This window comes from Oreochromis niloticus, linkage group LG17, assembly GCF_001858045.2.
Source record: "Oreochromis niloticus isolate F11D_XX linkage group LG17, O_niloticus_UMD_NMBU, whole genome shotgun sequence".
NCBI lineage: Eukaryota > Metazoa > Chordata > Actinopteri > Cichliformes > Cichlidae > Oreochromis > Oreochromis niloticus.
The window spans coordinates 19,795,858-19,864,844 of record NC_031981.2 but is presented as its reverse complement, the minus strand read 5'-3'; the positions used below and the strand labels follow the sequence as shown (position 1 = coordinate 19,864,844).

The 68,987-nt window shown below is 40.2% G+C and overlaps 1 protein-coding gene and 1 long non-coding RNA gene across 2 annotated transcripts; one reads left to right on the top strand and one right to left on the bottom strand.

Moving 5' to 3' along the window:
• Positions 1-18,893: 18,893 nt before the first annotated feature.
• LOC112842616 (uncharacterized) lies at positions 18,894-20,281 on the bottom strand. Its single transcript, XR_003214471.1, has 3 exons — positions 19,942-20,281; positions 19,448-19,507; positions 18,894-18,955 (listed from the first exon to the last, which is right to left on the bottom strand). It is a non-coding gene; the product is annotated as an uncharacterized LOC112842616 (long non-coding RNA).
• Positions 20,282-34,097: 13,816 nt separating this feature from the next.
• ifng1 (interferon gamma 1) lies at positions 34,098-38,920 on the top strand. Its single transcript, NM_001287402.1, has 4 exons — positions 34,098-34,217; positions 35,469-35,537; positions 37,631-37,918; positions 38,777-38,920. The coding sequence occupies exons 1-4, from the start codon at positions 34,098-34,100 to the stop codon at positions 38,918-38,920; spliced, it is 621 nt and encodes a 206-aa protein (NP_001274331.1).
• Positions 38,921-68,987: the final 30,067 nt, after the last annotated feature.

The window sequence follows — 68,987 nt, the reverse complement described above, 5'->3', positions numbered from 1 at the left end:
GCCACCTACTGCTACAAGGAAGGTCAGAAGGTCAAAAAGAGATACTATCATGAGCTTCATATTCATATTCGATACCTTCCCAGCTAATTTAATCCAGCTTCAACAAAACTGGATCAATATTTTCGGAAAGGTGGTCATCTGAGAATTAGCAGCTTCCCACATTTCGACAAGATTCAGGAACTGAAACATGTTTCAGTCATTTCTAGTTTCACTGACATAACATTTTCAGTTTCGATGACCCAAAGTTAGTGATGTTTGACCACATTTATTCAGCGCCATAACGGCTGTAGACCAGTTTAACTACCATCATGTGCATATTTGTTGCAGCTGACACCTTCTAACCTGTCTAGAAACATGAGGTTTGACAGTTTAAGCCGTGTTTTATGGTCCATCTGTAACTTTATAAACCAATTACAAGAAGAATACATAAAAATAAATACAATTAAAGAGAAGTACGTTAAAACGGGATTGGGATTTTGAGGCTGGAATTTCATTTCAATTAATGGAAGGATTAAAGAAAAAAATCGACCTGAAAGCACCTCTGAGTCACGATCCCTTCCCTCACCTGTCAGTGGAAACTCCCACAAAGACATTTGGACAATCAGCAGAAGCCACAGTGAGATTTCCACCCCCACAGTGACACAATACTGAACTCAAAGCGTCATCATCGTCATCTGCTGAGTCAGCCCCTCTGCAGCGGCCACCTTACTCATGTTCAGAATTAAACCAAGACAAGAAATCATTTCACAGTTACGTCCCTTTAAGCTGGTTTCATCTTCAAACTCTGGCAGGTTAACACGACACTCTCACATCAAACGTGTGCGATAAGTAAATAAGAAATAAGTAGCCATCTCAATCGTTTTATAGCCTTTTGTCTCAGCCATTTTTTCTGTAGTAGTTTGACTGTCAATTACAGGAAATTGCTGCTTTGACATTATCGAGCGGGTTTCCTGACATACAGAATTTCATGATTTAAATATCACCGCTGAAGTTTTAATGTCTGAGTTTAAATAACTAGAAACCTCTGTGTGAGCGACTAAAGGTCATTAGCTCGACATCTACTGCACGATGGTGACTGTAAGACGACCCCTGTGTTTAACTACCTGTTTAAGAGACAAACAGTTTTTTAAGGCCTTGAAGGCTTTTTCTTTTGTTTTGTTTAACAGTGTTTGGAAAACAGCTGGAACTGGAGCATCTCATTAAATATGGCGAGGCCGGCGAGTCACAGTAATGTGAAAAAGAAAGTACACCTCATGATTATTTACTTTTTGCATGTCTGTCTATATCCTTCATCATTAATAGTGCCTTCACAGAGCTGCACTGATGTCCCCCATACCATGACAAATACTTTTAAACTATGAGCTGGCATAATTTTGGATGACCCAAAAGCTACTCATGTGAAAGAGACTCTACAGGCCTCAGTTAGCATGTTAAAGGTAAAGTCAGTGAGATTTTGAGGTTATTCAACAGAAAAAAATAATTGTACAGTACTCATAAACATATAAAACTTAGTTTGTAAATATGTCTTCCAAAAAAAAATAAAAAATCGATGCATTCTAAACTTAAAATTAATTTATCAAAAATACATAGGAGCGCACTTGCAGATGTGGAACCTGCCGTGTCCACCATATTGGAGTACAGTAGCCAGGAAGGACATCTCCCTTCCAGCTATGTGGCTAGAGACTGGCTAGAAGCCATATGCTTTCGCATGTCACAGAGGGACATTTCAATTCCTGTCAGCTCCATCAGACTCAGTATATGAAGGATTGTGGAAGAAGGAGTCCCCTTCACCAAAAAATTAAAATGTGAAGTGGCTAAATCACATCCTCTTCCTCCTCACATCAAGCCTCATCTTCTGAGCTGAAGTCATGGCTCTGACACACAAAAACTTGCATAAACATGCTCATTCATTCCTGATATTGTCACAGTTACCTCTTGTCAGCAGATCACACATGCAAACTCCCCGTCTTCACACAGCTAACAAGAGCTGGCGAAGCAACAACAGCTTAATATAAGCTAACGTTATGCCAGCTAATGTTAAGCTCAAATCACTTTCCCTCTGAAAAACAGTTTGATTGCCTTCTAACATCATACGCAAGATTATTTAGTAAGTCGCTTTATTCAGCTGTTAGCTGCTATCAGCTGATGTTAGTGAACACCAGCTGATAGCAGCTAACAGAATCTAACAGCAGTCTTATGGACAGAAAAGTTCAATACATCCTCAAAACTCATCTCAGTATGGCTGTCATCAGTCGTGACTCAAAGACTCATATCGGACGTATTTGTATTTGATCTTACTAGGCTGATTATAACATGCTTGTTTTTCACAGGCCAGTGTAGCTAAGATGATGCTCTTGAATTTGAAGGGATAAGAAAACAACTCAGTTAACTGCAATATGCAATTTACACTGAAACACTGTAACTTTCAATATTAAAGTTCATGACAGCAGATGCAGAAAAAGACTGAAGAAGTGTGGCTTATTTGGAAAGGGTGCCAGAAGAAAGCCTACGCTCAGCACAGCTCAGGTTTGCAAAGTTGCATCTGAACAAAGCACAATAACAAGAGATGATTGGACAGATAAGACCAAAGTGGAGATGTTGGTCCATAATGCACCACCACAGCATATGAGCACAAAAACCTCATACCAAACCTTCAGCCCAGTGGTGGAGGGGTCATATTTGGGCTTCTGCAGAGACACTTTGACGACTGTGCTTCCTTGGAAACAGGGTTGTAGTTGTGCAAAGCTAACTTTATGAAAACTCAACCACCTAATACAATGGCAGGCCACCCACTGGACCAATACAATAAAAGCTTCAAGCCCTTAAAGTTTCATTTATGCAACAGACCAGCTGTTAATGATCATTAGTCAGTGTGATTGATGCTTTCCAAGTCTGTGTAGGTGGGAAATTCAACCCTCCACCACAAGAGGATGTGGTATGTGTTTGTATTTGTGTACTAACGGTTGGCCCAGAGGCAAAAAAAAAACAAAAAAAAGCAACAAAAAACAACACCCAAGCTAAGAATTCTAGGAAACACAGGCATACAGAGTGGTTTAACATAAAAAAAAAAAAACACAACCAGCCAATTCCAGTGAATTAACATTTACCTTGAAAGCTTGCATGTGTGTTTTGGGGACTGGCGAGAAACACTCTCAGCCCTACATCCTCAGAGCCCTGCACTGTGTGCAATAGTCATGTGCATGATTTTAAATATTTAAGATCAAAATATTTTTCTGATCAAATCTAATCTATGCTGACGACACACACTTCTATACTTCCTTTCAGCCTGATCTTATGACCTCTTTTTGGACTGCATTTTGCTAAATGCCTTTTTCAACACTAAATATATATATGTTTTAAGTTTGTTTTGCAGCTTGGGACCATGCCTTACTCTGTGTGCAAGCAAGCATCGGCAAAATCAGTTCTATGTGCTTTATCATGTATGCGGTACAGCAACTGAGCCACCAGAGCCGAATATAAGAAGGCCTGTAACTAAAAACATGACAAAGATACATGTGAAAGACACAGTCACCTGACACTTTAGTAGGTATAGCTTGCCAGTACTGGGTTGGACATTAAATTCAACAAGGTGCTAGAAATACTCCTCTGAAGAAGAAACAGTGCAACAGGAATCCCCCAGCAGCCAAGACTTATTGTAGCATAACTAAGGAGGGATTCAGGGTCACCTGATCCAGCTCTAACTGAATGCTTGGCAAAAGAAAAAAAAAAAAGTTTTAAGCCTAAACTTAAAAGCAGAGATAGTGTCTGTCTCCTGAATCCAAACTGGGAGCTGACTGCACAGAAGAGGGGCCTAAAAATTAAAGGCTCTGCCTCCCATTCTACTTTTAAATACTCTAGGAACAATAAGCCTGCAGAGCAAAGTGTTCTAATGGGGTGATATGGTCATTAAGATAAGATGGGGCCTGATTATTCAGGCCCATGTATGTGAGAAAAAGGATTGTAAAGATTAGATTCTGGAATTAACAGGGAACCAATGAAGAGAAGGCAATGTGTAGGCTAAAGTCCTACATATTTGTGCATTTGTGCGTTGAAGGACAAATCCTGGTCAAAAATGACTCCAAGAGCTCTCACAGTGTTACTGGAGGCAAAGGTCATGCCATCAAAGTAAGCATCTGGTTAGATGCCATATTTGTGAGAATTTTAGGGCCAAGTACAATAGCTTCAGTTTTATCTGAAGTTAGAAGCAGTAAAATTATTTAATTTTACTGCAGATAAACTGCCAGTTACTTAACATAGACCTAGGTAACTTCAGTAAACTTCTTTGTTTCTTAATATCAATGATTTTTTTTATTTATCAATGTCAGTTTTTTGGATTGTGTTGTCAATTACTGTTGTGCTCTAGCAGACCACAAACATCATGTCTGTTGGTTTTTCAACCTTCTCATAGAAGTGAATCCACAAGCTGCAACAGAGAAAGTGGGTGAAGGTTTCATTTTTAAGCTTGGTTTCAATCGTACACAGACTGGCAATAAGCAGGCATGCTGCTAGCTGCCACATCGTGCTCTCTTTACTTTGCACAACAATTTGAGTTGTAGCAGAAACAGGATCTGCACTTTAAGGCCTACTTTTCCAAATTCATTACTCGTTATTCTAGTAAAGATGTGTCATGTAGTTCAGGGAAACCGTGATGAGCTTGTCCACTTAATTCTTGGTATTGTTCATACTGTTGCCATGATCACTCATTAACAGCGGTAAGTTGGGTAAAAAGATAGCAGGAAAGTGAAATTTACAATCTCTGTTTTAATAAATGTGAACTTTGAAATCTGTAGCTGTGTCTGATCGTAAAGATAAATGTTTAAATACTTTTAGTTACTCTAACTCAATTAAGATCAATTTAACGGGGAATACCTAGAAATTATTTTCGTATGCAGTGCAATGGCGTTTTCTCTCCGCACTGATGATTCAGATGTCACTGCACGCCCTGTGGTAGCGTTTCCACCAGAAGAGATGATGCAGGGACAGTGCATCTTCCTGCTGCAATGACATTTCTACTCTCGGCGGTAATACCTTAACCTCCACTGGTGATATTTCCACCAGTGCAATGGCGCTCCAACCCACGATGATGATTGCATTTCTTCCCGCCACAGTTTCGCTCCCAGCTAATGTGGACGTATTACACCCATGTGTGGTTGATTTACATATTTTAAAACCAAAGGTGTTACCCCATTGCCCCCTTAAACTCTGGACTGTGTTTTATAGTTCCACCTGAAATGATGCCCGAAATTCAATGAATAATAGGTCTACAGCAAACCTGGCCTCTTTGAATCAAAGATAACTTCAGACAGCAGGTGTGGCAGTAATCAGGCCATCTGGGTGTGGGTAGAGAAACTGAACTCTGATATCCAAAGATGTGATACACCACAGTTAAGTTTGATGATCTGTGACAAACACACAAAAAATAGGAAATAGGAAGGGGGCAAACACTTTTTCACACCACTATAATGATAGGGTGAAAGAGAGCAACTGTTGTGCTGTATGAAGGGTCAGGGTGTAGCGGGACATGTCTGAGAAAAGCAGGACAATGGAGAGGTGTACGGTGGCAGTGACAGATGGCTTGAAGGTGGGGGTGGGATTACATCAGGGATCTGCTCTGAGCTCTGTCTTGTTTGGAGTGGTCATGGAGAGGCTGACTTCTGTGTATACCAAGATGGGAACAAAGCAAACACTACCTACATCACATGCGCTGTTGTTCCATATATTTTTGATACTGCTCCCAAGTGGCAGAAGAGAGCTACAGCATGCCAACATGGGTCACCAAACCTCTGAAGCACCAATCCAGGACCTTCAAAGCCTTTGGAGTCATCTTTTTAGCCTCTTTGGAGTCTAAAACATTATTGAAAGGCAGGTTCCTGCACATCTAAAGAGGAATTTCTTTAATTTATACATTATGTAGATTTACCAAAAAACTGTTTAACTGTTTAACCTCCCATCATTCACCACTTTCCTGGTGACCTTGATCATCTGTCATCTGTCAGATGTGAGTTAGGGTTTGTTTCTATCCCCAAATATGGAATTTTCACCTGTTTGACATTCCTTTAGAAGAGGAACTGTAAGAGAACAGGTTTTATGATCTATCATCTTCTAGTTTCTGGAGCAATTTTCATTCAGCACTCGGGTAAAACCTGCAAACCTAACCCTGCCGACCTGCTGGATGTGAAGAGGATAAACTGGAGTAAAAGACATTCAGCAATATAAATAAACAAATCAAGATTAGAGACAGATGGTGTGACTGATATGAGCTGCAGAGGAAAGATAACAAAGGAAACACAGGCTTCAAACCTTTCACAATGAGTGCGTTTTAACTACATTGTAGTGATAACACAAAGGGACTTTCTCCTCACTTTACTAATCTCTGTATAACTTTCAGGGCTTTCAGGGTCCACGTATCTTTAGAGTGAAAGTTAACAACAACCTTACCAACCTGTTTACAGCATCCAGCAGCCTGAGCGTACGATGTACAGAGATGACTATTTGATGTCGTCAGATGTGGCGCAGCATGTCGCCGCTCTCAAAATAGCACAGAGAAAGGCTGAATGAAGGCAGCTGCTTTTAGCAGTGATAGCATCCCATCCATTCAGACCGTTACCGTCGACTGAGTTTGCCGCTCAGTGGGTCAGTCGGTGCGTCAGTCAGGCATAAAACCGCAACGCTAAAGTAAAGTAAAAAGTAAAGACTTTAGTTATTCAAGATATTGATCACAAAATGCTGAACAAAAGAAAACAAAAAACATTAGACATCAGTACATCGAAATGGTTAATTACAAGCATCTGTAAAAAGATGAGTCCCAGATGCTTCTGTGGTGCTACTATTGAGAAGGCTCTGTCCTTGTGCCTCGTACGCGGCGGAAAACCTTTTCAGCTGCGTACGGGACAGAACCAGCAGGCCTGGGTCACATGACCTTAGAAAGCCATGAGCTAATGAATGAGCAGATTAATTTCCTCAGACACTATACAACCAACAGTCGATGCACCCTCACTTGATCTTTATCTTGAGTTCAGGGTTGCCTAACCTTGATTTGAAGATAAACTCTGACTGGAAGTTACTCAGTGAGCAGGGTTGTATCTGTGTGCATGACTGCAGACACAAACCGGCAGTCACACACACAGATGGTTTAGTCAAACTCTAACCTACACCCAAAAGGTTTTTTTCTTTTCCTAAAAATAATCATATTGCTCTCGTCCAACTTATAAAACATTTTATCTGCTACAGCAGTAATATGTTTATAAACTCCCGGTGGTTGGTCTTTAACTTAAAAAAAACTGTTTACCATATGTATTCTGTATATATCATATACACTAACCTGACACCTTATTACACGTTCAACTCCTTGTCAATGCAAATATCTAAGCAACCAATGACATGATATGGTCAAGATGACCTGCTGAAGTTTAAACCATCCTGAAAGGCGAACAAAGGTGATTGAAGTCAACATGTGTGGTTGTTGGTCTGAATATTTCATAAACTGCTTATCTGCTGTGATTATCCAGCTCAAACATCTGCAGGTTTTAAACTGAGGCTACAATTCACACTGAATCATCATCAATAACTGGACAGCAGAGGATTGGCAAAATGTGAGCGAGATTTGATTTCTGAAGCAACGTCCACATGGTAGGGTCACAACACAATGGCGTGGATCCATCCTGGCTTGACTCAGTGGTTCAGGATGATGGTGGTGAAATGGTGTGAGGGATATTTTCTTGGCACACTTTGGGCCCCTGAGCACCAACTGAGCATCACTTAAACACCACAGCTTACATGAGTATTGTTGATGACCATGTCCATCCCTTTCTAACCAGAGTGAACCCATCTTCTGATGACTGCTTCCAGCAGGATAACACTCTATGCAGCCAAGCTCAAATAATCTCAAACTGTTTTCTTGAACATGACAATGAGTTCGCTGTACTCAAACAGCCTCCACGGTCACCAGATCTCAATTCAGTAGAGCGCCTGGTCAGTATATATATATATATATATATATTATCTTTGCACATTCACTAGTTTCTGTAACCACTACATTGCTAACGATACTAAGATGCACTTTGCTGTTAAGACTAACAACCTCAAAGGTCTCACCAACCTTAGTGAATGTTTCACTTTGGATCGGCACAGAGAGTTTCACTTAGCAGTCAAACAATCTGCTAAAAGTCTTAGGTTTGACCTTCAGTTGAACCTTAAATCTCACATTTCTGAGTTCATCCACTCTTTGTTTCTGTCAACAACGAAAGACAATAACACGCAAAAATAAAACCTACGCTGTCTGCTTTTAATATAGTTATCACATGCCTCATAGAACTTCATTCTGCAGAACTGCTCAGATGTGTTTACCCAGCGGTTGGTCTTGCAAACATCATATCTGAAAATTCTATCAAGCTATTATTTTAAATCCAGAGGCAACCACACTTTCCAGGTAGTAGCGTCTTAACTTTGTATCGGCCTTCCTCAGCCCATCAGGTTGGCTGGTTCACACCAATACTTGCACATAAAAAGTAACCTTTACTTCTATGTATCTATACTGTATATTGGCATATGCGCATTTAAATTACGGATTTTATCAAGACTGCGAAGCACGGCGCAACTGTGTGGTTTAAAATGTGCTATACAAATGAAATCACTGTTATCATTACACATGATGGACTTTGCCACTGTGATGTCAAAGTAAAAAAAGGTACCAGCAACATAAAAACAGCAGTGAGGCAACACTAGCAGCAACTGCCTGTGTGTCAAATAAGCCGTGCCCCAACTACGAACCGTAATAAAATTCAAAAAGGTGAATACGGTGTTTGTAAAGGGAAACAATCCACAGGCATAAATTGTTTCTTGTAGCAGGCTGGACGTTTTAGCATGTTAGACCCAAAACAGAGGCGAGTGGCTTCTTGAGAAGCTGTAAGCTGTAACCACATAATGTCTTTTCTTGAAACGTAACATAATAAACTCACTTATGTTTCTCTGTAAAAGCAAACTGAAATGAAATAAAGGTCATGTCAAGTGGTTTATTGTAGGAACAGTTGTTCATGATAGTTCGGCCTGTTATCTGTTTAGTTTTCAGACATTTTGTAGGCCATTGAAAGATGTGCAGATAACCTAAATTTGCAAACATTTACATGCACACAAGGTTGCACAGAGACACAAAAAATCTGTATAGTTTCATAAATCTTACATGAGGTTTGTTGCAACCCTGGAACCACTCATGCACATCAAACACACATTTTCCACTTAAATTAGAGGGAGCAGGTCTTTCTCTGACCAGGGGGTCCCCTCACCCCGTGCATGCGTATGCATTCAGAGAATGGAAGTGAACTGAAACCTGACCAGGGAGTCTCCTGTGTGTGCACGTTTAGCAGCAGCAGAGTTGTTTTAGAGGAAAAGTCATGTTGATGCTGCTGTTTCTGGTTCTGCTGCAGAACCCACAGCCCACAGACCACAAGAATAGATAGCTGTATATATAGAACTTCAGGTCAACGGAGAGTATCAGTGACTAGACAACACACTGTCGCACTTTATCAGCCTCCTTGTGAGAAGACACTTTTTGGTCTTTTACAGCAATTTGATTTAAAGTTCCTGATGTCGCCATGCAGTACTTCAGCGTGTCTACTGGTCTTACTGGGAGCTGTGCTGGCAGCTTCTGGGTTTCCTCGCCATCGCAGGGCTCAGCATGTCTCTGAGAAAATGACACAGAAGCAGGCGCTCATAGCGCACGAACTGGTAAGTTTACCTGTGGAGTCCCGCAAGGCTCGATTTTAGATCCTTACGTGTTTTTGGTCAAGCTTTGCGTTCCCCTTTAAGATAAAGCGCTAAGTTGAGATTTTAATTTAGAAGTTTACTTCTTTAAAATTAGATGAGAGAAATAATCTGTGAGTATTTTCAGGTGTGTGACCAAACATGAAAATGTCGTAAGATGTTGTACGGTTTTTCGTGTATGACAAGGATGCCTCTAGATTTCAGATTTATGTTAGATTGATTTTTAGTGTAGACTTACATAGAATTTTTTTTACATTACTTCTAAGGCAGAGTTGATGAATTGCATAAATTACTTGGACGTATTGATTTATTATTACAAGAAATCAATCGCATGTCTTAATGGTGACTATCACGAAATCTGACCCACTTCTCAAACTTCACAAGGAGATGAAATGAAACCAGTTCATCTGCTTGTGGTTTGTTCTGATTACCACCATGTTTCAAAGAGAAAGAGGATATGTGTAAACGTGCTTTTTAAAAAAAAACAAAAAAAACAACTTTGATCACCAAAAGAAAAAAAACTTTAGCTTTCTGCAAATGTAACCAAACTATAATATCCCTGTAAGATACTCATTGAGAGCAAGGCTAAATGTCTGCAGGCACATCTAAACAACACTGACTATATTATGGTGGCCTGAAGCGGACAATATGTATATACATGTATTTGACTGTAACATTTATTTATTTTGCCCATTTCTTTGTGTTTGTTTTTGTTATACCTATTTTTTTCTCCTGTAGGTCTTTCTAAATATTTTTTGATTGTATATTTGTGTATATTTTAGGGGCTGACGCAGCCAGAGGTTGGCAACATTGAACTCTTCAGTTTTGTCAACAGTATTAACACCTCCTGCCAGGTAGGCTCAAACAGTTCATTCACACCTGATGTCTTATTTCACCAGTTTTCTTACTTCCCTGTAATAACAGCGCAATCAGATTTTATGAGCTAGATCTTTTAAGTCAACTGTAGCCTATATTAGGAGAAATTTGTGTTTAGAGAAAAATGTTTTTACATTTATATGTACGAATTCAATGTGTAAATTCATCCTTACTACATAGCAGTGAAGACTGAATATCTTTAGCACAATCTCCTTTCATTAGACAGGCCTTTTTCTAGAAAATATTATATCCAACTTGCTCATTTTTCCATCTTTTTTACTCATCCTTTTTAAATATTCATTGTTTTATTCAAAACATATGTTTTCTGTGAGGTGATTAGGTTTGATAGTGCCCGTGTTTTGTTTTAACACTCATTGCTCCACCAACCTATTCCAAACGCTAAAACTAACCCTAACCCAGAATCATCAGTGCTCTTAGTCAGGACTAGTTATTGGTACAATGATCGTGAATAAATTGGCCACCTGAGTGAAAGAGCCTAACTGCTTATGCCGTTTTTACTTCAGGAGAAAGATTTTTGCTAGTAAAAGAAGATAATGACGGGAAAAGCTTAAAGACACTTAAAAAATGTTGCAGACGATATTTAAGGTGATGACGACTCTGTTTCAGAGGATAAACTTTCTCTTTTTTTTTGGTATTGCTTGTCAGTTAAGGTCCTGGTCACTGTTTGCTACACTGTTAATCTGTAATCTGTTTCTTTTTGTTGCAATTAAATATGTGAACAAACTAAATGCTGGTCTAAAAAGCCTTCCTTTGCTCCACAGAGAAACAACAACATAGAGCTGATAAATACTACTTTGGATGTCTACAAACGCATTTTCTCCAGCATCCTGGCACATAGCAACCACCATCACCACACCCAAGGAGAGTCCACGGCCTCCGTGGGTCTGCTGGATCAGGTCTCCGATTCCAAGAGGTCTGAGGTTGAGTCGGCAATTAAGAGTCTCCAGGATAAGATGGAGGGGCTGAAGAACCACCTGACTGACATGAATCAACACAAAGAGAAAATACTCGACAGGCTGAACGAAATAAAGGTAACAGGCTACTGATTTTTAGTCCTTTTCAATGTTTGGGCAGTTTTCTGGGTCAGTCCCACCAGAGTGCAACACAGAACTCAGAAGAAGGGAGGTCTGTACATTGGGGTTTGGTTCATCTTTATTATCATTCATGCTTTTATTTTTGGCTAAATCACTACAATAGTCCCCCACTTGTGGGGATAGGTTAATTGGATAATCAAAATTGTCACTAGGTGTGAATGTGCGAGTGAATGTGAGTGCGCATGGTTGTCTGTCCCTGTGTGTTGGCCCTGCGACAGACTGGCGACCTGTCCAGGGTGTACCCCGCCTCTCGCCCTATGACAGCTGGGATAGGCTCCAGCGCCCCCCGTGACCCTGAAAAGGATAAGCGGAAGCGGATGGATGGATGAATCACTACAATAGTCCATTCAAGGTACTTTATCTCATGAGACAATCCAACCATCCAACAAAGGTTTATGAGCAACTGCGTGGTAACAGTAGAGGCAAAGACCTTTATTTTAAAAGGAAGAAATCAATAGACGAGGTGAGGCCGGCCATGTGCCAGGACCAGCATCAGATGAAGGACTGAAACTGAAATTAAAGAAAAAATCTATTAAATAAATATGTTATAAGTAAAAATCAAATAAATAGATACAAAAAATTACAAAAATTTGCAAATAAATAAATAAAGTGAAAATATTTATCACACAAGAAAAATAAACATGGAAGCAAACGCGACATCAAATTTAATGTATTATCACATTAATTTAATTTAATTTCTTCGAGGTACATTTAATGACTTTTTAATAAACTAAATCCTGTATTTATTTATTATCTTCTTTTCAATATTTACAATTTCACTCTTCCACGTAAGTGAAATTGCAGTATGCACAATTTTTTGTGTGCATACTGCACTGGGAGATTGTGAGATCAAGCCTCAGCTGGTTGTGTTTTTAAAGTATCTGTGTGTTACCTTTGACTACCCAAAAGAGTTATTAAAAATGAAACTAAATCTGGGTCAAAGCTACCGGTTGGTGCTGCTGGAGTTCATGTAATGCTGCGATGGTACTTCAGTTCAATCTTTAACTGTGGGTTTCGAGCAAAAACAAAACTAGTGCAGCAATGAAGCAACGATGAGGGTTTTATTTAATCACCACCAACAAACACACACACTCACACACTTAGTAGTGTATTCTGCCTTAATACTGATGCTACTTAAATAAACTAGTGGTTTGTTCAACCACTAAAAATGGTATCTAGGAAAAGCACCATTTCCTGCTGATTAATAAGTCAGATTTCCTGCAGCAGTTTTAACTGGCAGACTGTAGATTTCGGCTTCTTTCAGGGTAAGATCACTTTGTTTTCCATCAAACTGACCGACAAACAGTGTTACACGGGTCTGTGTCACAGATGTTAAACTGCAACTAAATAAAGAGATGCTGGTGTATCGTTGAAGAGATTACGCCCACAAAAAGAAAGAAGCCCATAAAAGAAAGAATTGACTAATATAGAAAGAGACCAAACTTTGCAGAAGAGAAACTCTAAAGTCATGTGATCTTTTCAGTTAAAGGTTAATGGATGCAATCATTGAAGAACCTCAGATGTAGTTCAGAAATTAAACATTTCTAGATGATGTCATCAGATCACTGTTGGCACTGGAGCAGGTACTAAGGAACAGAGTTCATTTGAATGTATTATTTCATTTAGTAATTAAAACCTTTTACATTAAATGCATGAAGATGATTCGTTTGGATGAAACAAAAGATTTCAAAGCACTCTTGTGTTTCCCTCTCAAAATACCAGAGTCAGAGTTTTACTGTCATTGTCAGACAGACCTCACACAGGTAAACGCTTTAAGAAGACTATAAGAAGCCTGTGCCATGATAAAAAGCCTGAAATGATTAATTTCACATACTTTGAGACTTTAAAAGCCTTTCACATGTATTGTAACTTTGGGAGCCGGCGTCCACAGGCCTGCGAGCATTGCAGAAAGAGGTTAATAATTTATTGGAAGTGTATCTGATATTGGTTAAATAATGATTCTGTGGAGGAGGCTCCACCTACAGCAGACTTGTCAGTGTGTTCCCCTGATCATTAACTGGAAGTCGTGTCTGTTTTTGCAGGTTGATGATCTGATGGCTCAGAAGAGAGCTCTGGCTGAGTACCTGGGGGTCTTCCAGGCAGCTTCTGTGATCGCCCACACCAGCTGTTGATCCCACACCCGCCCCTTCATCTGAATAATGACCAATAATTTGGACTTTAAGTCATTAGCTTGAATTTTCGGTTTAGAAATCTTTTTTTTTTGTTTGCTCTTATTTGTTATCTTCTTATTTATAACTTGGTTAAACTGCCTCAGGTTGACCATTCAGTTCCACTTTTACAGTTACTTATTATTTATTTTCTTATTTAAGACCATGCCTCAATCCACTGCTCCACTTAACCGAGTTATATTTGTTTTGGTAGTAAATTAACGTGTGCTATTTATGATTTATTTATCTTATTTATTTTTTTTGCTGTTATTTTAAATTTGTATTGTGTTTGTTTAAATAAAATCAGAATTTTACTGAACCAAGGCTTACAGTCTGTTTGCATGATGAGCTTTTTGTTTTTTTCTAACAGAAAAATATCTCCTCAACCACGTGTTATATGACTTCATTATCAGGTTTCACAGACGTTGAAAGCTGTGCATTTTGATTGCAATCTGATACTGTGAATAATAGCAATGATGACAAAATTCTGCAAAACAGAAACACCACAGTTGGTTTATTGTTTCAGTCTTTCCATCAGATAATGATGCAGCAGTTATGCACATAGCTTGCAGACAAATTATTACTGCTTAATATGCGCCGCATCACTGCTGAACCATCTACAGTTAGGGTTAGGTTAGAGATTAGAGATTTAAAATGACTGGAAACCCCAATCTACAATTAATACTAGGGCTGGGTATCGTCACTGATTTTTAGAATTGATGCATTTCCGATTCACAAGGTTTGACTCAATTCAATTTTGACTCCCACAGTCAGAAATATCATAATTCTGATCATTTATCAGTATTGACACTTGTGAGACTTCATCAGAGGTGCAAGCATCACAGCAGATGCCTTTGTGTCACGCAGGTGGAACGGACTCAGTTGCAGACAAGCTGAATTTAGAATGAAAGTCACAAGTTTATTTACAATCGCACCAGGTGAAACTATATACAGTGCACGGGACAGGGATTTCCAGGGGATAGAGGGGAAACAGGTCCAAAACACACTCCTCACTCTCCACTTTCACACTCTTCTTCGGCACTCACACTCACGTTCTCTCCACACCTCACTGGCAGACTCAGGGGAATGGGTCAGAAACTAGGGACGGGTTCAGGAATGAGAGTTACTCAACAATCCAGCAAAGAAGCATTCTGAGCCACCACCTCAAATAGCAGCTCAGGCAGTCAGGTAATCATGCAGATTCACAGCAGGTGGGTGACTACAACAGGTGCGTGAGCCAGGGGTGGAAGTGCAGCTGAGCTCCACCCAAGCAGACAGAGGACAGACAGGAGAGAGAGAGACAAAAGCAAAAACAACATGTGGCCTGAAACTAGGTCAACCAAGGAGACACGGAGACCATGACACTTTCTGTCAAAGTAACTGAGGATAAAACACAGAAAAAACATGAAGGTTTTCCTGGCCTGGCTTTTTACAGCACATAACCGCCTTAAAAATATTCAGCGGTAGATCAAAAACTGAAGAAAACCATGAATCAACATATGAACATTACCTGATGCTGCTGAAGTGATGCAGACCAAAGTTATAGGGGTTTTATTAGAGACACAGCTAACCGTTTTGCAATTTAGCATAATTTTAAAAAGTTTATACTTCTTCGGTATTGAACAGCAGAATTTAGGCTTTCTTGTCATCTTTTTTGGGAAAAACAAACAAACAACAACAACGGCCGGCAGCGCTGTAAACAACGGTAGACCGGTGCATAATAAGGAAGAAAATAATGCAGAAAACAGAGATTTGAGATGGGAAACTGTTCTTGAAGTACACCGAGAAAGAGAGAGAGCTATGCAGAAAGTGTGATTTTATCGTGGTGGAAGCAAAACAACTAAAGTAAGAGGGAATTAATGGGAAGTGTAGTCAAAGGAGTTTGCAAAGAAAAGCGTCTGGACTTCTTTGAGTTGCTTGAAGACGTTTCACCTCTCATCCGAGAAGCTTCTTCAGTTCTAAGGTCAAATGGCCGAGAGTCCCAGATTTAAACCCAGTGGGAGTATCCCCCCAAGGAGGGACAAAGGACCCCCTGGTGATCCTCTAATCACATGCGCCAAGGTGTGAAAGTGGGTGTGGGACCTAATCAGCCAGGGTTTCGGGTGAGCTCATTGTGAAACCTGGCCCCACCCTATCATGTGATTTCCTGAGGTCAGATGGCCCAGGATGTGAATGGGCGTTAAGGCGTCTGGGGAGGGAACTCAAAACTGGATTATAGATGGCAGACAGTTGGTGTCGTAAACCACCGCCTCTGTTCAAAGATGGTCGCTCACAGTGGACATAGATGGCCTCTTTCACTCCTCTTTCAAACCATCTGTCCTCTCTGTCCAATTTGTGAACATTGGCATCCTCGAAAGAGTGACCTTTATCCTTAAGATGCAGATGGACTGCTGAGTCTTGTCCCGTGGAGGTGGCTCTTCTATGTTGTGCCATGCGCTTGTGAAGTGGCTGTTTGGTCTCTCCAATGTAGAGGTCCGGGCATTCCTCACTGCACTGTACAGCATACACCACGTTGTTCAGTCTGTGTTTTGGAGTTTTGTCTTTCGGGTGAACCAGTTTGTGTCTGAGTGTGTTGCTGGGTCTGAAGTACACTGGGATGTCATGCTTGGAGAAAACTCTCCTGAGTTTCTCTGATACACCGGCTACATAGGGGATGACAACGTTGTTGCGTCTGTCTTTCTTATCCTCCCTCGCTGGTGTCCGATCTTCTTTTCTGTGCCTCTTTGCTGACTTTATGAACGCCCAGTTAGGATAACCCCATGTTTTCAGTGCTTCCTTTACATGTGTGTGTTCCTTCTTTTTCCCTTCAGGCTTAGAGGGAACAAGTTCTGCCCGGTGGTGTAGGGTCCTAATTACTCCAAGTTTGTGTTCCAGAGGGTGATGGGAGTCAAAGAGGAGGTACTGGTCCGTGTGTGTGGGCTTCCGGTAAACTTCAATGTTGAGGTTGCCATTCTAACGTCTTCAAGCAACTCAAAGAAGTCCAGACGCTTTTCTTTGCAAACTCCTTTGACTACGATGACCTGGATGACTGAGAACCTTCACAGACACAATGGGAAGTGTAGTTTTGATCTTCTTTTGCTGCTGGTTCAGTTAATTTTGGTTGGAGAGTGACAAAACCCTGCAGCTTCAGAATCTTTTGAACTGTGGGCCGTCAGCCACGTGTCCGTGTTTGTGTCGTCAGGTGAGAAAGCCGACATCTCACGGATTCTAATGCATCGGGTCCGCGCTTTGTGTTTACATCTTTGTGTGGAATCCATTTACCTGCTCTCATAGAGTGATAGTGCAGAAGGAGGGAGGCAATTATGGATGGGAATGAATGGACCGAGGGCCCATTCATCCCCATCCCACATGCAGGGCCTAGGGGCTGGGCACACTTCATTCAGCCTCACGTCTGGTGCCGGTGCCCACTTCTTAATTTTAAATCGCATGTTAAGGGTTCATGGGAGGGGCTCAGCTGACACTACCTGTTATCTGGCAGAAGGCTGTCTGTGTCATGCCCCTCCCCTGTTTTAAATGCACACAGGTGTAAACACAGGTACTCACAGACACACACTATCTTGGGCATCTGCGCCTCAAAAAATATGTTGTATTATTAGTACTGTGTGCTGTTCAGTAACATTGCCATTTTTATTTATTTATATGTTGGTTGTTGCTGTGGTCTTTCTGCTGTTTTTTTCCCTCTCAGCAAGTTGTGAAGTAGATTTTCGGTGTTTTTTTCTCTCTTTCTCCTCCTGCTAGCTTTCTCCCCAACCTTACTGTCTGTGGGGCGATTGTGGCTCAAGAGTTGGCGGTTCGTCTTGTAATCGGAAGGTTGCCGGTTCGAGCACCGGCTCCAACAGTCTCGGTTGTTGTGTCCTTGGGCAAGACACTTCACCCGCTGCCCACTACTGGTGGTGGTCAGAGGGCCCGGTGGCGCCAGTGTCCGGCAGCCTCGCCTCTGTCAGTGCGCCCCAGGGCAGCTGTGGCTACAACGTAGCTTGCCATCACCTGTGTGTGAATGAGTGGATGACTGAATGTGTAAAGCGCTTTGGGGTCCTTAGGGACTAGTAAAGCGCTATACAAATACAGGTCATTTACTTTCTTTCCTCTTCTTGTATTCTGTCCCCTGGTCTTGTCCGTTGTTGTTGTAATTACTCAAAATAAAAAAATCCTAATAAAATATGACTATAGGGTGGACCATTATAGCAAATGCTATAATGCTCAACTTGTGAAAGTGAATCACTTTTTGGCCTTCTGACAACAATTCTAATTGCTACACTGCTGGAGAGGAGAAAAAAAATAAGATTAGAGGTAAAGCTTGGGTTTAGTTACCATCTCACCTGTTTGGAGCACCCAAATGAAAAATCTTTGAAAAGAAAAACTGTAATGGCAAAATGTACAAGATCGTTTAAAATGTAACATCTGAGTTTCTGGAATGAGCACATGGCTCAAACAAAACTAACTGCAGGAGTTTGCAGAAGTTGAGATAGTTAAAGTCTTAAATGCTCATGTAGATATTTACCTGAAGTCTGTTTATTTGGTCCATAGTTAAAATATATTTTTGAAAACTCCCATCTCGACTGTCAGAAAGTTTTAATTCAGTTAGAACTTCTCAGAACTTCAGAACTTCTCTATCCTGAACCAGTTTCTTCTCAGCAGTCACACCTGGGGTTCCACAGGGCTCAATTTTGGGTCATCTTTAATTTTCTTTGTACTTGATCCATTGTGATACTATATATTTATTACACATATTGTATGACAGTTTCTTTAAAAGTCATCTTGGTGAAAGTGTGTGGAGAGAGCAACTTTAAAATCCTAAACTGGGTCTTTACTACATCCATTATCCTCCTCTGTGGTCTTTCTTTTTTCCTTCTGCTTGGCAGCTCCATGTTCAACATCTTTTGTCCAGTATATCCACTGTCGCTCCTGTGCACATGTCCAAATAATCTTGGTAATTTTTTTGTTGGTGCTTCATTGTGTTTGATGACGTTAGTGATCTAAAAATGTTAGCCCCACTACTGAGGCTAGAGCAGAACAGAAGCGTCACTTTGTTGAATTCTGCAGAAAATGCAGAGTGAGTTTAATTAGTCCATGACCTAAAAATACCATCCGCACTTAAAGTGGTCCATACGTGAAGGGAAGTGCCCTTGGATGGAAAATCTCTCAATAAACTCAAAAGATGCGTCTAAATTCAGTCACTATTTCTGAGGTGGTAGTGAAACAAGTGGAACGTATTCAATGAAGGAAACCCCAAACTCTGCACGGTCGCGGTAATAAGTTTCCCCGTGCAGGATCATCTCAGTTTGTTACACCGGAGCCGGAGCTCGTAAGCCTGATTCAGTTATTTAACTTGAGAACAAAATGTGTAAAAGTGAAAAGATTGTGTAATATGTGTGAGACTTGTCTGAATGGGAGGTTTCACTAGTGACACATGTTAATGATGTGGGAGTGTACAGGACATAACTGCCCACAATTACACGCTATACAATCTCTAATTTATACTATTTATTTAAAACTAATAAAAGATTGGATTTAAAGATTCATATTTACCTGTTTAGATTCACAGGAATAACTGTAGCATCAATTGTTCTCTTTACTGGAGCTAAAAGACTGGAAAACACACAAAAATATGTATTTACATTGGGGTGTCTACAAACTTTTGGTTGTCCAGAAATAAATGTGGAATGTTACATGTACTTCTGTTTCTGCAGCTTCATATAAAAATAACCATTAAAAACAAACAAATTCTTTCAAGGAAGAAACAGAACAATAAAAAAAAAGGAAATAACGGATAAGGCGAAGAAAAAAGCAAGTGGTACTCGAGATATTGGAAGAGGACAAAGAAATTTTCTAAATGGAAATACGCTTATGTGTTTCCTGAGACATCATGGTGTATTCTCCATCTCTGAACCAATCACACAGGGAATTTCCCTCCACCTGATGATGTCATGAAGAATCGCAGGAAGGATCAGCGGTTAAACTCTGAGCATAGTCATTCACACCTACCTACCTGCACACTAATAACAAATACATATTTTACAAACCTCAGTTTAGTCGGTCACAGATTTTCACACCTACAAGGAGGAAAATCTGCTGAGTCAAAGTAAATGAGAGTTAGTTCACAGGTTAATTAAAACATTCATTAATCAAAGACTGAAAGTGACCATCTATGCAGCCCAAGTTATGTTACTAGCTTTGTTATATTACTGTCTTTGTGAGAACTGTCACATAAACACAACCACAACACAAAGGTCATGACTTTACAGACAGATATTTCATAATAATACAAAAACACACCTCATATCACCTTGACTTGTTTCACTACTTACATCAGAAGGTGTGAAAGGTCTTTCGTTCCAAGACATTCATGTTCCTGAACACAAAGTTCCCCATTTTTTTTTCTTTACCTCAGCGTGATCTCACATTTACTGACTTGTGTCCATGTACGAAAAATTTATATTTTCCACTTTCAGAGGGTTAAAAATTTCACATGTTGAGACTGAAGGGACGGGCAGTGACGTCATTTCCATGTAATTTCACATTTCACGCAAGAGATGATAGTTGGAAAATATTTCAACACTGGAACTCAAAATCTTTTTCTTTCTTTTTTATCTAAACCTTGTTACTCTAGGTTTAGATTTTTAAAAAATCATGGCTCAAAAGAGCTAAAATACAACTGTTGCTATTTTTTAAACTTCTTTTTGGTTGCCAGGTTGATGACAAATTATACACTTCAGTTATGAAATGTACCTTTTGTTGACTTAATTAAGAGACTGATAGGTACCCTGACAATAACAAGTCATCCATCCATCCATCCATCCATCCATCCATCCTCATCCGCTTTATCCGAAGTCGGGTCGCGGGGGCAGCAGCCTAAGCAGAGAAGCCCAGACCTCCCTCTCCCCAGCCACCTCCTCCAGCTCATCCGGGGGAACACCAAGGCGTTCCCAGGCCAGCCGAGAGATATAATCTCTCCAGCGCGTCCTGGGTCTGCCCCGGGGCCTCCTCCCAGTGGGACATGCCCGGAACACCTCACCCTCACCTCAATAACAAGTCAGTAGAATGGAATTGACCTCTAACTTTTTGTTTTTAAACTCAGATAAAAGTGAGGTTATTGTACTCACCCTAAAAATCTTAGGAATGGGGTATCTGACCAAATGCTTACCCTGGATGGCATCACCTCGGCCTCCAGTAACACTGTAAGGCACCTTGGAGTCATTTTGACCACATATTAAACAAATATGTAGGACTGTTTTCTTCCATTTGCATCTTGTCTCAGAGTGATACTGACAAACCAGTTCATGCATTTATTACTTCCAGGCTGGATTACTGTAATTCTCTATTATCAGGAAGTTCTAAAAACTCCCCGAAAAGCCTTCAGTTAATCCAAAATACTGCAGCAAGAGTACTGACAGGGACTAGAAGGAGAGAGCATATTTCTCCTATCAGATTTAAAGACCTTGTAAGACTGCAGGCTTACTTGTTGTTCCTAGAGTATTTAAAAGTAGAATGGCAGGCAGTGCCTTCAGTTTTCAGGCCCCTCTTCTGTGGAATCAGCTTCCAGTTTGGATTCGGGAGACAGACACTCTACTTTTAAGATTAGGCTTAAAACTTTCTTTTTTGCTAAAGCATATAGTTACAGCTGGATCAGGTGAGTCATTGAGTGTTTCTTCTTCACTCCCCTTTTTTCACTCACTGTGTGTTTATACACCTCTCTGCATTGAATCATTAGTCATTATCAGTGTTGGGTAAGTTACTTTAAATTAGTAACTTAGTTACATTACTAGTTACTTCTCTAAAAAAGTAACTCAGTTACTTCAAGTTACTCGTTACTTTCAGAGTAACTAGTTACTAGGGAAAGTAACTTTGGTTTTACTCAGAATTCTCTTGTTAATGTGTTGCTTCTGTAACTGGATACCCAGCCAGATTGCCAGTCTTCTAGCTTGCTTACTTGCCACAAGTGCACTGTGCCACCTACCAACAGAAAGGAAAAAATAATGTGCACATTTCCACGAGAGAAATCCCACGCCTGGACCGTCGTTGACCGTCGCCATGATTCTAGTCTGCTTTTTACATCCAACACAAAAACTGCAGTCGTGGTGCTTTTGATTGTACTCAGAACTTGGAAATTCTGCCTTCTGAATAGGAAGATGTAGGTAACACCAGACTGCAGATGAGCTGCATACAGAGCTGGACTGGGACAAAAAAATCGTCCCGGGCATTTTGACTAGAGACCGGCCCACCATTATAGGAAAAATCATAAAGCCTTTGAATGAAAACAAACACTGTTGTGACAGTGATGTACACTGTTCTGATGGTATATATGTATCAATCTATCAATTGTTTGTTGTAAGACTCAGATAATTATTTTTTTTAAAGTGAGACATTTTAAATGAGAATAATAAAGAAAAGTATTTCCTTGTGCCCCCCTTTCCCTGTTAATGCCCTACCTGGCCCCCTGGCATCACTTTGCTAGATCCGCCCCTGCACAGTTACCAGCTGTCAGCTACGTAGAAAAGGATCCTGGTGTTATTTGTCTCTCAGAAACAGTTCATAACTTCCCTTCAACTCATTCATGTCACCTAAAAGGTAAACCTGTTTCTCCATCACCTGTTCAGCTCTGATGATTCAGTAAGGACATCTCCTGGTTTCATCTGCATGTTTCCCTCTCACCAGATAACCAAACCGATATCATGACCAGCAGCTTTACAGCTGTGGCTCCAGCAAACATCAGCTGATACTAGAAATTAATATTAAATAAATTCTAACAACAGCTGATCAAGCTTAAACGTGCTGCTGTTGTTTAACGCGACATCCGCTGGTTTCCTCTTTCTGGCGCAAAGTGGGCGATAAACAAACAAGAGAGAAAAGCCGATCAGCTGATCATTGATCAGTTTTATGATTGAAGTAGAAACAGGAGAGGAGAGAATGAGAGAAGAAGAGGCAGCTGTGCAGCTTCAGCTTTGTGTCTTTTTCATTGTAGCTGAAGTCCGGGACAAACTGTGTTCCTTTTCACCTCAGTACGAAACGCGTAATATTTTCTCTGAATACCAGACGATTCTGTTTTTTACGGGACGGTTGGCAACTCTAATAATTAACCGTATGAACAAAATAAAGTTCAACATCAGTAACATAGCACCCACCCAGCTGTATAGAAACTCCGTCATGCTAGCTAGCACGCAGTACGAAAATGTCAGCATACCGAAAATAAACTCCACCTAAACTTGGTTTATATCTGACCCGGATAGACTGCAGGTCATAACTTCTTACCTGAAGTTCAGTTCACCTGACACGCGGACCAGCGGCCGCTTCGGGTCTCTCCTCTTGCCTCCCTTTTCCTTCATCCACCTGCTGGCCTCCACCACTTGCTAATGTTATTGAATCTGCGGAAGCTCCGCAATATCCACCACACGAAGTAACGAGTAACGAGCCTATCTAAATCCCAGTAAGGAGTAACGCGTTCCTGGTTTTGGCATAATAACTAGTTACCGTGCTCGTTACCACAATAATAACGTAGTTACTGTAACGCGTTACTTAATAACGCGTTAGTCCCAACACTGGTCATTATTAATCTCTAGCTCTCTTCCACAAATTTTCTTTGTCCTGTCTCCCACCCCTCACCCCCAAACGTTCATGGCAGATAGCTGCCCCTCCCTGAGCCTGGTTCTGCTGGAGTTTTCTTCCTGTCTGGTAAAAGAGAGTTTTTCCTTCCCACTGTTGCCAAGTGCTTACTCATGCGGGGTCATTTACTTGTTGGGGTTTCTTTCTAATACTGTATGGTCTTTATATGACAATATAAAACACTTTGAGGCAACAGTTGTGATTGGTGCTATATAAATGAAATTGAATTGAACTGATCTGATTCCTTTGGTTGCTAGCAAGTTGATTACTTAACATTCTTATAATTTTATTGAGTTTGTTCTTAACTGCAAATAAAAACACTGGATATAAAGCAGAAGAAAGTTAGGATACTAACAAAAATAAATGATAAAAAAAAGAAGAAGCAAGCATCTATTCAATTCAGACAGCCACAGCTTCAACATGAAGTCATAATGACGCTTTGGTTCTCATTAGCTGATCTCAGTGCAGTCGGCACTTGCAACTACATGTTGGTGTGAAATAAAAAAAACTTTACTTCTCTTTTCTATGTGTAGTTGAAAACTTTAAGCATAACACCAGTAAGGAACTTTCATTCATCTTCTGGCAGCCCTGTGGTTTATGGTTGTGTGGGTTATTGTATGAAGTAATAGTGTGTAACCCACGGCATTCCCCCCACTCCACCCCAAATTTAACCCCACATTAATGAAATACGTAGAAACTTTTGGGTGTCCACATGATATTTCAAATAAATGAGTGAAGGTGTGAAAACAGCATCTGTGGGCCTCAACCTTTTGAGGAAAAGGAATATATATTCACAGTACACTCGCTCTTCCTTCTGGACTGAGGTGCCACCAGTTTTGGCATTGTGGTGTCCTGTGTGACGCGTGAAGGGGTTACCCCTAAACCCAACCCGAGAGATGGGACTTTTCTTACAAGAGAAAATGTGATGATGACAGAAGAAAAAAAGGTCCAGGTTTCTCCAGAGTTTAGAAACTCTGAATCATCGTGTGTTAGATGAATGTGGACAAAGGCAAGCTTGGAAGATTCAGCCTGTGTTCGCACCTTCTGAGTCAGTGGGCAGTCCTGTCCTGAGCTGCAGACCACTCTGTACATAACCTTTCACACACAAACATATAAAAAACACTTTCTCCGTGAAAGTAAGATTCACACGTGGTCCTGACCACTCATACTAGCCTGAACAAAAATTTTCTTTATTTAGGGGAAAATCACAAACTGTATATAAAAGATGGATGTCGCAATCGCAATCATTAAAACCACACAGTTTTATGGACTACTGTTTTGACTCTTTGGATTTGCATTTCATCCATGTCCTGTCTTTTTTCTCTTCTTATGAAAACACACGTGACCATATTTGGAAGAGAGTGTCAACCAAGCACATGCAGCTAATGCTGCATTTAGCTAGTCAGCTTGATTAACAAGATTTATTTTTAATTTGCTTTGTTAATAAATGGGGAGCTGAAAACAGCGGAAAACTAAATTTAATCAACTGAAACGTTGCCTCTTTAGAACATCTTTAAGCACAACTAAACCTTGAGCAAGACACAGCAGCACCCACTCAGTGTCATAATCCCTAAAAATACACTTCATATGATAAATGCTGAGTTTTAAAATAAATATCTCCTTGCATAACTTTTAATAAAACAATTATTAGATTTAGAGATCAAAAATAGGTCTTGTAGTTTGAGCGCTTAAGTTGGCTATTTTGACATGGGAGTCAATGACACCTGCAGTTCTTTTATGTCCACTTAAGGCTGGCTACAAAAGTGACTCTATTTCCACAGATTATCATGTTAAAATGGAGCTGAACTTTCAATTCAACTGTATTTATATAGCGCTAAATTGCAGCAACAGTTTGGAAGGCTTTGTTTTTGTAAAGCTTCAATAGGCTCAAGGCGCTTTATGTTATAAGGTAAAGACCCTATAGTAACACAAAGAAAACAGAGAAAACCCCAACACTCATATTACCCCATATGAGGAAGGAAAAACTCCCTTTTAATAGGTCTTGATGCATTCTCAATCATCCAGGAAAGTAAATCTCCAAAAGTTGAATCTGTTCATCTGGACATAGCGTTTTGTGGGAGAAACGTTTCGTCACTCATCCAAGTGACTTCTTCAGTCTCAGCTGACTGCAGGTTTCCCCAAACCTTATAAACAGTACATCTTTCGCCATCTTACAATGCTGTGATTGCAGCCATTCCCCAACTCTCTGTGAATGGTACTCATGGCCATTGATCAGTGTTCTTTGATCAGTGGGTTTTGGTCAGTGATTGTTGATGCAAATTCCCATGACCATTGGGTCATGGGAATTTGCATAATTATGATTAAGGAACTGACCTCACAGCCCATTGTTCCTCAGTGGGCTGGTTTCAGTCATTATGCAAATGTACTGTTTATAAGGTTTGGGGAAACCTGCAGTCAGCTGAGACTGAAGAAGTCACTTGGATGAGTGACGAAACGTTTCTCCCACAAAACGCTACGTCCAGATGAACAGATTCAACTTTTGGAGATCCCTTTTAATAGGAAGAAAACTCCAGCAGAACCAGGCTCAGCAAGGGCTGGCCATTTACCATGACTGGTTGGGGGTGAGCGGACAAAAAAAATATAAACTTGCTTACAGCCTGCTACAAAACTAGTTTCCCCCATAACTGAGCAAGTATGGTTTGATTGGGGGCAGCACAGTTTAGGTTTGCAAAGTTACATCTCAACAAATCACAAGACTTCTGGAACAATGTCTTTTTGGACAGATGAGACCAAAGTGAAGAAGGACACAATGCACTTCACCATGCTCGGAGAAAACCAAACACAGCATATCAGCACAAACACCTCATACCAAGTGTCATCACAGTGGTGGAGGGCTGCTCATTTAGGAACCTCACGGTGTTCTAGAGTCACATGTGAGGCCATCTATAACACAGCTAAAGCTGGGCTGAAACTGGGTCTTCAGAGGGCCAGCAATAGCCCAGTCAAAGTCCAGACGTGAACCTGAACCACAAAACACAGTGAACTGAAGCCATGGTGTAAAGAAGAGTGGGCCAACACATCAATGTGAAAAACTGATTAAATCACACAGGAAATCATCACCTTGGCATATTGCTGCTAAAAATGGTTTTGCAAGCTACTAAACCACTGGGAGTACTAAGGACTATATGCACAGATTTTATATTTTTTAAAAGATTAACAATACAAAGCTGGATGTGACATTTTTAAGTTTTATAATAAATAATTACAATATTGGGGTCAATAAAGCAAGTTTTATGGCTTTTTATGAATTGAAAATGTTTTACTGGATCAGAAAAACATAAAACTTTACAATAAGTTTTAACTTTAAAGCCCAAAGCTTTCAAAACTTAAGACCTTTCTTGGGAATTGAATTGAGAAATCCAATTCTATTGAATTCAATTTCAATAGAAATTCATCATTGACGATCATTTAAATGCGGACTGATGCTTGATAAGAATCTGCAATGACTTCTTTAAAACTGAGACAAACTTCTAACTGTGAAACCCCAGACCTTGTTTCTGTCTACGCACGAGGCTAGGGGATACCCACATCATATCACACCTGAAATGCAATCACTAAAGCGTACCTGTCTGCTTTCCTGTCTGTCTTCCTGTTTCCTGCATTTCTTTGTCTCCCTCCTGCAGACCTCGGGGGCCTCATCTGAACTCAGCCTCACACTGGCAGTCGCTTTAGATCAGGACAAAGGTTGCTTCTTACTCGCTTTAGCTCTTCCTGTGTTAACAAAGGTGACAGAAGTTGCAGAAATTTGCACTTTCAGGACTTTCACCACTTGCATTGGTTGTATTTCATGCACTATGTTTAGCTATGAATTCTGTGCTGCAAAATTTACACAGAATTTCCTGTTGGGAAAACTGCTCTGAGATTACATTAAATTGGATTGAAAAAAAGGTCTTGATTGTTAAAGTTGTATTTTTTTTCTATTTAGAGTATAAGTAGAATAGACTATGAGTAAAACCCACCTCTGTGTATCTGTCTTATCACAGGTAAGAATGCAGAATAATTGTCTTTTAAATCATTTCCATATCATCTTTTTTTCTAACTCATCATCTGTGACCATTTCTTCTGAAACCACTACTTTGGGTTGCATTTTTCTTCCATGGCAGGAAACACATTACAGGGGCCTTCAGAAAGTCCTGCAGGTTAATCTGGGCTAAAGAAACATTGGAAAAGGGTTTGCTGGCATAGCAACACTGGGGTGTACAATAAAACTCTATTTTTTGTTGTTTTTTTCTTTGCATGAGTGTTATATTAGTTGGTGCAACACAGACACTAAGGAATTTTAGATGTTGAGCTATAGAGATATCATCATAATAACAACAAGAATAAACATAATTTTGCAAACTGAAGTCTTTTTTAACTAATGGAATGGCAGAATGCATTTTTTCCACGAAGACCTCTTTCCTCATTTACAGTAAATCTTTTTCTCTGAAGGTCAGACCCTTCTGTGGTCACACCTTATTTTCGTTGGTTTCACTTGATATAAATTTCAACAGGGTTTTTTCCACACACTGCATGCTGCACTAATATTTTCAGTGTTGCTACTACCAAAGAATAAATATATTTGCATGAACGGGCGTGGAGCTAACAAGAAACCCCTTACATCACGTCTGTTTCCTTTAAACTGAATGGGGAACTGCTCACTATTCTGATTACTCAATAGAGGCCTTCACACCTAGAATGACATAGTTTCCTTTCATCATCTTACCTGACATCCGCTTCTCTATTGTCCATTGCTCTGTATAATAAAATACAATGCTTCAGGTTTTTACAGATTTTCGAGTTTATAAGCAATCAAGGGCTGATATACAGCTGCAATATGAAAACATAGCATCACATTAGCTTGTACAGACATTTTCAACAATAGTAGCCTTCCTAAGTTTTTCAATGAATCTTCAGACACAAACTTATCTTAACAGAGGTGATTATTCCTGACTATTCCTAAAAAAAAAATCTCACAGCTTTCATGATATCTAAGAGGTAATTCTCCTTTCGGAGGTAACCAGGAAGGGTCCAGCTTGGAATAATGAATTTATTTATTTCAAATTAAAATTTTGATACTTATATTATTTTCAGCTTTCTAAGTCTTTATCTGCTATTTCTTTGCAAACAAACTGTGAACTCTTCGAGGTCTTTCGAGGAAATTCCAGGGCTTCATTGTCTTCAATGTAAAAATGGAGGTTTGTGTAGTGAGTAATCTTTTGCTTTTGGGAGATCAGCATCCTCACATGGTTGCCAATTCTATTGCATTTTACTTAGATTTGAAATCCTATTAATCATAATTGTCTGTCTTTAATTTTTGAGTAAAGCCTTTAACCCTGTGAAGACTAAGTCATTATCAGAGCTTCATAGCCCAAAACAACTTTATTGGAAAAACACGGAGAGTTTTTGATGCATTTCTGTAAGAACTATTTTTGTAACAGGAAAAAACCCCTTACATATTCTCATCCACATTAGGGTTGGGGTCATCATGGAGAATAACGTAAACCGCAGTTATATCATAAATTATCATGTCTGTAATTGCTTTACTTTGTCGTCTATGAGCTGGGTTGCAGTGTAATTGGGGGCTTGTCCAGGATAATTTTTACTTTGAATTGCCGTTTTGTATTTATGGGAAAAATTAAGTGAAATTAAAATTTGCAGTGTAATTTAGCAGTCTCTTTTAGTTGCTTGAGTGTCCCAGTTGCCAAAGATTTTTTTTCCTGCTACTCTTTATTTACTGTTATTCTATTTGCAATACTCTGCTTGCCAACTGATTTTCACACACTCTCGGCTGCAATACATTTAGTGTACTTAAGACTACTCACATGTGCATTGCTATTGAGTGGTTAATTATCTTCATTATCATGTAATTTTAACTGATATAAACTGCTGCACTGACAGAACGTAGGCCATTCTGGGTCTTAACAGCATGCAGATGTTTCAAAATACAAGTCTGGTGATATTTTATATCTTGTGTAACATGAGGGTTTGCTTTGTGGTTTGGAATCTCTGGCCTCATAATAGTTCAGTGGCCACTCAGAAGCCAGGAAATCCTATACTAATCCTATAAAAATGCAGGGAAACCAACTAGGCAGATTCAACGCATACTTATTACTGCTTTGAAAGTGCATGTGTAAACATTCAGATGTTTAAACATGTAAATATCAAAACATGTAACCAGCAAATGGGTACATAACTAGCTCTATAACCCTCATAAACACCTCTTTGTGTATCAAATGACATCTAAATTTACTTCTACACTTTACACTTGTTTATTGTCAACAAATCCTATAAAATGAACAAAATTAAGAAGTAACATCTATAAATAGTTTCTCCAATAAAGCTACAAAAAGTTAATTAAAAAATAACACCACCCCATTAGAGCACTTTGCTCTCACACTGCAGGCTCACTTGTTGTTCCTAGAGTATTTAAAAGTAGAATGGGAGGGAGAGCCTTCAGTTTTCAGGCCCCTCTTCTATGAAACCAGCTTCCAGTTTGGATTTGGGAGACAGATCCTCCCTTAGTTATGCTGCAACAGGTGTAGACTGCTGGGGGAGTCCCGTGATGCATTGAGTATTTGTTCTTCAGGCACCTATTGTCATGGCTGGCAGACCGTGGGGATGTGGGAAGGAGGACCTAAATGCAGGACTCTTCAATGCACGCAATGAGTTTATTTAAAGTGACGTAAATAATACAAAACAATAAATCCCCGTGTGTTCCCGACTTCCACTCCATGTCTTCTCCCAGTGTTTGTACTCCGTGCCCGCTGTCCTCTCAGTCCCACAATTCTCCTGGGAAAACAGAGGCAGCCATTAGTACCATCAATTTCACTGGTAAGCACACACTCATAAACAAACAAGCTGGGGAACTGACGGGAAGTCTCATGCAACAATCCTGCACTGTTGGGAGCTCCATCATTCTCTTAAATAGCTCCTCCAGTGAGCCTGATCAGCAGCAGGTGTGTGGCAATGGTCTTCAGGTGTGGCCAGTCCCCTAACAGGGCCACACCCACCAGGCCTGAAGGTGCCTGTCACTTGGCCTACAAGAAACAGCTGCACATACACACACACCTCCCTACATACAAACGTGGACACAGAACAGCAGCACAGTGCAGCTAAAACACATTATAATAAGCGTTTATACTGCTTATGGACCCTGGGTCCTCAGACCCAGGTCTACCTTACAATATAAAGTGCCTTGAGGCTACCGTTGTTGTGATTTGGCGCTATAACTAATTTTAATTATCAGTTCATAGATTGAAAAGATTTCCTGATATTCTGAACATTTTCTATCCCATTAAAAAAAACAACCTCCCAGCACTTTTTAACTTGATTTCCAGAAAAAAATACACTTTTAAAGTACTGTGAGTACTGTGCAAAAGGCTTAAGCCACTCATTACTTCTTTAGATTTACTTTCAAAGAGGCCAGCTTTCTTGTAATTTTGGTCTTGAACAATGTTTGCCAACTTTCAAGAAGATCTTTTAACATTTTTCTTTAATATTGGCTGTCCTTATAGCTGACACTTGTCAGAGGAAATTTCGTGTTTGTTAAGCCACTTCACACTGACCTATGAATCATTTGAGCCTAAAAAGGATTCCTAACTCAAAGGAAGAACCAGTGTTGTGTATTAACATGCAGTATAGCTCTCAAAAATGAGTACACCCCTCACATTTTTGTAAATATTTTAATATATCTTTTCATGGGACAACACTGAAGATAAGACACTTTGATACAATGTAAAGTAGTCAGTGTACAGCTTGAATAACAGTGTAAAATTGCTGTCACCTCAAAATAACTCAACACACAGCCATTAAAGCCTAAACTGCGGGCAACAAAAGTGAGTACAAAGTGATAATGTCCAAACTGTACCCAATTAGCCATTTTCCATTTTGGTGTCATGTGACTCTTTAGTGTTACAAGGTCTCAGGTGCAAATGTGGAGAAGTGTTGAATTTGGCGTTATTTCAGCTACTGTAACAGAAACTTGGCATATCTTAGCATGGTGTGCAGTGCATCCTTAAAAATTTGAGGAAACTGGACAAATTGAAGAAAAGGAAGTGGTTGTAGGCTTACTAAGCTAGCTACAGCAGGTGAACACTATCTGACCATTTAGTTAATTCATTTAATGTTCACTGAAATCTCATCAGAATGGTCTAAGTGAATGGGGTGCTGTGAAGAAGCCATTTGTAAAGAAAGGAAACAGGGAGAAAGGCCTAAGAATGCCAAATTAGACTAAGGAGTGGACTGAAAGTCAGTGGCAACACATCTGATGGAGTGAGTGTCTACAGCTTAGGAAAACCTAAGAGTTCAGGGTGAAGAATAAAGGTTTAATACGAAATATTGACTTTCAGTCACATTAGAATTCTACTCATTTTTTGCCTAATGTTCTGTATTTCCATGTATGCTTGGACATCTTTCAGTAGCACCACAGTGAATGTCATGCACATCCACAATTAAAAGTTAAAAAAGAAACTAAACAGAAAATCTTTGCTATAAAAAACGATGAGTGCCGTTTAAATGATAGAAGGATCCAAGTTCTTACAACTTATTGCAGGATGACGATAGTCGAGTTCCTGCAGGCTTTATTTGTGCCTCAGCAGGCCTCTGTAGAAATATACACCATCAAAAGTTTTAGAGTTTTCAATAAAACATGAGACACAACCAATCCAGCAGCAACTTCAATCTGTGCAATGCGTCGCTTTGGTTTCTGTCCTGAAGAACCAGTTTCATTGAAACGATGTGCAAAAACGGGAAACGGGTTTTGAGGTGCGTGTTTGGCAGATGTGTCACAGAGGTGTTACCCAGTCAGCAACAAGAGGCACATATATTCCACCATCATACAAAGGCCATGCACGCAATGGATCAGCTTTCAACTGTTGTGATTCCCAACGCGTAGGTGATATCACAGCATTACCAGGACTGTTGTTTTCTGTCAGTGCCATCACTGATGATGACCCTAACCCTGACTCTGATCCCACAGTCTATCCTCTCACTTTCATTAGTAACTTTAACCTAGAACTTTGGATGGAAGAGAATAAATTAGAAGTCTAATAGACCCTAAAATTTGATTAAACGTGTTAAAATAAAAACAGACCATAAAACAGAATAAAATAAAGGCAAAGGAGGAAGCTGCATGATGACACGAGCTAGCCAGTGTCTTAATTTTGGAACAATGAAATCATCCACCCAGTAGTTGGAGCTCCCCCTGCTTTAATAATCTGGGAACTTAGTGCAAAGTGAGAAAATAAATTAACTCTAACTGTTATGAGTTTTTAAAAAAATAAAAAAAAATCATTTAAAAAATAAAAATAAACAAAAAGAAAACAGTCCGATTTGGGCGGAAGTTGTTACCAATCATGACGTGGACCTCATGGGGCTGAAAGCCATTTGAACTGATTATTAAATCAAATGGAGTTACAGTGAACAAATGAATGTGTAAATGTTTTTCTATGTGGAGATATTTTAGTCTTGTAAAATCTACCCAGTCACCAGCTGCCTAACCCAACCCTACCACGGAGGATGAGGGGTCGGTATTATCTCAGTCACACTCTGAGCATCCCAGCAAATGTTTCCTTGCAGATCAGGCCTCATTCAGCTTTTGACCCCACTAGTGAGCATATACAAAATAAGTTAAGATTCTTAGCTCCAAACAGTTTATCAGGTCAGGTGAATATTACTGAAGAACAACCCTTGTCCTAATTATAAACCACTTAGAACTATTACTTTCTTTGTGCCATGACTGCCAAAATTTGGAGAAAATTTTAGTCTGACTCCTCAAATGTGATGACCTCACAGGCTTTTATTAGATCAAACTATGAATCTGTACCCAACACTAATAGATCGATGGATAGGTTTATCAGCACGACGTGGCACATGCATGGCCCGCGATCAGAAACCGTCAGAGGTGGCTGTGAAATCCCAGATGCAGTGGATTCAATGGAGGTGTAATGATTTCCGTAACGGAATCGCTGGATCTAATGGTTTCCGACACAGGGTGCCACCTCACTCTTTCACGCAGCGTGCTTTCCAGTCATTGCTCCTCGAACCTCAGTGCACGCTTTGAGAGGTTAATGCAATTATGAGAGGTCTAATGCAAACTATTAGACCCCTCTGCAACTTCAAGTCTGACCAGCAAAAGCACAAATTTTAATAAAACAGCTGGGAGACGCAAAATTCTGCAGTGAGCAGATGATTTGGGTATGATATGCATGAGTGGGAAGCCGACCCCTCACCCTCTTCTATGAAGTTGTTGATTTAAAGGAAACTACACCAACCACATTTTCACACCTAGATCATCGCTGCATCTCTCTCTCTCTCTCCCTCTGAGTGCATGTCTATGTCACTCTGCCACTTTGCCTCTCTCTCTCTCGCAGAGTTATAAATAAAAGCTTTCATGACAAGTCAAACAGTTCGAGCCAACTTCAGGGTAAGACAGGCACTGTCAGTCAGATCATCAGTCACTCAGTCAGGGAGGACACTGCTCAGCCAGAATCCGTTCTCAAATTGAAAACGCTCAACCCGGATTGGGAATCAAACCGAAGACTCAACTACACTCAGGGGTAATACGAACAGAGATAGGATGGCTACCACAGTGAGGGCAGCAGTCTGTCTGTGCCTCTGGCTTTTTGCCTGCCAGGTCAGAGGATCCCACATCCCAGCAGAGATGAACTTGACCATCCATAGGCTGTTGCAGCACTATGTGAGTATTCACTGCACTTCAACTGCTACTTAGTACTTCAATAATACTAGACTGTGCAGCTCTACAGACTTTCTGTTTCCTCCTGTTTGTCACAGTGATGCTCTTACCACAAACACACACACACATGCGCAAAGATGCCTTTTTAAATTTCCACGTAAGTGTGTGGTTAAAGGACCATTTTAACCCGCGAGGCGCTAAATACTACACACCCAGCCTGGAGCATCTTACATACGAAACTTTATGTGAATGATATCATGTTTCATGTGGTGATGCAGAGGCGAGCAGGGACACTTCCTGGAATGGTGGATTCAAGGATGAGACAGAGTCACATCACAGATGTGGGAGTGTCCTTGAATGCACCATCAAATTTTTCAGCAAAATAGCTATGCATGTGCTCATTGAACCCCCAACCCCCACCCCAAAAAGGGCTTATTATTTTCCTGTTTTAGCAGCTTGTTTTTGTAATTTGTTTAGTTTTTCATTGCTGTTTGGCAGAAGTTCTTAACAATCCTTTAAACTTCATGACAGACAGTCCTTGAAGGCACCAGAAATGATAGAAAGCTCTGAACACAGAAACAGCTGAACTCACGCTGTCTTTTATAACTGCTGTTGGAATATTGGCCTTCTCATGTTTATCACTGTCAGAAAAAAAAACACTTTTAAAATGTTTTTGTCTTTTTCAGACAAATTTCTCAATTTCTTTACAGTCTCCATATTTGACATCAGACACAGTATGGCCGACCGGCTTTAAACGCACCGTTCGTACGCTTTCTAAAGTTTTAATCTTCAGTTATCAGTTTCAGATCAAATTCCAATTTAATCTCGGATCTTTTAGTCCAATAATCATTATATTTCACCTTTTTCCTTTACTTCTGTTATTGGTTCTGAATATAGCAGCTAACCTGCTAGCAACCGGCTAGCAGGCTTCCCGTGAGTGGCTTCCAGTGAAATTCCGAATCAGTTTTAAAATGCTGGGTTTTTTTATATATGAAGCAAAGTAAATGAGCAGTTGCTCTCTCCAGTCAGCCAATCGGGGTTTTATTAACAACAGCTTGGCAGAATTATTGGTTTCCTTTAAAAAACTAAAACTGAAAAACTTTTATAAGTTAGTGATTCCTTTCACCTTATTTTCTGCTCCAGTTCAAACCATGTTTGACCACGTTTGTGAGCTGAGATAAAACCCAATACAGTTATTATTCATTATTAATGTCAAACATGAACTGAAAACATCTGTTTTTGTGTCTTTTGCAGAAAATTTCAAACCAGGAAAGATTTAATGGGAAACCCGTATTTCCTAGTGACCAGAACAAAAAAATCGAGGTAAGATTCATGTGATTAATGGGAACGCATTGTTTGTCCACAAAATGTAAAATGTCCATGCAATTCAAAGAAAAGGTTTCTTGTGGCAAATGAGAGTTTTGCTCTAACTATGGCCTTACTATAACCTCAAATGGATAGACAGAATTTAGGATACACACGTGTGGCTTAAGGTCCACGTGGTAAGCATCAAGGTAGCTTAGTCTAAAGCTCAGTATTAATACTGGAAACCATGCTGTACTCCATCCCTACACAAAGAAATGAGGAACTATTTATATTCATCCACCCAGTGTCTTTGGCATCATCATCACTAAAGTGGATTTCCAGATGGTGTAAAGATAATAAAACCACCTTTTTCACTTTGGCTTTTGCATGTCTATGAAAGAGTGAAGACACTGATTGGTAATCAGGCATCTTTAAAGCTGTTAGCAGGTGAATTTCTGAACTCTGGAAAGAGTCAGGATACTCGATGGAGGCAAACCTCCTGTTGAGCTCCTCCATCTTTGGCTAACAGGCACTCCCTGAGTCAGCAGCCAGCTGGTATTTCCAGGTTTTATGTTTCATTTTAAGTTGAGGTTTTTGTGGGTTTTCCCTTCACTTTGCTGGCTCTGCAGGATGCCACCTTTCTGCAGCTATTCTCAGTCTCCCGATCAAACTTTCACTTTTCACCAACATCACTTACAAGGCCGTTTCATGGTTGGTTTCAAGTACTGACATCAAGCCAAGGGAGCACAGACTGAAGAGCTCTGGTCGGCAGTTTTTTTATGTCACTCTGTTTGAAGTTCTGTGTGGTTAGATGGCTATCAGGTTCAGGTTGAAGCTTCTGCAAATTTGGAATAAAAAGGAACGTTTTTTGAGGATGTTTATCTTCTAACTAATTATTAAAAGTCTCATTGATATTATTGTAAAGTAACTAAAACTGTGAATTAAAGCAGTCAACAGCAAACAAGAAAAAAGAAAAAAAATGGAGAAAACTTGAAGCAAAACAATGGAAATTTTGTTGCACTGCCTCTTGAGGAACAGTTAAAGATATTGCTAGTAAAAGAAGAAAAGTATCAGCGCCTTTCTAAAACTGAAATGTTCAAGTAGATTAACTGTGGTCACCACCTCCTATAACCAGCAATATCTTCCAGCACTCAGAAACATTTTGACAGGTTAGTCATAAGAGTTGGAAATTCAAAGTCAAGATAAGTTTCTATTATAGCTTAACACATGGTGGTATGCAGGGGGGGGGAGGCTGGCATATAGGAGTTGTATGGAGGGTGGTATTTTGCATGAACTTTATGGCAACCCACCAGGTTTTCCTATTTAGAGGTTTCTTTACCACCACACCTACCCCAGTGTTGCATTTCATATATTTTAGAGATATCTAATGACTCATCTGAGCTTTAACGCCATTTGCCCCCTCTCATTCGAAGGAAACGTCTTACACCTTTTAGCTTGCTTCGGTCCGGTCAGTTCATCGTGCTGTTGCCTCTCTCAGGTTTTAAAGCTCTTTAAAAACACTCTTGATGGTGCCACTGATAGAGTTTTGTCAGGGATCCCACAGCTTTTGTTGCTTCTGACATGAAAGGTTTTTGGTTGTCACCAGAAATTACCACAGATTTTTCAACAAGTGTAAGTGAATAGACCAAATTGAAAACAAACACTAGGTCAAACATTGAGCCACAAACTCTCATTTCTTACATCCAAACTAGTAGTTTCAGTCCTGTTAAAAGTGCATGGATATGACATTCAGGTTTAACAGCAGTCAATGAGTGGTATTCCCCTTTAAGGCCTTCTCTGTAAGCTTAACTGTTGTGTGGGAAACCACAGAGTTTTTTCCATTGTGTGAAACGTTTTTAGCACCTAAGGTTGTAATGTTTGTGAAGCAACCTTGTCCTCACATCTCAGTTTTTCTGTAGGTTTATTTACTACAAATGCATTCTGCGTTGTTTCAGATTTTTGGCTTTTGGTACCCGAGTCCCCAAAATCTGCGAAATTCAGCATTTTCTGGCATTTTCAAAGCCATATTTGCACAACCATATATATTCATATTAAACAAACATAAGCCATTTGTACTTTCATGTCATTACCTCTCTGTTTCTCTTTCTCAGACCAAGTTGATCTTCATGGGTGGTGTTTTGGAGTCGTACGAAAAGCTGCTTGGCCACATGTTGAAACAACTGCCCACTCCGAGTCCCCAGATCACCGGGAGCAACGCGCAACCTGGCTCGGCCATCACCGCCGCCTCCAGCAGCACCAACAACTCAGGCTCGCTACCAGGCACAGATGTCAGATCAGAGCTGAATTACATCCTGAAGAAGGTCCAGGAGCTGAAGAAACACCGCTACCATGAGCAGGAGAAACTTCTGCAGGGATTGGAGACCCTCAGAGATATCAAGGTAGAGAGCACTCTGATTGCTTCTTGGCTGTGAAAGCCTTAACTTATGACTTAGGACTTATGTAAACCCAACAGTGAGGTTTCTGTAAAGCCTATGTTGAGGATTGTGCAGTGATTAAGAGGAGCTCACAATAAGCCTCAGGATGGGTTGGGCAGCCCGTATGAATGGCTTATGTAAAGCCTTAAAAGTTAGACTTGGAAAGATTTGACCAACCTTATTGAGGGCTGATATAAGTCCCAAATTCATATTTAAGAACAAATGCCTGGGTCCTACAAATGTCTTTGGAAAGCTTACCCTCTGAACATCCAGAGCAAGTCCCTGGCTGCCCATCTGGGGTTTTGTTTTAGTGAAAAACAGGCAGTTTTTGAGAATATAGACAATGTGACATTTCAGATCAGGTCTCATCCATTTTGGCAATACAGTTTTTGTGTTAAAGACTTTTGCATTTGGTTTAAAACAGACAAAAAGAGAGAAATCATATCCTAACCTTAGATTAGTCATCGGTGACCTGCAGGATATTATGAGGTTTAATAACCCTTATAGCAGCATCCACAAAGGATTTAAATAGAAACTAGGAAAAGAAAAGGCAGAGAGAAAGTTAATTTAGGGCCTAGGTGAGACTTGAAATAAGGTATTATATAGGGCTTAAAATAATGTGTTTTTTGCGGGTCTTAAATTTGTGATGCTTACACCACGGGTGTGCCTTAGTTATTCTGAAAGCTCACAAAGGTCTTACATTATGGAAGGGTTTTAAATGTTGATTTCATTGTGCTGAATGTTAACAAAGGTCCTCTCTGTAACTGTGTGATCATCATCATTAATGTCAAACTTGCCTTTGTCTCTCTCTCTCTCCTGTAGATGAATGACCACATCGTTCAGAGCAAAGCACTTTGGCAGCTGCCACAGCTGTACGAAGAGGCGAGCTCACTCCCCGAAATCAAGATCCAGAGGAGACGCAGACGGCGGAGGCAAACAAAGGCTAAAGGTCGCCCCAGAGTTTAAAAGGCGACCTAAAGGGCATAAAGAGCAATAACAGTAAATAAAAAGGATGCAGGATGTTTAAATTATACAAGACCAAAAGATTCTCAAACTGAAACCAGTGTGTCTAGTTGTTAGGATTTTCTATTCTATTGAAAATTTTCATCTATATTTATATTTAAATTAAGAGTGAACCAGCAGCCTAAGCCTTATAAGATCGTAGTCTTGGAAAAATATTTTTATATAAAGTTTGGTGTGTGATACTTGAAACCAGCATAAAAGTTTGATCCTGTGGAATATTTTCACTGAAGGATCCAGAGATTATACCTAATTGTTTTCAACATGGAGTTTCACCCAGTGGAAATACTTGATTTAATGTTGTTTTTTGTCTGTTTTAAAAACTTCACAGTATTAAAAACCCACAAAACAAAGATATGTTTAATAGTGGTTAGAGTTTATTTTTTACTGAATATTTTGTAAATTTAGGACATTTTTTTTCTTGTATTTTTTTTTAAAGTTAAAAACCCCTGAATTCTTTCTGAGTGAAACTCCCTCTTGTTGCACTGAGATTGGCCTGCAGTGGAGAAATGGGCGGTTCCGGACTGACTGATAATTACTGATAGGTAGTTTTCCAGATTTATCACATTTTGAACCTCGTGTTGAGGAATTACATTTATGCAAAGTAAATGTGTGAAATCCCGTTTACGTGACAGATTTAATGACGTTTTCACGTGATTGTATTCTATAAGTTGATTTTTTGTCTCAATGGGAACCCTGACCTAGCTTCTCCACTGCAGTGCCAATGAGAGCTGATGGTGATGATGTTTACAGTACAAAGTACTTCAGTGTACTACTATTCCTCTGAACAGTCAGGTTCAGTACTGTAGTACTTTAATTACTTTGTAGTTGAAGTACTAAAACCTTCAGGATTTTTTTTATTTTTACTGACATATTGTAGTTTTCTTTATTTATTTTGTATTTAAGTTGTTGATTGTTGATTATTTATTATTAATTTATTGATTGGCAAATGCACCTGAATAAAACAGAATGACGCTGATTATGGCTCATGTGCAGTTTCTTGTAGATTTAAGTTCTTGGTTGTAAAGATTTTGGTTTTCCAAAAAACACTTGTCCCACACCTGGATGTAAAACATCACGAGGAAGGAAAGGTGTGATGGAGAATTTATAGGAACTTTTATGACTTTTAATCTACTGATTCCTGTTGCTGAACACAAATTTTTACTTTATTATTATTTTGTCCCTGAACATGACTTTTTATCAGTGGAGAGGAGGCGGAGGAGCGAGTCGGCTCACGCCACAGAGCTAAAGTCATGCATGTCTCAGTTTTTTGCACATCATTTCTCTGAAGTTTAAGCACCAAAGCAGGTTAGGTCTAAAAAAACATTTCCCTGCCCAGTTTCTCTAAAATATACATATACATATATATCTCTATATCTATATATATGTATATATATGTATATGTATAGATATAGATATATACATATAAGAAATATATTACCTATTTAAATGCATTACTTACAAATTTGTATTCACTGATACGAAAGAATAAGATGAACACGAAATGACTGATTCATTTATTTTGTGACGAGTTAATGAACTTCTGTGAGACTGGCGTGCCTGCCCACAGACAGACCAATCTTAAAAAAAAGAAGTTTCATTATCAATGGCAGGCGGTAACTTCTCAAAGTAAAATGAAATGTGAGTCACGTTGATGTTGATCTTCCTATCCTCATACATCGTCTCTTTCTGCTGCACAGATGATTCCATGTAACTCGATGAATAGCGTGGAAGGCCCAGGTCAGCTGCATCAGCTAATAATCGCCGTGACATCGGGAATAAATTAAGAGGAAATGAACCCAAAAAATTCTGTTCCAGTTTTGAGTTTATGAAACGTAGAATTGTTTATTTTATCTGTTTGGTAGCTTTTAGTTTTGTTTGTTTTATAAGTTTTATTTACTCAGTTTACCAAGCCTTTTGTTCTGGTTGTGTGTATTTATAGAGTTTATCCATCCCCCATGTTTAGCTCATGTTTCTGTATTTCCATTCACAGTCCTGATTATGTTTCAGTTCCAGTTTGTGGTTATGGAGTTTTATTTAGTCCGCTCCTTCTCATCCTCCTGTGAGTTCCCCTCTCGTTGAATTCTCTTGTTTTTTGGTGATGTTTGTTGTCCGTTTCCTGTTTTATTTTGGTACCTCAGGTGTTTTACATTTAGTTTTACTTCCGCATAGGCTAAATTTGTTTCAGCTGTGTCGCGATACTCTCCCTGATTACATCATTAGTGTATAAATAGTCCGGTCCTTCCCCTTGGTCTTTGTCTCTGTGACTGTTTCATTTGACGATTCACATTACAGCTTTGGACTTCTGTTGGTTTGATTTTGGATTATTTGTTTTCTGAATCAGCCTCATAAAACCAGTTTTGGTTCATTCAGTTTCAGTTTTCACTCTCAGGTTCCGTCTCCCTATCAGCCCTGGATCCAGGAGAAGGGTTTAAGGGTGAAAGAAAACTGCTGGTAAGAGGAGGCTTAAATGGTAAAGTGACAAACTGGTGTTTGGAGCAAAATGTTCACTAATCTATAGTTGGTATATAAAGCTATACTGGTAAATGCATGCAGTATCTAATACTGCAGGAAGAGTGGGGTTGGATGTTTGATAACACCCAAGTGCAACTCCAAAGGTCGCTCCGTGATAATCATCAGAGCTCATCGCAAATGTTGGACAGGCCTACATCTAGAAAACAAAGACACCACACTACTGTGCCAAAACTCCAACCTGAGCACCAAAGACGAGAACCAAAAGTTTCCTCAAAGCAAAGGAAAACCAAAACGCCCCAAACCAACACCAAACCAAGAGGAAACCAAGTTTCACCAAAACCCAAAAGAATAAGCTGTGGCAATGACATAAAAGAAAACAAAAAAACAAAACAAGTAATGATAACACGTAACAACACTCACCCAACTGTATTTGTCACATTCACAATTATAGAAGTATATTATAGAAGCTGTCAGACTGTACAATCAAAACTGCTCCCAACAAACTGTTTACATCAGTGCTGTAACAACTTCTACTGTTATAACTTGCACATTACTTTTCTCGGTTTATATATACACTAACTTATTGGAAGTTACATGTCTACTTTTTAATGCACAGGTACAATACACAATCTGCACTTTTCTAATTATTCTAAATATTCTTAACTATTTAAACATTGTTCAGTATCCTGCTCTGTTTGCACACTACAACCTGGGTTTGCCACTTACCTGTACTCTAATTTTAATAACTGGCAGGACGAGCTCAGAGATGCTTTGGTAACTATTGTCCATGATGTAAATATGTAAAAATTGTTTTCTGTTCTGTGTCCTGTTCTGTTTGTATATGTGTGTTTTTGCTGCTGATACAACCAAATTTCCCCTTGTGGGACAATTAAAGGATTATTCTATTCTATTCTATTCTATTCTATTCTATTCTATTCTATTCTATTCTATTCTAATGCACAGTGAAATGTATGTACAAGACTGGCTGTAGAAGTATGGGGAAGGCATAAAAGAGAAGAATGCCAATCAACTGTTTTTGGAACACGTTACACCTAACATTGCATTTGACTAGAATACTTTGGTATGCAGAGGAGTACATGGTTGGCTCAGTGACTACAAGGTTCCCAGGTACTGTGGCTGCAGAACAAGCCTAAATCATCACCCCTTTACCACCGTGCTGACAGTTGGTATGAGGTGTTTGTGCTGATATGCTGTTTGGTTTTCTGCAAACGAGGTGCTATGCATTATGGACATTGTTCCAGAGGTTTTGCGGTTGTTTCAGGTGCAGCTTTGCAAACCTAACCCATGCTGCCATGCTCTTTTTGGAGAGAAGAGCCTTCTCCTGGCAACCCTTCTAAATAAGCTATACTTGTTTGTTATCTTTTTCGACTTGTATTGTCATGAATTTTAACATTTGATATGCAAAATGAGGCCTGTAGAGTCAGGCTACATGGAGTCATGTGAGATCTCACTCTCTTTTCACAAGATTGCAGTTTATTTTGATTCAACAACAAACTGGCACAAAAAGGACAAAACCTATACATTATTTGGGGCACTCAGACACATCTTATCTTAGTGAAATACACTGGGCAAAAAAATTAAAGGAACAAAAATGGGGGAAAAAATAACTCTGGGTATCCATACTGATATGGACTGGGTAAGGTTTTGGAATGAAAGAATGCCACATTGTTTTTTTGGAATTATAGTTTTTGACCCACATACGGGTCGATAAAGACACCCTGAAAATCAAAGGTTAGTCCATTTTGCTGAAATTTCATTGCAGCAACTCAAAATGGTACTCATACAAGTTTGCATGCATGTCTGACAACGTCGTTCTTTGGCAAATACCAGTCAGGCTTCACAGTGCCAGGCACTGAGCACAGTGCTCACTAGAGGATGTCGGGCCCTCAGGCCACCCTCATGAAGTCTGTTTCTGATTGTTTGGTCAAAGATATTCACACCAGTGGACTGCTGGAAGTCATTTTGAGCTCTGTCATTCGTCATCCTGTTCCTCCTTGCACAAAGAAGCAGATACAGGTCCTGCTGATGAGTCCAGCTCTACTAGAGTAACTGCCTGTATCCTGAAATCTCCTCCATGCTCTTAAAACTGTGCTGAGAGACCACAAACCTGTTGGCACTTACTGATATGCCATCCTGGAGGAGTTGGACTACCTGTGCAACTCTCCTCATGCTACCAGTAGTGACACTGACCCTAACCAAATGCACAACTAGGGAAAAATAAGAAAAGATCTGGAGGGAACAGATGTCAGTTGCCTCTAACTGAATCAATATCTCAGAGGTTTAACTGACATGATGCTCTAATATGATTAAAACACATTAAGTTTTTTGAGCAGCATAGTCACAACCTCTAAGACAATTTTACTTGAGTAAACTTTCCATTTTTAAAGTGTGAAAAAGTCCATATTTGGCAGCTGGAGGAGCTGCTGGTGGAGTGAATCATTTTAGACTTTTTGCACTTCATTTGTTTTATCTTTGATATACCTTTATTAGTCCCACAAGGGGAAATTTCATAAGGCTGCCGACCTATTGCACACAATGGCGGCGCCATCTTACCCTCTGACCATACATACATTACACAAAAACATCACATGGGGAAGACAGGTCAGAGAGGTATAACAATGGAAAATGCACCACATGAGGAAAGATAAGGAGAAAAAAAAAACTCCTCCCAGACTGAGCTCCAACGGGGAGATCAGTTTGAGAACAGAAAAAAAACACCTCTGCACATAGCACATGAAAAAACTCTTAATACACCAAAGAAACACATGACAAGCAACAGGGGTGGGTAAAGGGTGAGAGACAGCCAATGTCGACAGTACATCCGGGCCTGCAGCCTATGCGCTGGTCTCCATGATCTACCGTCAGCACTTTTATTGCATTATTAATTTTTAAAAATAATACTTTGTTACAGTTAGTCTATTAAAAGGGCTTTATTAGGTTTAGACAACAAAACTACTTGCATAGCCCAAGAAAACTATTTTTCTGGACAAAATGCGTGCTGCAGACATGAAATACACTTCTTATTAGAGCTATTATTTACAAAGCCTATATCACAACTATATCACAACCTGTGAAAAGCAGGTTTCCTGTGACCGTTTCATGTTTTCTTATGAGAGTGGCCTGAGCAATGAAGGCCATGACACTGACCTGAAACTCCACTCTTACCTTTCATTGTATAAATGAAACCATGACATGTCATTTGTATCACAAGCATGAAAATTGGTAATCTCATGGTTGAATATTTAATAAGCCTATCATTCTCTTTATCTGTAACTTTACACAGTTTTTAAAATGTTAATATAAAATTTTAAAACAAACTAATTCAGATTGCGTTTCATGTTTGTAGGCTTGCACAGCCCAAACAATAAACTTCTGCAAACAAACAAGCCACAGAGACCATGAGCCTCTGCAAGCAGATAGGCGGCCCTGAGCATTTAGACCCCCACCCAGCAACCCACAGCTGTGATGTCACTTCCTGTGACATCACTTCTGGTAAATATCACACAGCTCTTCTTACAGTAAGTGCAGCACTTGCCCACAATGCACTGCGAATTGGCTGCGTGTTTGTGTGTGAGGCTGTGACTTCTAAGAACCAGAGCTGTGCTTCCCCACAGAAACTAGGGTTGCAGCTTTGTGTGTGTTTGTGTGTGGTCAATAAAGAGTCTTTGAGGCACTTCACAACGGTTGTAGAAGACAAACAGGCTGCAAAAACTACTTTTTGGGGGGATGAGTTTTTACTTTCTTTTTGTCTTTCGTTTTTTTGTACACAGAGTGAAGACTCAGCAAACCAGCTGTATGAGTGGAGTTCCCCAAGGTTCGGTCCTAGGGCCTCTTTGACACATGTACATGCAATCATTTTAAATCTTGTTGTTGATGCACAGACAACAAACAGTGTAAGCTGTTTCTTATGTATTCATGTTTTCATGGTGGCGACCATTTCCTCAGCAATTAGTTACCAGGATAGCTGCTGAGTGACAAGGTACATGGCACACCAATTGTTACATTGAAACAATTGGTGTGCCTTAAAAAAAACCTGTAAAAAATCTGTATTTATAATTGTGCAGATAGCATAAACATTACAAAGCCGTTACAGTGCAGCTGCAGCAATACTGAGGGCCTTTTTCCATTTATGTGATTAAATAAAAGCCTGATAACGTATTGTTATTGTCCATATTCTGGAACTTTTAAACTCCCATGAAAGTCTTTGCAAACTTGGCCAAATTTTTTCATTCATAGAGTACAAACTCTGAAGGCATGCAGGCATTGTTGAAGCCACCTTTACGTATAACACCAGTAACCATGCCGGTAAGCAGCTTAGATGCAAAAATGATAAAAATAGCGAACACACTGTAGGTGGTAAATGAGAATCCTGGCAGTTAGAAATGACAACACAGGCCACCGGATAGTGTGTCTCTGTTTGGACTGATGGCTATGTTTGTGCTGTTACATGGTGGTGGGGGGGGGTATTGTAGTGTCAAGGGGGTGGACTGCTGCATTTCTGCAGGACTCCAGTGGAAAACATGACAACAAAGACAGAGACACAAAGACTCAACTTTTATCCCCACCTCTGTTTCTGTGGCTGCTCTGTGAGTCTTTGTGTGTGTATGTGTGACTTTCAGTGTGAGTCAGCGTGTTGCAGATGCTAGTGTGAGAAAATGGAAATGCGTTTTTCGTGTCTTCAAATGGCTGAAAATATTCAGAATGAATTATCTCAAAGCTCTGAGCTGCTGATGCTGCAGCGAACGAGTGCCGTGGAGGTGCGATGGAGCAAATTTCCTTTTCAGTTAGCAGTAGCTCATTTAACCTTAACTCCCTTTCAGATCTGATGGAGCGGAAACCACAAGAAGATGGTGGTGGATTGTTTGGAGGGAATGAGAGTCTGACGCTGAAGATGAAAAAAACTCATCAGATCTGAAGATAGACAAAAATTAGGGGAAAAAAAGCTACTTCATTTGAGGGTCAATGCTAGCATGGTCATCCTGTGAAAAACTACGTACACCAACACTGGTTTTATAAGAACTCAGAGGGGAAAAGTAGCCAGGTGCTGCTAATCAGATGCACTTGATTAACTGTTAACTTAACTGAGCACTTGCTGTTTTGGCAATTTGCAGGTTTAGAGCATTCAGGTGTGTATTAACACAATGCTATAATCTTTTTAGGATACAATGTCCCAGCAAACTCACTCGAGTCTCAGAGGAAATGCAAAGAAGTCAAGAGCTCCATCAAGCCTGAAATAGCATGTTAAAGGTTAAAGTTCATGACAGTATAATTAGAAAAAGACTGAAGAAGTACAGCTTAAAGCCTATTCACTCCAAAACAAAAGTACAGCTTTGGTTTGCAAAGGTGCGTCTAAACAAACAACAAGACTTCTGGAACATCTATGATGCACAGCACCAAGTTTGCAGAAAACGAAACACAGCATGTCAGCACTAACACCTCTTACCTACTGTCAGCATGGTGGTGGAGGACTGTTGATTTGGGAATTTCAGTCACTGAGTCAACCATGAACTAGATGAAATAAAAAAGTGTTCTAGAATCAAATGTGAGGGCATCTGTGGTACAAAAATTTGGCTGAAACTGGGTCAAGAGGACAATCAAGGTCCAGTGCAAGTCCAGACCTCAACTAGACTGAAATGCTGTGGTGGGACCTTCAGGGAGCTGTACATTCAATTTCATTTTATTTTATTTTATTAATATGGCACCAAATCACATAAGAAATGTTTAAAGGTAAAGAGGGTGTCTGTTTCCTGAATCCAAACTGTGAGCTGGTTCCTCAGAAGAGGTTCCTGAAAGCTGAAGGCTCTACATTCTACTTTTAAATACTCTAGGAACCACAAGTAAGTCTGCAGTCTCAGAGCAAAGAGCTCTAATGGGGTACTATTAGCTCTTTATCATAAGGTGGGGCCTAATTATTCATCAAATTGTATGTAATGAGAAGGATTTTTAATTCAATCTGGATTCTTAACAGGGAGCCAATAAAGGGATGTCAGTATTGGAGAAATATGCTCTCTTTCTCTGAACATAATATTTCACTGAGGTCTAGCAGGACGAGCACAGAGATGAGTCCACTGTCAGAGGCCATAAGAAGATCATTTGTAACTTTCACTGAAGCTGTTTCTGTGCTGTGATGAGCTCTGAAACCTGACTGAAACTCTTCAAATGAATCATTCCTCTGCAGACAATCAGTTATCTGTTTTACAACTACTCGTTCAAGAGTTTTTTAGATAAAGGGAAGACTGTCATGCAAATAAAAGGCAACAAAAATAGTATCTAAAGTACAACAGAGCATAGAATGAACCAGCTGACCGACTACAGCCTGAAAACAAGCTAAACACTAGTGAAATGCAGAACTCAAGACTAATACAAAGCTAGAATTTAAACCCAAAGAAGTAAATCAAAAGTCCAGAACTCACAAACTGGGTTAAAGACCAAGGATGAGGACATGGCAATTCCCCTTTAGCTAAGACAATAGGGTCAAGTGATGGCTTTTTTAGTAATGGTTTAATTACTGCCAATAATAACTGCAAAAATGAATGCTGCTGCAAATAGGAGTGGGTCAAAACTCCTTCACAATGACGCACAAGACTGATAAAGTCATACAGAAAACCATTATTTAAAGTTATTACTGCTAAAGGTGGTTCTACTGAATTATAGGGTGCACTCAGTTTTCACAGCACTTTATAATGTAAACATAGTTTAGCACTAAGTGCAAACACAGGTGATATTTAATGGGAATGCCACTGCTTTTGCAGACATTTGGTTGTAAAGTTGCAAAATAGCAGAAAAACCTAAATGTTGACATGACGATGCCGTTCAGAGGAAGAGCAATGGTATATCAAACTCCGTTGAATGCTGTCATTAGAAAATCAGTGCTAAATGTCAAAATGAAAGCACTGCAGAAGAAAAATCAAATTCAAAATGTATTTAAATGTTTCTTCTTTGTTGTTCATATTAGCAACTGGAAATATCTGACACACAGACAGACACATCAGAGATCGTTATCTAACCACTGAAGACGTAAGTAAATTGAAAAACAACCAAATAACTAAGAAATTAGCTGGAAGAAAGTTATTTATTTGTGAAATGGAAATAAAAGATTAAACTGCAATCAGACAATGACCCTTGAGCCTTGATGTTCAAACAGGGCAGTGCAGATCCGACAGCTGACACGATAATCTTTAAAGGCAGCTGAAGAATTAAAAATCAAGAGAGGAAGTTATTGTAACATCAGTGAGAGTAAATAGAGCATTAGAGAGAGCTGACACTAATCTGATTATCTGGGTGGGAGGATATCGGTGGTTCAAAGCTGTGTTGCTAATTCTCATGTCTCTCTGTAACTACACAAAATAATAGATAAAGAAATTTTGGTAACTGTTTAACTAAGTTTTCTTTATCTATTATTTTGTGTAGTTACAGAGAGAACGGCCTGTAAGCCGTGGAAGCATTTGCATTGCTTTGTGATTTGGAGATAAGTGACTTTCAGCTGCTTCACTACACATTCGGAGAAGATACATAGCACCTGGGAGGAGAGGCGCGCAAATACTGCAGCCCAGAAACCAACTCAACTAAACTAAGGCATTTATAGTCAACAGCCTGTGTTGTTTATGTTCACTGAATAAAGGTTTCAGAGAAATGCATGACTTTCTCTTGCATTTTTATTAGGGTGGAGATTTAAGCTTGAGTGGACTCCAAATTTAAAAAGACAAATCAATAACAGCACACACCTTGAACATGTGGTACATTATGACCAAAGATTCAAACAATGGGCAATACAGGGCATAACAGCTTGGTGTGTGCTGGAAACAGAAAGAGGACTGGAGAGTTTCCAAAACCTGAAAACAAAATATTGTCTAGAAAACTATGATTTTTTATAGATATTAAACTCAAGGGACTACTAAAGGAAGAAAATTCGGGTGGACCTCTCCAGGGAAATGAATACAGTGATAGAAACCATCGTAAGTAAAGCCTACCAAAACAAAAACATTAAAATAATCTCATTATACCGAGCACTTGAATTCAATGAGAAACACACAACTAAATTATATAAAGAAGGGATGGGAAAAGGACCTGGAAAATAATATTGACTGACTGGCAAAGACTGGCAAAACATGTGTATAGTACACCATACAACCACCAGTTCGAGGTCCTGGAGGGAGTTTGCCTACAAAAACTTGGTGCGATATTTTATCATTCCAATCTTGGAATTTTATCATTCCAAGATTAAAAAGCAAACAAAGAGAACAGAGAAATGGTGGATAGAATGTGGGGAATATAATGTTGGACATGCACACATATTCTGGAAATGCCAAAGACTGAATGCATTCTGGGAAGAAATATCCAAACTGTTGAAACAGATACTTAGAATACTGTACCTCCACTAGCTTAAGGAAGGAGTTAGCTCAGCATTAGCATGCTGTCTGTGTTGTTTGCAAAGAGCCGAAGTTGTGTTAGCAGCACAATGCAGCTGTTCCTGTCCTGGAGCAGCCTCCACTTTAACATCATGCTCTCGTTATTTTGTGCAATAAAAATAAAAGTAATGTCCATATTCACGCTGCAGATTGTGCCACTATTTTCCTTCTTAGGTACATGTACTGGGATTAGCTGACTGTTGCACAAATGCAAGTGGAACTGATCTACAGGCGAGCAGACTAACAATTCCAAGGAATTGAACTACTGGCAACTGGTTCTCTGCAAGAACTGCTTCTCAGTGCTGGTCAAGGATAAGAAGTCAAAATCAGAAGCAAAGGACTGCCTTAGGTCAGGTGTTTCAGACATGTCCCAATAGAAGGAGGCACCAGGGTAGACACAATGGAGAAATTATGTGTCTTACCTGGGTTGGGAACTCCTCAGCAGGGCTGGAGGAGGTGTCTAGAAGATGGAGATCTGGTCTAGGTAGATTACTGCCTCCACAAGATTTCCAATGAAGTCTCTTAAATGTTGCCAAATGTTTTCTATTCTAAGTTTTTCCATTTGGTGTTCCAAACAGCAAAAAGGAGGTAGACAATAACTAAACCACAACCATAACCTTCAAGCTAGACAGGCAGGCGGTTACCTGGTGGATGCCAGGTAAAGATTCTGAAGCAAGATTACCCAGTGCTGTTACAGAGGGGGGCCTTATTATAAAACCCAGAGGCCATGTTTGATGGAGCGTTTCATCTCGCCCTGCACGCAGTCCCAACATCAACAAACTACTTGATGCACATTTTATTCTCCCATGGCTGTCATGTGTTTAATCTTAATCCACACAATAATGTGGAAATAGAAATTCAATTTTTGTTTTGTTGCTCTTAAAATTGTTACCATTAACATGAAGACAGACACAGATGGCCCAACTGAGCTTTTAAGTCAAACTTTTTTTAGTGCATTTCATGCAGAATGAAAACGTCATTCACACGTATCACATTAGAGTGGAGGCGGATATTTTAATGGGGTAAAAAAGAGGAAGCCTATCTGGCCCTTTGAGGCCAAAGCTTGTGCATTTTATTCCGTGAGAATGTGAAATAAAAAGATGAGTCAGGCTTTTTTCCACTTTGTTTTTAATTTGTCTCAGGATGTTTCACGGTTTCACTGAAAATGCTGACTGTTGAAAAGAGATTAAAAAAACGCATCATCTAAGTCCCATTATACACACGCACACACACACACACACATACACACACAGCTCATTAGCATATAACACTGAAACTCATTGTGGCATTTCCATGAAGTTGTGTGTTGTTTCTTGCTGCAAAGGAAGCTCGCAGCGGGTTAACAGCAACCACACACACACACACACTCAACTTACGTTTAGTTTCACATTAACAGTCTACAAAAGTAAACTAGAAATAAGAGTAATTTGTTGTATTTGCACCCGAAGGAGGTTGATGTTGGACTGTTGTTGACCTCAGGCTGACCTATATTTATACCACTGTTTAACAAAAGTCTGTAATTATCTGTAATTATTATTATTACAATATAATGCAACAGTAATATTTTATGAGTTTCTGTGTTACTTCACTATTTATTTATTAATTTTCACTGCCTCACTGCTAAGTTCCATCAGTTTTTGTCAATGGCGTCCCAGAGATAAGGGACTGCTTTTATTTTGAAAAACATACACAGGAACAAGGCCTACGTGCAAAATCAAACCGTGTTTGCAGCAACATCAGGGGCTGAAAAATTTAAGCCAACATGCAAAAAAACAAAAACTGCAGATCCTCTCGGGGTGACCTGCGGCTCCAGCTGTGAGTCAGTGCTCACAGATAAACGTCCAACATGTTTACAGCTGGATACAGAAACCGTTTCATCTCTGAGGATAGTTTCTGTGTTTTCAAGTTTCTTTTAATACAAGAAGGTGTGTTTCTCCTCTGATTGACAGGCTGTCCACTTCAGCTGACTGGAGCCCCTGATTATTTACTGTGTTTTTGGCTGTAATAATGGGCCATCCAAAAAGTGTGTGCTCTGTTGTTAGGGAGTGCAATATTAGCTCTGAACCTTTGATCCACAGCTCCTCCAGTCTGCACGCTGCAGCATCCTTGGATCAGACGTTTCAAGCACAGCTTTAATCTGATGGGAGGCTTCCTGGTTTGGACCTCCTGGTCGCTGGGCTCTTTCTGTGTGGGTGCTCTGGCTTCCTCCCACAGTCCAAACACAAACATGTTAACTGGTGATTCTATATTGATCGAAGGTGTGAATACAACTGAAGTGCAAAAAATAGTTCTGGATGAGTATGCGTGGAAAAGGTAACGTGGCTTGAGTGGTCAGTAAGACTGGAAAACCCCTAAAAATAAAACCGCCAGTCTACTCCTGATGTTCTCTGAGAACTCAGTGCAGATCAGAGGAACCATCACAGACACAAAATGACTTTAACATGTAGTTCCTATAATGGCCACTAGATGCTGCTGCCAGAGAAAGTTAAAAAAAATCTCCATCGCCTCTCTATAAATATATATGATACAACATATGTAATTCCTAGCAGTTGATTGCAATTGTGTTTGTGATGACGTTTTTAGCATCAGTGAACATATTTTTAGAGAAACGGCTTCCTGGCGTGGTTCAGTCTGCTGCTTAGAAGTGACCAGAACGGTGTCCTTATTCGCTGCTTCCTGTCCAACGTTTTAACTAGCTCTCCTTTAGATTCTTCCCCACTGGAACACAAAGTGACTACCAGAAAGAAAAGCAGCTAAAAGAACGGTTTCGATAGATATTGCAGTGAAAAGTGGAATTCACATGTGTGCAAAGACCTTAAAAACAAACTTTACATTGAAATAAAAGGCATAATCTCTGTCCTCCACATGACCCTGCAGAGTCTCGGTGTGTTTTTTAAAAAATATGTTGTCCTCTTTGTCGCACATCTGCGTGGGGAGATGTCTTTTGTCCTGTCTTCCTCTGTCTTCTTGTCTCCCCATCCGGTCACGGCAGATGGCCTCACCTCTCTGAGCCTGGTTCTGCCAAAGGTTTCTTCCTGTTAAAAGGGAGTTTTTCCTTGCCACTGTCGCCAAACTGCTTGCTCAGAGGGGGTTATATGATTGTTGGGTTATTCTCTGTATGTATTATTGTAGGGTCTCCCTATAATATAAAGCCCCTTGAGGCAGCTGTTGTTTTGATTTGGACCTGACCCTTTACAGCAGGGGTGTCGAACTCCAGGCCTTGAGGGCCGGTGTCCTGCAGGTTTTAGATGTGTCCTTGATCCAACACAGCTTATTTGAATTGCTAAATTACCTCCTCAACATGTTTTGAATTTCTGCAGCGGCCTGGTAATAAACTAATCATTAGATTCAGGTGTGTTGACCCAGGGTGATATCTAAAACCTGCAGGACACCGGCCCTCGAGACCTGGAGTTTGACACCCCTGCTCTACAGAGCCTTACAGGCTCATTCATCTGAGGCTACATTGCAGTTTAGATGATCTTGAGAACTTAAAAGGAATCAATGCTCAGGTTTATAGACTCCGAGCTACTTCAGCTTGAAGCCTGGTGAGCTTAGCTTGGGTTAGATGTTTGCACTTGTCTTTTAACCACATAACACATGATGTGGTTAAAACCACTTTATCAAGAGATATCGTCTGGGATGAATTACGGCAAGTCAGCGTCTGGTTTTCGCAACATCACGGGTCTGAGAGTCTGAGTGACAGTGAAGGCCTCGTGGGATGTTCCTGTTCTGGGGTCGTGTGCAGCAGGTCGTAAACCGGTGTTTTTAAATTGGACCTGATGGTTTACTGAGCATAAATCCTTGGCCTGGTCAGTTTAAAGATGTAAAAGCCGTCATTTTTATGCAGCTTTTAACACTAAAGGAAACTTAGCAAAAGAAAGGAAATTGATGAAGGTGTTCTTCCTGTGTCAGAGATTTGCCTGCTCTGTCAAACCCTTAATGGCCCAAAGCTGTCACATTAACAGACATGCTTAATTTGTGAATTCTCAGAAAAAACAAACAGAAACCCACAGAAACCCAATTTATCTGTTAACCTTCGCCACAGAGTACAGACGTTAGCGTGTCAGAGCTGTTCTGGAAACACTGATAGTATGAGTAAGAGGTCAGACTGATTGTGGTTCACTGCTGTGGCTCTAAACTGCAAAGAGAAACTTTGACCTAAGACCAGACTGACGATAATAATGACGTGTGGCTTAAACGTAGTCGCTGAGGCTATTTGAAGCATTTATCCAAAGCTTGTGGTGACATCTAGTGGACAGAATGTGGAACTACATCCAGAACACACCAGGGAGATCTACAGCAAATAAGAATGAAACTACAACAACAGCAGGCTTCACTTTAAGGACACGACACACTCAGTGTGCTTATACAATACACCAGTGCTAAAAATTAGTTGATTAATCTGCCTCCATCTCTGGTTTCAAATCATCTGTAACTGATTGTAGTCTCGTGATAACTTTATTAGTTTTGTGAGATGTTGTACAAGGGAACTAAAATAAGAGTACTTGTTTGCCAGATGTTGCTGTACTTGAATCACTTTTTATGGGAAGTATGTAAAATATACCCGGCGACGTGACAGTGTACATTAACGTTCCGGTAGCAGTTTCTCAAAGATGCATCAAGATTTGGGTTTGGACGTCTGAATGTGTTTGTGAACACCTCACTGGTTTATCTGTGCAAAATACAGGTCCGGAAATATTCATTTAAGTCCCTCATACACAGTGGCGGTCCTAGCCTGTTTGGTGCCCCGGGCGAACACTCCCTCTGGCGCCCCTCTGGCACACACGCACACACACATAAAACATATTAAGGATTGTACATTAACATAAAACTGTTGTTGAAACCATACTGAATTTCACCAGAGAAACACACACACACACATGAAGAGAGAGAGAGAGTATGCATAGTATGCAAACGGCTACCAAACAGCCATCATAATTTGTCATACAATGAGAACAGGACAAATCAACAACTGAGAATGACTAATTAATATTAAAATCTGTAACATAATGTATTGTTTGGAGTTTAGTCTGTTACTGTTACTATTTTTACCATTTCCTTTTGGAGCAACTGTAACCCACATTATTTCCTTAGGGATTAATAAAGTATTCTGATTCTGATTGTTTCAGGATGACCTGCCATTATCCAATGACACATCTGCTTACCTGTATCTTTTGCTCGTTTCTCCTCCTCTTCTTTTCTATTTTTTCTAAACTGAGCACCTGATGGCTTTGAACTTTTCTTGTCCATCTTCCATTGGTTTTAATTTTGCACTCCATCATGAACACCCATCCCCCCAACTCGAGGATCACCACAACATAACCTAACAGACCTACACCTTAGTTCACAGATTCACTTTGTCTAAGGTGTATTTCTGGGATTTTACAAATCATGAATACATAATGGGCTTGGATTTACAACATTATGAATGAAATGTGCTCTATTTGGAAGCAGCCGGCCCTCCTCCCCTTTCAACGAGTTGTGTGTGAGACTTTAAATCATCAAACTGTAAATTATAAATTATAAATTGTTATTGATCCCTTTACCCCGAGTCCTAAAGTGTATATTTATTTTCTTACTCTTCTTATATATATTGTTTGTTTACTTGCACTGCTGTAACTGGAGCCTCGTCGTCTCGTCTCTCTATATACTGGACTGTATGTAGCGGAGATGACAATAAAGTTTACTTTGACTTCAGCAGCAAGCAGGCGCACCGAGGGCTCTCGCGCTCACTTTTCGCGTATAGAATTTCGAAAAAACATCGGTGCAAATTATAAGTCTGTATCATAATGTCTGGTGTTTTCGTGTTTGTTGTTTTGTTTTTATTTTGTTTTATTTTGCGAGTTGGTTATTAGATGCTGCTCCAGCCAGCCAGAGAATCCCCCGCCGCCCCGCCCTCTCCTCCCTGTGCCGCAAGCAGCAGGCGCACCTCGCAAACCCTTACTCCCAGCAAATGGGCGATAGAAAACCGATCGGTGCCTATGCCATTCCCAATATGCGCTGGCTGATGTTGGAGCAGCATGAGTACGAGCAATTTTGTTTTTGTTTTTGTTTTTTTGCCGATGCCCGTGATGCCGCCCCCCACCACGATACTGCCCGTGTCGCCCGTATCAAAAACCGCTACTGCTCATACAGATATGAAACATATTTTGCTTCAGTGGTGCAGATCACTCACAAATTTGTGATGAATGAAATTATCAATCCAGCTCCTTCGGGGAAACAGCGGCCTACTCTTGGTAGGAACACCTCCACTGGCTCCTATGTGGAGGAGCAATGGCTCTACTTTCTCTGAAGCTGCGCCCTGCCACCCTTCAGAGGGAGCTCATTTCCATGAAATTATCTAGATTCAAATTACACGAAGCAAACCGGATCCACAGAAGGCGTTTTACAGTTCAACAGCAACTTCGCTGAAGAGAAGCAGAATGAAACTGGCTGCAGGAATGCATTTAAACCACTGGATGGCAGCAAAGTTCTCCTCACGTCACAACATGAAGCCATAACTCCAAAAGATGACTTTAATCTCCAGAAAATGTCCTCAGCACACTTCACAGCTGAAACATCTACCTCGGGAACTTCATGCTCTTTGAGAGGATTTTATTTACAAACAATAAGCTAAAGCATTTTACAGCTGTTTAAAATAAAAATAAAAACTTGCACAAATCACGTGTGCAAACAAATCTTTGTCTGTTTCCAAGCTGACAAACTGAGAGGCTGCCTGGCTTTAAGCTGTAGTCTGTTCTTAGTTTGAATGATTGTTTATTTGAATTCCTGGAGTTTCAGTTTATCCCAGCCAGCTCCGTGTTCTTTTGTCAGTCACTTCCTAGTTTTGGTCACCTGTGCTTTTAATTGTTTAACTTCTTTTGGCTCCTAACTTGTGATTCCCGCCTGTTTTCCCCTACACTCTCTACTTTGTGTTGGCTATTTATTGTCTGAGTCTCCCCTTTGCTGCAGAGCAATGTTGTTCCACATTGCTCCGTGTTTCCTGGTTCCTGGTTTTTGGTTTTCCTGGCCCTGTTTTCTTGTATGTTTTTGAACTTTACAGCAATAAAGCTGCGCTTCACTCTCTGTTTCCCCAGTCTAGCAATTGGGTCCTTATCCCGTCTGACACTTGATCATACTTTAGATGCCTTTCCCGAAGCTCCAAAAGAGTTTCCACTCAACATCATCAGTGCTGCAGATTTGTCCAAATGTAAACTGCATTTAAACAGAATCACTAGGAGACAAATGATGTTAGACTGTAGAGCTGCTCTTCAATTTCCACATTAAACATCCTGCTTTAAAGCTTCCACTGATGAGGAGTTTAAGGTTCCACCAGCTGTGATTCCTGCAGAATGATGACATTCATCCTGCACATGCTGGGCAGCTTTTATCTAATCTCTGCGTGTTATTATTCAACGCGTTATTCAAACAACAAAAGATTGACTGTCAAAAAAAACACACCCGAGTGCAAAGGTGTGACCAAAGTCGGACCCACCCTGGAGACTGGGGTCATTTTTTAACAGCTAGAGTTTCAGTTTGGTTATGTTTAAGCACCAAAGATACCAAAACACGCTGATTTGGGTTAAAATAAACCCCTTTATGATGATTAGCACATGCACTTATTCATAAAACTGCACAAAGTGACAGAAGACAAAAACGCTGACTGCTTTAACTCTTTTTAACCAGGAGAGGCTGATTATTATTACTGTTAATCGAAGCTCATTCAGTAATATTTGAGCAGAGCCGTGAATGACAAGCTGATCTGCGTGTGTGTGAGAGAAAGCTGCGTGATGAAGAGCAACGCTGGAAATAAACTGACCTCTGGCCCGACAAATCTGACACCCTGTATACACATGTGGGCACGCACACACACACACACACACGGTTTTCCGTTTGTCCTGAACTCAGAGACCCTCTGAGCAGATCAGTGTGTGCCTGCTGGAGTCTATATTCAATTATACAGACAGACGGGGACAGAGGCAGGTAGAGAGACAGTTTCCATGGCTGGTTTTATATTTAGGGGTTCAAACCCTTGAGGGAAGGTAAAATATTTGACTGAGATCAGAACGCACAAAGTCCACCGGTCACCCGGAACGTCAGAGCCAATACTGACTTGAATAGTTTTGTATCTGCGCTGAAACACTGAGACAGAAAGTAGACAGCATAGTTTCGTGCTGCAGAGAAGCATGGCTGCTTCTAATATTACAATGCATTCAGATTACAACAGGTTTGGAATTGGTTTAGATTGGGACAAAGGTTATAAGATATCCAACCTTTAAGGGCTTTTTAGTTTAACTTTTGTATTTAGTAAGCAAAAAAAGCAAGCAAGTGCATACAAATAAGTCTTGAGCTGCTCTTGAAAAGTTTTCACAAATCTCAAATGTAATGGTAGTTCCAGTGTAGAACGAGGAATCACCAACAGGTTCCATCAGTGACCCGTTCTTGTTCCACAGTTTCCAGCCCCTCTAAGTAAAAGAGAGTTCTGGGGTCCGTTTTGGTTCAGAATGGGTGTAAATAGCTATACAGAAGAAATATAATGGGGTTAAAACGTGTTTACAGATTGCAGGAAGGGCTGCGCCGTATCATATCATCATATCAAGGGTTTAAACTCAGACAAAGACTGGGAATAATGGGTTAAGAAATGTGTATGGAGTCATGTTGGGGGTTGAATTGATTAGCTTTGGTATAGAATGCATATAAAGAGGTTATGGTATCAATATAATGGCATTAAAATGGGTTTAGAGGAAGAAAGAGGAAGACCACAGAGAAGGTTCATGGATGTACTGAAGGACATGCACAGGGTTGGTGTGACAGAGGTGGATGCTGGGATAGGTGATGGAGGCAGTGATTCACTTAAAGACCACTAAAAGAAGCAGCTCAGTGCAAACTGAACTGGAATGCTTCTTTTTATCTTTTTAAATATTTTTTATGACTTTTGTGAGAACTTTACATGTTGCACATTACAGTCATAATAAAGATATTCTCTTCTATTCTATTCCTTAACTCTGAGCTCAGACCTCATTCTCTCAGTGATCACCCAGAGCTTGTAACTACAGGTGAGCCACAGGTGAGGGCTGGTGTGCAGGTCAGCTGGTGAACTGAAAGCTTCTCTTCCAGCTCTTTCTTCATCTGAATTACTGCTGGGGCTGAAATCCAAGGCCACACTTTTACTCCACCTTTCCAGCCTTGAGAACAAGATCCATCCACACTATTCAACTCTGCAGTGCAAACCTTCATCTTTATCGATCTACTTGTGTCACATGAGCCACGTCGGATGCACACATCAGGGGGCGCTGCAGAAAGCGTGCATGAGCATGCACCTATCACAGCTGAAGGTTAGGGTTTGTTCTGCATGAATTACAGTTTGGGTTTCAACAGATTCAGATTAGATTCAGTTATCATTTACAGTAGTATGAATGGTTAGTTACCATGGCAACGGCAGCACAGTGGTCACAGCACTGGCGTCAGTTCAAGTGTAAGAGCCGTTACTAATCCTCATCTGACTGGAATCAGCTAACTCTACTTTTCTCTCCCTTTTGTCTTCATAATGTAGGTCTGTGGGTCAGAGACACCACACCTTCCCCACCTGCTCAGGTATCAGCCCAGATCATGCTGGGAGAGCTGGAGGGGTTGGGGTGGGGGGGCTGCGGAGTCATCTTTCTGACATCTACTCATATTTCTGCCTGCAGAGCGTCTGCATTCAGGATCAGTCAGGATGAAGCTCACGTATACACCAGCTGTTTGTCCCAAAGCAAAATGTAAAGACGCCTAAAATACAGCATGGAGGCAGAACCTGAACTCACGGCTGATTTGAGGAGAGAAAACATCCTGTTGGAGGTCATTATCGTTCTGCTCAGAAACAGGAAATGGTCTGAAAGGTGAAACAGTGTTGTTAGGTTGAAGATTATTAAATACAAATTACATCAACTTTGAAAAAGTGCATAAAGCAGGCCATGCCTGAAGATCGGCTTAAACTTAAACTTACGCACTACCCCGTCCTTCCCTTTAATCTTATGTGTGCAGGAAAGCGTGTTTCTGGTAGTCCACCAACTGTGCGCTGATGTCCAGGTCACTGTGCGCGTCCACTAGATGCTGACATGTTCCAGTCTGAACCTCCCCGAGTTTAAGTGAAATTTCCCTCATCGTCCAATATCCCTTATAAATGTAGACCTCAAAATAATCTGTAAAGCTCTATCAAGAGATTAGAGAAGATAACCCCCCTTTTAATTGATCCTGACCAAACCGGCTTCATAAAAGGTAGGCACTCATCAACAAATACACGTAGATTACTTAATTTAATAGACTACTCATGCAGTGAAAACACGGAAACCACAATATTATCTCTAGATGCAGAAAAAGCATTTGACAGAGTTAACTGGAAATTTTTATTTGCAACTTTACACAAATGTGGTTTTGGAAACTCTTTCATAAACTGGCTAAAAATGTTTGCAATTTTTATCAAACCACTAGCAGCAGCAATTAGACAGGCTATAGCAATTAAGGGCATAAGATGCAAGAACGTAGAACATAAAATCAGTCTCTATGCGGATGATGTGCTGCTTTTTCTCCAAAACTCAAACCAACATTTCTAAAGTAATTACACTAATAAACTCTTTTTCAAGAGTTTCAGATTATTCAGTTAACTGGTCAAATTCTACAGTTATTCCAATTAATTGCTCCCTCCATAATTCTTCTTCTACCCCACTGCAATCTGGAAATATTAAATATTTAGGTATTAATGTCTCTCCTATGTTTGCAGATCTAACTAAATTAAACCACATCCCACTTCTAAAGAAAGTGGAAGCCGATTTGGCTAGATGGAAATGTCTACCCATATCACTCATGGTAAGGGTTGCCGCTTTAAAAATGATGGTCTTGCCAAAAATAAATTATCTATTTGCAATGATACCAAACAAACCATCACAAGATTGGTTCAGATCTCTGGATTCGTATATTTCTAAATTTCTTTGGAAAGATAAACCCAGCGTATCAGCTCAAAAACACTACAAAGGACCAAGGATAAAGGATAAAGGAGGACTAGATCTGCCTAACTTTCAACACTACGTCTTAGCCAGCAGGCTTCAGTTCATCTCAGGACAGTTAAAACACACCCTCTTAGATGAGCCTTGGCTAGATGTAGAACAGACACTATGCAATAATGTAGAGATTTTAGACCTACCTTTTATCAGCTCAAACATCAAACGACATGAATGCTTTAAAAGCATCAACATCAGCTCTTCTCTGACAGCATGGTGGGAGTTCCTAAAAATAACAGTCTTCATTAATCCCATGCAAACGTACACCTATCTGGAATAACCCTGACATATTACAAAAGAATAATATGATTAACTTTCCAGACTTGAGTTGTAAAGGAATTAAATACTTGGAACACATATTAGAAGGGACAGACTTTATTCCATTTGACAGATTAGCTATACAATATGGGATCAACAAGAAAAGTTTTTTAGAATATCAACAAATTAAATCCACAGTAAAAAAAAAAAAAATTAAACCTAGTCAAGTTGAATTACAAACACCACCAAGTGTGGTACAATTTCTTATTCTTAAATCACCCAAATTATTGCTTAAAAAACAGTCAGACCAAAAAGTCTGGTCTCAGGTCTGCTTCAATTGATTAGAAATCCCAGTCTGATATTAATAAAATACAAAATACTACATAGAGTGCACTATACAGGTCATCGGATGGTCAAGATGGGCTTTACGTCTTCTAACAACTGCTCACACTGTCAAGGCAATACACCGCACAATTATATCCACGCTCTCTTTCTGTCCACCAGCTCAGAGGTTTTTTGCGCGGGATATGTGAGACTTATCAAAGTGTCTGAAATGTAAAATTCCAGCCTCCCCTTTATTGTGCTTGTTGGGCAAATTGGATGATGTCACTACAGAAATGAATACAGCAGTAAGCAGACCTGAGACCAACATTCTTCCAGGTCATGAGGACCAAGAAAATGGTCCTCATGACCTGGACAAATAAAAATAATCTTAATTCTAACCAATATAGAAACCATCTAATAGTTCACATTAGTCTGGATACAGCCTTGTCTGTGTCTATATGTCAGGTTGGGTCTCAGACTCCATCTCTCTGGGGACATCTCAGGCCCTCCAAGGTGTGGAGGGCCATCTCCTCCCACCACACTCCCAGCTAGTGGCTGATGCCCTCAGGCGTCGGTGCGTTGGTGGTTCTTGGTGTCCAGGGCTGGGCACTCAGGTATGTATCGGCTCACTCCCGGTGGCTGCTTGGCGGGGCCCGGCGCCCGTGGCTTGGTTGGGCCCCTTCCAGGGTTGGGTAGCCCTCAGGCCTGTGGGCTTGGGGCTTGGTCCACTCTGGCACAGCTAGCTCCTGGCAGAGCTCGCGGGCACGTCATTGCAGCCCCTTCTGGCTTCTGCTCCGTGGCTGCTGGGTGACCCCTCGTCTGGGGCTCTCCTCAGCTCTTCCCAGGAGGGTGGCACGGTTGCCCCTGTGATGGTCCTCCATGGGCTCTCGCACTCTGGGGGCCTCTGGATGTCCGGGGCCTGGATCTCCTCCATGCCTGCTTCATGCCCTGATGGACGGGGCTATGGCTCTCCACACCCTCTTGCAGATTGTTACATGGAGAAACCTTTTAAACACAAACGCGCTGATCCACACAGGGGTGCACACAGGTGTACACACGGGTGTTAATAGACACAAACTACACCTTTCTTAGCTGCTACCTCAAAGCACATTGTGCATTGTCGGTCCTGCGTGCAGCACAACAACATTCAATATTTAATATTTACTGTTATTTACACTTAGCTAGATTATTGCGATGGTGTTGTGTTTATTATGTTGCTCTCTTTTGTGCTTGTTTTCTCTTTTTTCTTCTCTCAACAGGTGATCCAGGAGATTTTTTCTTTTTAAGTGCCCTTTCTCACTGTCCCCCTTCCCCTGTTTTTCTTTCTCCCTTTCCTATCCCCCGTCTGTAACAACTGAAAATAAAATAAAATAAAATAAAATAAATAAATAACAATAACAAATGGACCAACATATGGACCAATACGGCATCACCAATACGTGATGATCCACTTGGTAAAGTAAATCTGTTGGGCATTTTTCTTGGCCTTCAGACAACAATTCTGATGGCTAAAGAACCAAACAGGACAGGCAAAAAAAAAAAAAAAAAAAAAAAAAACTGAAAAAATAAAAATTAATACAGTTATACAAACTACGATTAATGAGATAAAAGGCTTGGCAAAACTAATTCTCCAACTGGGTAACATCAAACTGACTGTAGAAGAAGAAGAGGACATTAGAATAAGTGTTAAAACCAGACACTTGCACTATATGGACAAAAGTGTTCGGCCATGCCTCCCGATCTTTGCCACAGATGTGTAAGATCAAACACTTAGCCATGCAGTCTGCCTTTACAGAGATCTGTGAAGAAACAGCTTGTTCTAAAGAGCGTGGTGCTGTAACAGGATGCTATGCTGAGGTGTGCAGTGTGATAAAGCTGCCAGCGTTGTCTGGCATTAACATCAGCACACAAACTGAATGCTGGGAGCTTCATGTGTGAACAGCTCCATATAGCTTAAAAAGCACGACCTACACCAAGGCCAGTGCCATTTTTTATCATGTTAAATAAAGCTCCTCCTCTCCTGCATGTGTGAAACTTGTGCCCAGTAGTTTTTATGTAATCTTTCTGATAAACATCAGCGATGAGATTATCTGTCTCTCGTCTGGGCAGAAACATGATGCAGGAATGGCATGTCGGGTAGTTCACAGCTTCCTCGTCGCTCCACAGAGAAATTTGATGTTTTTATTTAGCTTCTTGTTTTTCCGGAGCAGCAGCATAAGTTTCAGTAGACGTCATTATCTGCCACTTCTGTTCCAATCGCACTTTCATTAACACTCAGTTTCACCGCAGCCAAAAGCTGTTTGGATAATTTCATGCAAAGTATCTGAAAACAGCTGGATTGAAACCCAAATCTAAAGGCCTAAAAGCTGAAGCAGTTGAAAAGAGGTGGAAACAGAGACAACAAAAGAATTTACAGCGAGCCATGAACGTCATGCACGAACAGCTGCTGCATTGTTGAGTATGCCGTCTGTTTGGGTTAACATTTGTACAGTAGGTGATATTAATTTAGACCCATAATCCTTTTCAGCAAGTCAAAGCCTATCAGATTACCGGTGTGTGTGTGTGTCTGCGTGGCCTTCATGACCTCCTGCCGAGTCCTGAGCCACATCCAGTTTTAAACAGACGCACAGACACTCTTCTTTATTTGGTTCCTGCCGCAGCCGCGTCAGGCTCGTCAGGCTCGAAACAAAAACAACAGAGTCCAGATTGACCTCCAACACCACATCCCTGCTCGCCAGCTCAGAGACGTTCACTGACTCAGCAGCCACTCGGGGAAACTGTGACGGAGGTTTCAGGCTCCTCTGTCGCACATGGAAGATAATCAACATGTGTAAAGTTCCATGTGTCTTGCAAGCTGCCCGTTAATCCAGACTAAAGGCTGTAAACACTGAACAGTGTGGTATGCAGTCCAGTGATGTTTCGATAAGAATTGATTGAGCAATGAACAGAAGAAAGTCCAAAAATATCAGCAGTGAGAGAGGGTTAGAATGAACATTAAAATGGACAAACATAACTTCATTTAGGTCATTTCTTAGCATTTTGAGTCAACTTTAAAATATCACATATTTCACCATAAATGAAGTAAGTAAAACAGGGCTTAGTCATTATTTATGGAACTGTACAGTCTGTGTTTTTCCCATTCGCTTCAGTAGTGTTTTGAATGCTGTGACGTCACTGCTGTCTTCTGTTTCTTATGCATGCCAGCTGCACTGTGTAATGCACAAACACGCACCTGCTGACTCACCTGTACCTCTCACTTTGCTTGTCTGACTACCACCAACTCTGATTGGCTGATCTGGCGGAGTGGGCGGGTCCAGGTAAACAATGCCACGTTTATTTTGGAGATTAATCCGACAGCTGAGAGGGTGAGTCACTTCCCTCCTTCTCATCCTGATCCTGTCAAGCACCTGTGGCCTCCAGCAAAGAGAGACTCGTCACTCAGGGTGAGACCGAGCTCCTCTTAACTCACCTGTCACACCTGAGAACCTTTAATTAACAATCACTAATATTTTATAACTTCATTTTGAGGTTGTCAGGGTGTGAAAAATGTGACTCCTGGTGAGTCATTAATAAACGTTCCCAAGTTTTCAATGTGCCAATGAACCGTTTAGACCTGAGACGTCTATTGGAACTGAATCCATGAGTCAGTCAATGACTAACATGATCAACAGCACCTGCAAAGATTTGGACAATCAGTTATTAATTTAAGTATTTATCTTGCAGTAACCATGTGGTAAAAAAGATGAAAATGAGAGTAATTCTCTGTTATTCAATTTTTGGGAATCACATGTTGTAGTTCTTCAAAGCCAGTGACGCCACCGGTATTTGTATAAGGTGTTGACTGGCGTTGACGTTGTGATACCAAATCCCACGAACAAACACTTTTGTTTGATAGTGCATCAAAGGACTCAGTAAGGCTGACAGGTGCCACTCCTGTCAAATAAGAACAGGAGACTGAGCCTAGAATTTACACAGACTCACCAAAACAGGGCAACAGAAGATTGGAAATGCTGAGTCTTGATTTCTGTTGTGAGATCATCTTGTCAGAATTTTTTTAAACAGCATCAAAGTTGGAGTTGTTCCTGTTTTACTAATGCAGTGACAAATAATAAGACATCCCAGCTTGAACTTGAAATAATAATAATAAAAACAAAGATCCTGAGTGTACTGCCTTTGCCTCTTCAGCTTGCAGCTTGTCTGCTTTTAGGTGTGTTTGAGAATTATATCAGCGAGTCAAGCATCTCGGCTTTGTTGTTCTCAGAGGAGCCACAGGATCGTACACGGGAGGATGAAACACTATTAAAAAGATAAACATTATTTCCACAGAGGTCGATTAAGTACCTGCTCTACATTGTGCTGGCGCATGGCATTGAAGATGATAACAGTGGAGGAATCACTTTCTTAAACTTAGAGCACTTTTAGAAAGACATCTACTGTAGTGACATTTATTAAAATGTATTATTGTAATGGTGTGTGTTGTATTTTCCTGGTACAATTTTTGGCCCCTTAGTACAAACTGAGCATCATTTAAACACCAGAGCTGCTGAGTATTGTTGTTGATCATGTCCATGCTCAAATCATGCACGTCACAAAGCTCAGAATTGGTTTCTTGAACATGACAATGAGTTCGTTATACTGAAATGACCTTCATAGTCACCAGATCTAAATATAGAAAAGCACCTTTGGAGCATAGTAGATGTGCAGTGTGATGCTATCATGCCAACATGGGCAAACATCTCTGAGGAATTTTTCCACCAAGAATTAGAGCAGCTTTGAAGGCAAGGGGGGGGGGGTCTAAACTGGTACTAGCACAGTGTACCTATGAAAGTGGATGGTGAAGGTATATATAACCTGGAAAAAACGTGTAAGCCCAAGACCCAAAATTGTCTTTTGGGTTTTTATTCTGAACACTAAAGAAAATGGTGCTCAGTCAATAAGAAAAATGAAATTTAAGTTATCAGCCTGCTGTCAGTGAGCAAAGAGTCGACCTTTCACATGCTTTAGTTTGTTTTGAGCAGCACCTCCTCCCACATGGTGTTTAACGTTTATCCAGAATGCACGTTAAGTTTGGAATTATGAGGAAACCACTCAAACATCCAGAGTACACCTTGACTTGAGTCCATTTCAAAGTAAATAAAGAGAAAACTGAGCATTAAAACTTCCACAAAATAAATGATTTCTGAATGACTTCCAGTTGCATTATGGCGTCTCTGATTACCTGCCCTTGAGCCAGGCAGCAGCTGCTCCTGCAGGGCTTCTTTGAGTCGTTAGCATGTTAGCCTGTTGCTACAGCTGCTATAATTAGCAGCCATGTCCTTCCTGCTAATCTCCCCCTGCAGCCTTAAACGGAGCACAGCTGCTCCAATCACATGGTTGTACTTCGTTACCATGGAAAACTAATTACCTTGTTAATGACAGGCGAGAAAGAAGAACTGTCGAAAATAGAAAATGTGTATGGATGAGCATACACATGTGTGTTTAATATCATTATGGGGACAAACATGCTTTCTGGGGACATGGTGATGATCTCAAATTTGACTTTTAAAGAGTCTACATGGGTGTTCTGTGAAAGACCTGGAGATGAACCAGCCACATCCTCAGAATGAACAAGGATGCCATTAGAGAGGTGGGCAAACAAAGACAAGAAAGACCAAAGCAGACATAGAGAAAGGCAGCTGAAGAGGAGATAAAGCAATTGGGTCTTATGTGGGCACTTATTGGGAGGCTGGCTAAGGAAACACCTAATGAGTGATCGGAGTAATGGGTGTAACCAACCTCTGATTTCATTGGGAACTTTTGAATACAGCCAACTGTAAAGACTGAGAACATGACTCTGGGGAGATGAGTTGAAAAGGGGCTCTGTCTATTGGTGGACGTATTTGAACTTCATTGTGTTTTTCTTCTGATCGTATGTGGACATTGTGTGCACAGCTGGTTAAAAGGATTGGCTCCACAGCCATTTCCTTTGTAGAGCTCACTGGGTATAACTAAGCTTTTGTTAAGACTTCAAGCATCCATCAGTCGGTATTAACTTGCCAACTACTCTCTACTACTACTGTCAGGCAGCCTGTTTCATATTAGAAAGTTCTTAACAAGAAATCCTGTAACAACCAAAAACCAACACATACTGTTACTTGGTGAAAAGAAATATTTCACACTTAAGAAATTTTGTGCCCTTTGTTAAATTCCAGCCCAACAAAGACAGTTTCTGTTTGTGCTGCAGATTTCCTCGTTCTGTGGAAATGTGTCTCGTGTGTCCCACACCCAGCAGCAGGTTACAGAGTCTAAATGCATCTTTTCTGGAAGCATTTCGACATCAATAATCTGTGTGGAGTAAAAATCCCCAAAAAGCCTCCAGCTACCAGAGGGCAGGAACAGCTGTGGTTTCAGTGAACATGCTCGTGATTCTGCTGAGTCACAAGGGAGGCAACGATGGGAAAAACGTCCAATCTTTACACCTTGTTGGACACACCCATCGATTGTTACCGGAAAGTTACAGCTCTGTTCATGCCAAGAATGCCTTTAAGGTTTTAAAAACTGAGCCTAAAGTGTTCTTGAGACCCAATATTACAAAAAGAAACAAAGGAATCCCTAAGATTTTGATCATGACTCTTTCATAGGAAAAAATCCAAACAGTGCAGCAACCTATTAATGACTCACCTCGTGTTGTGGATGGATCATCTCGGACTTTGTCATCACATGATGGTGTTTGTCTCCGCCCATCAAGAACGCCCATTACTTTCATTATGAACTTTATTTTGTTAAACACCTGTCCTGTCAGGCAGTTGTCACAAGCAGAAGCATGGTGTGAACAGTTTGTTGTGCCACACATTTGCTTTCTAAAGAGAAGCATTGAAAACAGTCACCCTCTATCGTCCTTATGCTAATGTGTTTATATTACTCTGAGCTGTGTAGCTAGCTACCAGAGAGCATATCATTAATGAGGTTTTGAAGTCATGTGACTACTTACCACACATCAATAATTTTTTTGTCCACTATTTTGGACATGAAACCGTGTAGGGTTAAGTTAATAAAGGCCCAATCACAGACTCCAAGAGGCCAGTCTGCAACCATCTGGCAACCACCAGTCGCTAGAGAAGAAAATACTTTTGGTTGCTCTGGTCAACTAATCTGAAAATACTCAGAAATTATTTACTGAGCAGGAGTGAAACTGGAATTGATAACCTTTAAAGTAATGTTGAGAATCACATTTTACTTTGAAAAGTAAGTTTTCTTCAATACAAATTACAGATGACCGCTGCGATCGGCATCCAGTCAAAATCTTCACTGGGGAATCAACAATACTGCCAAAGGTTCTACTATTTTAGGCACTAAAGAACTCGAAGAAGCATGTTGGTTTCATTTTTTTCCCAGACAAAAAACAAACAAACAGCCAGTAAATGGTTAACCAATGTTGATTAGTTATCATAGATCCTCTTGTTTAATGTGAATTTGGAGGTTTGGTAGGTTTTTATGAAGGTAAATTACATATTTTGGTTCAACAGAGTAAAA

Excerpts from the sequence above, each read along its gene's own strand:
- ifng1 (NM_001287402.1), top strand. The coding sequence starts at position 34,098 with ATGGCTACCACAGTGAGGGCAGCAGTCTGTCTGTGCCTCTGGCTTTTT. Across the intron at positions 34,218-35,468 it reads ATAGGCTGTTGCAGCACTAT|AAAATTTCAAACCAGGAAAG; the intron begins GTGAGTATTCAC and ends TGTCTTTTGCAG. Across the intron at positions 37,919-38,776 it reads AGACCCTCAGAGATATCAAG|ATGAATGACCACATCGTTCA; the intron begins GTAGAGAGCACT and ends TCTCTCCTGTAG.